General features: G+C 39.6%; 2 protein-coding genes across 3 annotated transcripts in view; both read left to right on the plus strand.

Moving 5' to 3' along the window:
- The window catches only part of LOC120106679, a 5,540-nt gene extending 3,617 nt beyond the window's left edge, over positions 1-1,923 (plus strand). The window contains exon 2 of the mRNA XM_039119713.1: positions 1,536-1,923. Coding sequence (XP_038975641.1) covers positions 1,536-1,774 — 239 coding nt within the window. The 3' untranslated portion in view covers positions 1,775-1,923. The remainder of the gene's footprint in view (positions 1-1,535) is intronic.
- Positions 1,924-20,742: 18,819 nt separating this feature from the next.
- On the plus strand, positions 20,743-60,340 carry LOC103701620 (agamous-like MADS-box protein AGL11). Of its 2 annotated transcripts, none has more exons than XM_008783756.3 (8): positions 20,743-20,868; positions 22,093-22,291; positions 56,017-56,098; positions 58,436-58,500; positions 58,681-58,780; positions 59,031-59,072; positions 59,171-59,212; positions 60,005-60,340. In XM_008783756.3, exons 2-8 carry the CDS (start codon positions 22,110-22,112, stop codon positions 60,194-60,196), a joined length of 705 nt encoding a protein of 234 aa, XP_008781978.1. In that variant the 5' UTR covers positions 20,743-20,868; positions 22,093-22,109; the 3' UTR covers positions 60,197-60,340. The 2 variants fall into 2 exon arrangements, with proteins under 2 accessions (XP_008781978.1, XP_008781979.1); XM_008783757.3 differs by having other exon boundaries at positions 20,743-20,831.
- Positions 60,341-60,948: the final 608 nt, after the last annotated feature.

Here is a 60,948-nt window from a genome sequence, read left to right on the forward strand (position 1 = left end):
TATTATAATAGAATTCTCAATCCATTACATACGTTACTTTGTACTCTAATTGCATACTGCACATGAGCAAGGTGCAAGTCTCAACTACTTCAACCTTCACAATAACATGACTTATACTACTACAAATCTAAGTCCAAAACCCACAAACTTCTTCACCGTGCTGAGCATAGACCATTTCCTAAAACCGTATCAATTCTATCCAACTTCACCCTAACTTATCCAAACCTATACTAAGTTTGGATTAGGACTTCCAACAGCAAAGCACTATTGTTGACTATCAAAAGATATGGATTAAATGGGTGGTGTGAATGTTGTGGACTCAGAATATATATGTGCTGGGTCAGCTGTATGATATAGTAGGCTGGTTGAATTTTTTCTGTCATGCTGCTAGATAATTCTTGGCACCATTTGGGAACCATGCCTTAAGTGTTAGTTTATGCCAGAGTTTCTCATGAATATTATTTACTCGGGCAGGCATTCTAAAATCTTTTGGTTTTGGCTTGTTGTGCTGATGATGAGCATGTTGACATAAATGCAAGTGATGATGCAGCATCTACCAGCATTAATGTGCTCATAAGATACATTAGATGAAAACATGAGACTTTTCGTTGCTAGTGATATATCTTGGACTAGGTTAGAATCTCTTACATTATTAGACTGTTTAAGTGAAGTATGTTGGCAGCTTCAAACAATATAAATTGGGGTTTCTTGTTAAATTTGACATAGCTCGAGCTTCCTCTAATTCAATATTTTGTACATCTCATTTGGGAATTGTGGCTTTCTGAGATAAGAGGCAGACATGGAAATCCTTAGAAGTGTCTTCTCAGTGTCAGAACAACATGAGTTTTCTTGCTATGAGTGGTTTATGTATGTTATCCTTTTTGAAAATTGTTATTATATTCACCAATTTATCACCACCACTAACTCTAATACAAATTTGTACTTATGCCTCCAAATTAACTCTATTAGACACAAATCCCTGCTTATAATTTGTAAAGTGTTTTTGTTAAAAAATTTGACAAAATTGCAGCTCAGTTTATAATAAATCTTAAGAAGAAATGATTTGAGGCCTACAAACAGGAATTTGTGTTGACTATGAATCTTGGTGGCTTTAGTCTTGAAATGCACGGTTTAATTCAGTTTATTTTCTCTGACTTATATGTGCAAGCCAGACTTCAATGAGTGTAAAAATTCTCTCTCTGTCTCTTTCTCTATGTAATTTGTCTGGCACAATGGCTAAATGCGTGATCTAGAAGAAATTTCCTACAGTTACATTTATATTAGTCTCTGACTTTTCTCATACTGCAAGTTATTTTTTACCTTTATTGGATGAATGTCAACATTCTTCAGATTATATATATATCATATATAAGAGATTTTGAGAAAATAATCTATATAAACTCAGTTACTTCTTGTTCAGTGACAGTGGGATGAGTTATTCTCTGTGTTTTTGATCTTTCTAATTTTTTAACATGTTTTCTTTGCATTCATCATTGTTTCTTTGCACCCTGAGTAGAATATTTTCTTCTTACTAGGTTTATCTGATAATCCATCAACTCCTGATGGAGTAAAAGCCGATACCCATCCTAATTCCAGGAGCAACACTGGGCTTAAGGTGCTGTTCATTTTGCTTGGGGTGGCCACACTTGTGGTATTGTCTGTTTTCTTGTTCAAGAAGTGGCAGAAAAGGAAGAGAGAAGAACAACATGCCCGACTGCTGAAGCTTTTTGAAGATGATAATGAGCTTGAGCTTGAACTTGGTCTTCATGATTAAGAAGTTTACTTCTTCATCAAATGAATGCAATATATGGCAGAGGTCATATTGAATTATATATATGTATAATCTGTGTACTGAAGCTTGTAATATTACTCTGATGAGCTTTCATTTAGTCCTATTGCCTTAACCTTTTCATTTTTGTCAAAGCTCTCTTTTCCACTTTGAATTATAAGGAAAAAATCTTTCAGAAAAAAAAGTATTATACGAACAGAAATTTGACCTCCCTTGTGCTTCATCAATAAAGATTTCTTTACTACAATCTTCATTTAATGATTTTTCAAAGCAAGGCTATCTTTTCTATAGGTTGGTTTATTTCCTGTGAACCCTTTGGTAGGTAGATAGAGAGGTCTCATGCTATCAAATTACTTGATGAAATTCTGTGCTGGTAGAAAGGACACTTACAGTTAAGAAGCCATAAAGATTGACCAAAATACAAAGAACAACTTGGAGGAATGTTTCTGACTCATTACAAGGATTAGTAGATCTGGGATGCCAACATAGTAAATGAAAAGATAAGAATAAAAAGTTGAATGACAAGTTCAGAATCCAAAAGAACAGCTTAGAGGAATGTTTCTTCCTCATTATGAGGATGAGTGGATCTGAGATGCCAGCGCAAGTAAATAACAAGATGCAAATAAATAGTTTAATGGCAAGTTCCAAAATCCAAAGGGAATTACTTTCCATATATGGAGCATTCCTTCAGGTCATAGAGATACATTGGACAATAAAGTAGGGAACATCCTAATTATTATCTAAGTTGTACTATTATGGACATACTACTAGAATCCGGCAAGCCAAATGCCGGACGAAAAGTATGAATAGTTCTTTTAACAAAGAGTTCATGGGCTTTGCTTCCTTGGGCGAGTGGCGCATGCAGTGTAGCAGGGAATGGGCTGTGGGATGAGAGAAATTATATTCTAGACTCAGTGTAGGATGGTGGGGATCTATTTATTGCAAGATATAATGATTATAAATAAGTTACAGAATTTTACTATCATAAGATGCGCACTTGATTGAAATCCTTTGGCACTTCGATAAATTATGTTATGAAAATTTTAATACAAGAAGCTAACTATTTAGCATGATTTTTTTTTCCTAGGTCTGATTTATCTGGTTATCTGATTTATATTTTTACATAAAATTGATAATTTGTTTCTTCAGACTATAATCTCTAAGCAGCCGTAAAATGCCATTTCTATTGATTGTCCCTTGGGGTACTTAGGTCTTTTGTCCTCAATACTTTGCATCTATCTTTTCATGAAGTTGCTTTGCTTTTAGGGTTTTTGACCTCGTGGGGTATGGAGAGCATACATAGATGATGAAGGAAACTCTACATCATGGTATACCGTATTGGTGTGAACTAGATAGTATGGGGTGTACCGTACTGTACTGGGTATGGTATGCAGTATGGCTGGCATACCAACACTCGATATGCCAAAAAAATTTTGTACCATACCGTACCGACATTATACTAATATAGCACTGAATTTAGTACCGAAACAACGAATCTTGCTCTATATACTTACTAAGGTGCTTGTTCCGCAGAGCAGCTGCAGCCTTGTGAACTAGCCCTGTGTGCAAGAGCTGTGTTCTCCTTTAATATTTTTGATTAGGAAGCTCAAAAGCAACTTTCAGGCACCTGATGCTGCCTTGGAAGATTGAATAACTAGTTTATATCACACTGTGAGGCCTTCTGTTTTGGCTCATGATGATCTCTGCTATGCTGAATTTTATAACATTTCAAATTGCTGTCAGTTCTAAAGGAATTTCAGGTCATTGAGATAAATAAAATAATAATAAAAAAACAATATTGGCATACTGATGATTGTCAAGGAGGTCATTTTTCCTTACACCGTTTTCATAGAGAAAATATTTATATGGTTCGAGGAGGTATATTTGAGGCAGAATCTTGGTTTTTTTAATTCACACTTGGTAGTTTGTGATTCTTCAGAGATTTTAATTGCATAAATATCCTATGTTTCTTTTGCTCTAAGCATTTCGATTTCTCTCAAGTTTCTTGCTCAGCGCTATCATAGTATGCGAGTTGCTTCGTATAGTTTGCTATTTGAGGGAACCTAGTATCCTTGTTGGTTGGTTTAATTTTTGCTTTACATTTGTTTCTCTTACTGTAAGTACTTTTGTTTCATATCAGCTCCTTTAAATTGTAGTCTAGACTGGAACCATAACTAGCTCTTTTGTTGTTGGTCATTGCACCATCTCCCTCAGAGTTGTACCATGCTTGTTATGAATTACACTAACCTTCGCTCAGTCCTTGAAACCACTGTCGATGACATTCTTCATGACTAGGATGCTCAAGTTTTTTCCTATACAAACTGCTCCATCTAAAGTTTTGCTTTCCATACAAACTGCTGCGACTTCAGGTTTTGCTTTCCAAAGGGGAGACGTTCCAGCCTTTTAGAATAATGGAAGTGCTTTCAGAAAGGAGAAGAAAGGGATCCCAAGCATTAAAAGCATCATGTCGTAAGAAATTTTTTAGACGTTTGACCTTTGGTGGGTGCCCTATGAGGCAGCTGCAACAATGTCAAGTGCACGGCCTCCATTTGGATGATATTAGATCTTGCTTAGCTTTCGGTGGTCCTCATAATATGTAGAAGTGACTTTAGGGTACTGTTGGTTGCAGACATCCGAGGGTTATAGGTGATTATTCTGCTAACCAAGGTTCGCCGTATTGATGCCAAACCTTGTACCAGTGCTATATATACTAGCACTATATCGGTACAGTATAGTATGGAGCTTTTTCAGCATACCGAGTGCGGTATGCTATCCGTACTGGATATCGATACCAAAATAGTACAGTACGATATATCTTGTACCATCCGATTTGGATTGGTACGGCGAATTATGTTGCCAACCCCTTGAACACCTCTTTTTTTGGCATGAGATAAAATTGCCAAATCAATAGCCAAAAAGAGAGTTAACTGAGTTAATATTATTTCACCATGAACGGTTGAAATATAACTCGTCCTTTGTCCTCGCACCCTCCCTCATCACTCTTATTTTTTCGCATGTTTCCTCAAGTTATCCCACTAATCGCCCAGCATCAATTAATTAATTAGATTTTTTAATTAATCAGGATAAGGGAATCTTGGAGGGTTAGCCTAGATTTAGGGTTGGTTAACCTAGGATTTGCTATCCTGCAACCAAACGTGGCCTAGAGATGCTATTTGCCCTTCATTATGCTTCAATTTAATGGACTTTCAACCAAAGGCATGCATCAGAGAGAGCACTAATTTATGTCTGCTTACCTTTCTTCCTTTTTGCTGAGTTCTCTTTGTTATCATACATGAAGAAATCCTTCTCCCTTCCATGATTCCATCCCATCCACCAGTAGTTGCATTGCTGACACAGATTGCACTTCTTTGCAAATAAACGCCTAATTTGTCTGTGATGCGACATTGTGATGGATCCCATAGCAGATAGCTGCAATTCCATGCTGATTTTGTTCAGAAAAAATGTTTGGCCACAAAGTCATATTCTCTGGTCAGGAATAAATTTTGTTTTGATATGTCAATGCCTACTTTGAATGCTATCTATGTGAAGAACTTTCATGATCCCAGCTGAGGGCAAGCACCAGCATTTAGTATTTTCCCAACCAATGGACCTCCTGAATTAAACCTGGTAGAAAACATCCTGCATCAATCGGCTGCTGTTGGTCATCTAATGTCCAACTGATGTGAAATGCAGGTTACCATTCTGGTCCTACAGACTGTTTAATGTAGTCCTGTCATCCTGTGGTCCTTCCAGCTTTAAGCTTCAGCAGGAATTATTCTTTTGATATCAGGAATTTATGGTGTGGATAGTTTTTGAATATATGGAGTACTATTGACCATGCTTCAGCCTTCAGCTGGCAATAGGGAGAGAAACTGACCTACCATTGTTGGTTGGATAGGATACTTGGATCTTCAAGAGTAGCAGTGCTTCGAGGATGGTGGCTGATAGAGTCCTACTATAGGCAGCAGAGTTTATTGGAACTACTGTGGTTTCACCTTCTGGGATGACTGGAAAAATTTGGGGCCTTCATTATGCTCTTGTAGTGTTCAAGACTATGGTCGTCTTCTGGGTGCTTTTTGGTTATCTCAAGGTGAACTTTGATTGCAGCATCGGTGACAGTGAGAGCTGTGGCAGCGTGTGCTTCGTCATTAGAGACCATGGGGCTAAACTGGTGGTGGCTGGGGGTTAGTACATTTTCGACACGTCTGCCATCTGTGCCGAGCACAGAGCTGCTTGGGAGGGTATTGCCTTCGTGAGGCGCATCTTGGGTGCAGATCGTCTCCTCCTTGAGGGTGACTCGGCCACGGTGATCGAGTGGATCCAGAGTCGGAGAGGCACTGTGGAGGGACAGTCGTTGCTCCACGATATTTGCAGACTACTAGGAGAGTATGGCTCCTTTATGGCCACGCATGTCTACAAGGAGGTGAATGACGCGGCTGACTGGGTTGCGTTCCACCACTCAAGAAACTGGAGAGTAGTATTTTAGTGAGCTACTGTTTTCTGATTTTGCTGGTTGCCTTCACACCCACTGCGTGTGAGCCGCCGTTGTACCAAAAAAATAAAATAAAAAAGAGGGAGAGAGAAACTGGAGAGTAGCACTCTTTTACAATCCATCTTTTCCAAAAATATGTAAATTATAAAGCCACTATTGCTTTAAATTATAACATAAAAAAAATATTTCTTGATTTAAGGTGTGTGTGTTCTTATTCTATTAGTTATAGCATGGAAAAATGGAAGATTAACTGAATTAGAGGAGAAACAAGAGAGAAACGGTGAACCTACATTTATTATGACTCGGTTTCTGTTTGCATTCGACATAACATTTGAGCTTTAAGTTGTCAGCTGTAAATTACCAGATGGAATAAACGTGAGCTACAGCATCAGCAGCAGCTGCATCCATTCAAATATAGAACAATTGCAGCAACTTTAAACAATAGCACTGTTATCCTCGTACAGCTTGAGCTGCAATGCACTTTTGGATGTTCCGAGGAAGTGCAGGAGAAAGTGTACAGGGATAGACCTGACGAATTAGAAGATAACAAAAGATTCATTCATGTTGATTTATTTGTTGATTATTTAGATAGTTTATTTCTTATTGTGAGCGATCCAATTGGGGAGAAGAAAGATTTTCTTCAATCCATCAACTCTTGGATTTTTTAAAAGAAAACTAGAAAAAGATGAAGAAATCTCGAAAATAGAGCTTCAAGTCCTATTTTCTTTCATTGATCCTCTACACCTCTTAAACTGAGGTATATAGCTCCTATTTATAATACTAGTGAGGTCCCTCCTTTCATAATTTGGGTTGGATTCCTCTCCTATTTCGAATAGCACTAGATATCCTAAAATAAATATAATTAATAAAAATATTTTTTAAAAAATAAAATTTTTGAGAAGGTAGATTTCGACTTCTACATCAACTCTGCCTTCTGTTGCTCTGCCTGATTCTTCTCGGATAGAGAGCTATGTCTGACCAAAGTTTTATCCGAAAAGAAAACTTTAAGTTTGACCAGTCCGTTTCGAGGCCTAAACGATAAAATTTCAGTCCGATTTAACTTTCTAAGAAAATAAAAATAAAAGAAAAAGCTTGTAAGTGACATTTGGTATCACTTTCAAAAAAAATTTTTCTACTTTTTTTTTTCTATTCTAAAAGTATAAACATGTTCATAAATTTAAATATATAAACACATGTAGTGGTAATAGTAGTGGTCGTTGGTGGCAGAAGCAGTCGTATGTAATGAAGGCATTGACAGTGGTGACGGTGTAGCGGGGCGAATAGAAGACAACAACGACAGTGGTGGCGGCAACATCGGCATCAACAGTTGTAGTGATATCACTGAGAGTGGTAAAAATCTATATATTTTTTAAAAAATATGGAAATAATAATTTTATTAATTTTGAGAAATAATAAAAATATTTTAAAAGATAAAAATAGAATAATAAGATCAATCCAACGTAAACTTTCCTGCCCTTCATTTGTTTTTCTTGAGCTTCAGCTCACACCAAACCAACTAGGAGTTAGGATGGGTTCGAGCTTTTCCTACCCTCCATTTGAACCTGTCACCATCCTGTCTTATCACCGAATTCTTTTGTGGTTTTATATTGAACTCGGCCTTCAGCTTCTGTGTAATTGCTTGGGACCATGACCTCCAGTTTCATTCTTTTGTGCTCTGCCCCCCAAGAAGCTTGTTCAAGGCCCAGATGATGCTTACCTATTCTTAGAAATCGAAGTGACTCTCTCTCTCTCTCTCTATCACTCTTTTTCTCTCTCTAAACTAACGTAAATATATGCAAACTAATATAATTATATACGTTTATTTTTATATACGTAAATTCCCTCCTCTTGATTTTGATGGTCATTTTATTTTTAGTTCTAGTCCTGTATACATTTAAGTTCATCTATATACAAAACTAATATAATTATGTATAGAAACAGGTTACGTAGAAAGCAGACGTTACTGCATGCACAAAGCTAGCCTAACCTTGTAAAAGACTCAACATAAATGTAGCTGTGAAACAAAGAATAGGGTATTAATTAAGTTCCTTTACAACTAGAAAGATGTTCCAAGTTTTAATCCCTTATTTGACCACAAAATGTAGCTAATAATGCTTCATGGTAGGCCATGGCCCAAAAGAATCATGGGCCATAATCGTATCACAACCCACCTACTATCATTTAACTAGCACTTTCTGTGTTTCAGGATTACTTCAATTTGCACAAAACATCATGTAACAACGATATAATGGCTGATTTAATTGTCGAATAACAATCGCCACCATTACCATTATTCAATGGGGTTGAAGTATCTTGTGGCCGTTCTACTTATACATGGATCCCTACTGTATAATGGGAAAAGGTTTTGTGGATGAACTCATGTGATGTATAAAACAAAGTCTTTTTATTCATTTTATTAACAATGTAATGACCTTTTAAGTAGTTCAAATGATGGGGACCCGGGCAAGTGGATTGCTTGTAAGAATGGTGTTCATAAGGGGACTAGAAACCAAATATATGCAACAAAGAAGAAAGGGATTCATTAGAGCTTAATAGCTTTTATATGCTTTTCCAAATTGAAAGGCATGCAATATCTTGGAGAGGGTAGCGTTCATAGAAGATTTCCTTCCAAGAAAGATTCTAGAGCTCCTCTCCGACCAAATACGTCAACTTGGACTTGATTTTCCTGAGATGCCAAGAAGTCCAAAGATCTTGAAAATTAGATGACCATCCTTCAATCTTAAGCTGCGTCTTTAAGATGAGTTTGAGGCTTCTGTCCGTTTCAGCATTATTGTTGCACATAGGGTACCCTAAAGAAGAACCCCATCCTTTTTGTGCTGAAATCTCTTCTATGTGCAACTTATTTTTTAGAGACAATCATATTGAAACTTTGATCTTTTATGGAGCCTCTGTCTTTAAAATGGCCTTATAAAAGGGCCATTGGCCGCATCCACACCTGTATTAATGTGTGAGCCGCTGTTGTACCAAAAAAAAAAGAAAAAAAGGAGGGGCCATAAGATACCTCCTTGGTTAATAAATTTTTAGAAAGAGTCCACCGTATATGCTCCACACCATCACATCGGCAATTCTTGATGGTCTGATAGATTCCAACATTTGTGACAAGAGCGCCAGTTCTTTGGTTTCTTCTAGGAATAGAGGACCAAACAGCTTGATACACCATTTCATCTTTTTCCAACTCCATTGAGAGGCCAATGAGGTATTGACTTTCACTAGCTCATCAAATAAGTATGCAAGATTAAGGAACAGCACCCACCCATGCATTTTCCCAAAATGCCTGATATTCTTGTTATTGCCTAGTTTGAAAGAAGTGCAATGCCAAAGTGCATTGAGGTCCCTGCTTATATCCTTCGAAACTGGCGAAATATTCTACAAATACTAAATCAAAAATAACTTTTGGCAGCAAATTGCTTGTGGCATTTCTTATGATAATAATATAAGTTGTAGCTTGGTGGATAAGTGCTTGCTATTCAAACTAGGGATCACTAGTTTCAAAAAAAGCCACAAAAATACAGGCAAAGGGACTTACAACATTCCTTTTTTCCGCTTATACTGGCACTTAAAAATGCCGCTAATAACTATTTTTGTGATAGTATAATGCCAAAGTTGTGGAGGTGTTAATTCTCCATTTTGAATTTATCTTAGGCCTAAAGATTAATCTACTCAAGAAATCTCAGTTTTGAATGTGTCTTGCCATGCTTGTGAATCTTATAACCTATCTTGGTTTGCCTTTTAAATGATTACAAACTCTCGAAACAATATTGGTTCCTGCTTGTTAAAAAAATTGATAGGAGGCTTGCCTCTTGGAAGGGTCAATTGCTATCATACGGTGAGAGCCTAGCCGCCATTAATTCAGTGCTAACTGCACTCTTTTTATACTATAAGTTCGGATCCTCTACAATGCATATTTTGCACCATGGAGATCTGTGCAAGGTTGGATGACGTCATGTCGCCTATCTCGAAAATGGATGGTTGTTACCTATCAGGTTGCTCGTGCCAACCATATCCGACAATGCATCGTCTTCCCCAGTGCAAAGCATGCACTTCGTAGTTTTTGTTTTGCCAAAGTGCTTCTTCTTCTTCTTCTTTTTTTTTGGTACAATGGTGACTCACACACAACGGGTGCGGGTGTACTCCATAAGATCAAGAAGGATGACAGAGTACAATGGAGATGGAACCGAAGAGTGGGCGTCTCAGATGAAGCCTCCGAAATGCTGGGCTGCAAAGGATGCCACCCAAAGAGCTTCTTTTGAGAGGCAAAGAGATACCAACCTGCGTGTGTGAGAGAAATGATAAAAAGAGGCGAGCTTTCTTTTGGAAAGGCCGGTGGTTTCAATTGGCCCGTGACTCTGGAGGTAGCCTAAGAGAGAGAGGTGTCCTCGGCAACAAAAAACCTCAAGGATTGGAAGAACTCCGTGCATTCCAAATGGGCTTGGAGCCAGCTGCTTGAGAAACATTTCCCACGGCGAACCAGTGCTCACTCATTATAGCCGAGAACTCGTCAGTTTGCACGGCCTCTCACCCATCTGGAAGAACATCGGAAGAAATATGAAGCCATTCTCCATGCAGCTCGCTGCTTATCTTCCAATATAGGAACCGAGAATATACTAGGTTTTGGGAGGATCATTGGTTAGGGTGCACTGTCTTAATTCTTCTTTTCCCAAGCCTCTTTAAGCATGCAAAGGAAATAGAGGGAGTTGAGGTAAAAGCTGGATCATGAAGTTGACAAGGAACATTCACAACTGATAGGATTACTCAACCCTATTCATTAAGACCTTGGAGGGTGGCGGACCAACCTCTCTAGAAGTTAACTTCTGAAAAGGTTCTCGATTTCTTCATTCTATAGCTCCATCAACAATGGTGGTCCATACTACAATTCCTTACAGAAAGTAACAACTGCGAGAAGATCAAAATATTTAACTGGTTAGCTTTGAAGAAGAGAATTCATACCAAGGAATATCTTCTCACCGAGAAGGGTTGGAATGTTAATCCGTAGTCTGTCAATCACCTTCTCATCCCTATTCATTCTCTGCAGAACATATGGTCTACTATCAGAATTGAACATGTTTAAAATAATTAAGGAAAGGAAACATCTGAAATGTGTCTTCGATATACATTCAAACACTCTTTATTTTATTTTTATCTTTTGTATATGTTATATCTATCCATAAACTAATATAATGGAGGCATCCCTTGAAGCTAATATATTGGCCATCATATAACTGTATAAATCGTCGCCTAGAATATTAATTATGTGGAACTTTATGTGAATGGCGCCTAATCATTGCATATAACTTCCAGACGCATGAAACAATAACCTCAAAAACTTATACACAAATTGTTCCATTAGAACCGATCCCCCGGTAAAGCTGCTCGGATGGTCACAACAGAGAGAATTAGGGAAAGCATCGAGGAAGCCAGAATTAAGTCATACATGCTGTATTCTATTAAATTGAACCGTGCTTTTAGTGTTCCAAGGTGAGGGATCCATCGCTCTCTCTTCTGGTACATATCTATATATCCAAGGGGAGGAAAACAACCACCCTTGTATATTCTCTTACCTTCCACTAGATAAAATTTTTATGTTGCACAAATGGATGCATAATTATATGTATGTAATTCTTTTGCTGATAAGGTATTCCTCTAAAATCGATTCTGCCTTGGGTCCTTTATTAAAGGGTCTTAAATACAAAAGCTAATATTTTAAGCAATTTAATTTCGGTTTCTTTTATTGGAGAGGCGTGTTTAGCTGAAATGGTTGGAAGGAAAGTTGAAATTGGAAGTTTAAATGACCTTACGAGGGGAAATGAAACAGTCACAAAACTGGTGAAAGACTGTTCATGGTTAAAGTCCAACTTTTTCATTTCCCCGGTTTGGAAGAATTCTCACAGATGTCTCTTAAGCTATCAGATCTTTGAGCACTGCCTGAAATGTTCATGAAGTAGTTGGCTTGTTGACCCTCCTTGCTACGAAGCAAAGGGTGTTTTGAATGCATGAAGTTTGGAGTGTTATCTGGCTTTGTTGAAATCTTGCTCTCATCAGTCATTTAGCATAGACATCACTTGCTTTGAGATAGACTTGGAGAGCCATACTAATTTTCAAGAGAAATAATAGCAATATTAATTTTCTAAGGTTTGGTATCATTTCATGAGGTCCTCTAAAAAGAAATGCAATTTTGCGATATGATAAGCCGATGCACATTGCGAGGACAAGCATGCAATTTTGTGTATGGTCATTTCTCCTTGTTGATCTTTTGTAGAAGAACTAATTGAACTTCTGTTGTTCATGGAAGAGGGAGACCTATACAACTACTTAATTCCATGTTTAAGAATGGAAATTTTGGAGGAATATAGTGTGTATTGTCAGCCAACCGTTGGTATGATCCTGGCCAAATTATGGATCTAGGCCAACTTGGAGAAGGTCCGACTGAATGTGAGATAGGAACTGTGTAATTCATAAATCAAAACACAAGATCACAAGCCAACATCACACCTTCTCTATATTATCTTCTTAATGCGGCAACATAATGGTTTGCATCTGAGATTAGGCCTGTGTGCTTTCTTAAAACCAAAATACAAGATCATAAACCAAAATACACTATCCCTGCTTTAGCTTCTTGATGTGGCAATATTATCTTTTGCATTTGAGCTTAGGCCTGTTTCAATTTGACCTCTTGTCAACTACTTAAAATTCATCTGAAGGAGGACATGCAATAACTTTATTCAGAATTAGGTAGTATATATCAAGTTGTATGTGCACAGGCAAGGTGAATATAAGTTTTTTTTTTTTTTAAAGTCTAGATTACTAGAATTATTTATTTATTTATTAGAATTAGATCACTTAACTCTGTCATTGTCATATGTTCATATATCTAGAAGACCATCATTAAAATTATTACAATCAAGGTATGTTTTGAGAAATTTAGGCTTTCTTCAAATTTAGCAAGTGGATGCAAAGAGCTGGAAGGCATGACTAGGAGATTTTGTTCTTGTGGATTCATAACATGGCATATGCCTATGCAGATATGCCTTAAAAACCTAATCATTAGCATGAATTTTATTTCCATTTCTGGGTTTGGAAATAAATCAGATAATAATCATCCACAGCATTACATACACAAATAGAAAATATTATTTTTTATTTATAAATTTTGCACAGCAACCTTAAATTCAATTTACATTCGGCACACACCTTTGGTGCGCATGCCAGCACACGTGCATGCAAACACACAAACAGCACACGCACGCACGCGCACACACAAACACATGCGCGCATAGAGAGAGAAGATCTAGTACTTTTTTTTATTGGTAACAAGTATTCACTTGTGGCTAGTAGGGTGGATGGACATTTTACCATAGCACTAAAAAAGAAGTGTCCCATGGAGGGAATGTTCTACCTCTACCCTAAGCCCCCACAGAGCAACAAAGGGAGGTCACTAGCACTCAAATAGCATAGTATTGCCACATGTGCAATAAATGAGAGGGGAGGAAGTATTGGAGCCATCCATCTTAATGAATGGGGATATCTTGCATGAAAGTCTTCTCCACATGGGTCATCTCCAAGGCCATGACCCACAAAAAGTAATGGGCTTCCATATGCAATCAAGTGGTACAAAAGCAACTATAGACATGCATGGGAGAGAAGCAAAAAGAAGTGGTCCATAGAATGAAGCGTAATAAAAGAATGTAGCAGGGTAGTTAAATGGTAGTAAATGGAGAAAAGTAGATGGTATGTGGTCCAAAGCCTCCACCATACATGACACATAGTGTGCGCAGAAAGAGAGAGAGAGGAGAAATTATTTCCTACACTGTATGCACCATGTAGCCGTGCACGCCACCAATCACAACTGCTCATTTTTGTGAGCCTTATTCATCAAGCACGTATCTTAGTGCGCTGCTACAAAAATGAGCAATTATGATTGGTGGCATGGGTGGGGGGTGGGTCAAATGACTAAGATGATTTAGATGTGGAAGATTCGTTGTTTGGGTTCACAAATAACAAATCAAAATTGAGCTTTTATTTCTAGGGGTGCAAAAATAAAATAGTGCTAAATTTTGTTGTTGATTTCATGCTCATATCTGAACAACTGGAGTCAAATATGATTAAATGCTTCCAAGAGAGAGAGAGAGAGAGCAGGAGGAAGCCATCTTGTGGTGTCCCACATTATAACTCAGGTCAGTATAAGACTTTATACCCAAATAAATATTGGGACCGCATAGAATCTAATTTGGGATTCAATTCTATATTTGGATTTTTTTCCAATTTAGGAATTCTTACCATGGTAGCAAAGTTTTGGACACATGGACTTGATTAGAGTAATTGGAAGAGAAACAGGCCAGCTCACCTCCAAGAAAGCGGTGGTCCTAACTCCTAACTTTGATAGGGATGTAGCAGCTGTACTTTGAAATTATTTCGTTTTTCAGTAGTAGCATAGGTGCTTGAGAAAACATATTGGAAAACTTTTATCCAAAGAAAAAATTTATTAGAGAAGACAATGACTACTAAACTACACTATCATCAACTAAGAAAGTTAAATGCAAAGATCGATGGTATGAAATTCCAGTAATAATGGTCATTAAATTGGCTTTCAAATATGACTGGACTTAGTTTGATCGCTTTCAATTTGATATCTGATGCCTATGATTTGAGACTTTCATGCCAAAGCATCATTGTTAGCACATAAGAAGTACAAACACAAAGTTTATACTCTCTCTCTCTCTCTCTCTCTCTCTCTCTCTCACTCATTCACTCAGTCGCATGCACACATAGGGAAAGAAAGAGAGATTGGAGGTCCAAAGAAGATCAAAATGGGAAGAAGAAAGTAACATCTATCAGCAAAGTAGGGTTTCCCAAGGCAAAACTGATGGTGTAATGGTTGTGCAGTGTTCCACATGCCCATCTCTTTCAGCATCTCATACAATAACATATTAAGCTATATGAGGCAACAAGAAAACTTACAGGAACATAAAGCCATTTTCTGATGATCTAGAGAGCCTAGCTACAACATATTGGATATACTTTTCACTGCCCACAAGCAGCATCTTGGTTTTCTAGACTCCAACTCCGATTAATCCCAGCAGGACAAGCACTCTTGGATGAGTCAAGGATCAAGTCTCTATAGTATCTCTTTATAATATGCCTCACTCATAAGAGGTAGTTGCAGAAATTAAGATGGATATTATTTCCAATATAGTTATATAGAAACTTATCCCTCATTGTAACCATCACAAGCATATCCCATTATCATATCAGAAGCTTGTGTATTCAAATAACAGATTAGCCCTTTGACTTTGACTTTAGTTTAGAGTTTAGGCATTATTTTCTCCCTTTGGTTCCGAAAAAGAATAAAAAAAAACACATGGACAAGTTAGTGCAGACTACATCCGGATGGGCTTAGATTGGATCAAGTCCAACATAACAATCCGATTTAACTTGAGTATGTATGCAAGATTTGGGCATTGGTACGACATCCATCTAAAAGATGACATGTTATGTTAGATCTCTCCTCATATTTGCTCTAAAAAGTTTAAAGTTAATCCAACTTCAACCGTCGTCAAGATTAGGAGCACCTTCACTACTTTTTGTTGGAGCAGCAGTTGCCACTTTTTAATGGCAAGGTTTGGATATACTTGCTAAAGTGAGTGGAATAATCTTCTCAAGACTAATCAAAAACTATAAATGCAATACATGATCGTTTGGCTCCATATTTTTGTGTGTGTGTGGTGGGGGGTGGGGTGGGGTGGGTGTGGTGTGTGGGGAGGACTTCTTAAGTGTTTGAATCAACAAGTATAATTCTAAATTACTTTTTAATGAACAATGTCAATGTGATCAATACAATATAATTACATTATAGATTTGTAAAGTATATATCAATTCATAATATGACTATAAATCCTAGAAGCATTCCAAGATTCCCGAAATTCAATGTGATAATATTGGTAGAATGTCCAACTTGGCAACATAAAGAACTTATTTATATGAGAAGGACCTCAGCTCATGCCGGCCTTCAAGAGTTTAGGCTATTCCTAAATTCTCATAATTTAATAGTTTCACAGCAATAAAAAAGTAAAATATCGAGATAGATAGATCTTCTTCTATAATAATTTATTTTTTTGGAAAAGTTAAATTTGTTTTATAGAGAGCTCACTGAGATTGAAAGGTTGGAGAAACATGAAGAAGTTTTGTTGAAGAGTTTTGGGAGTTTCTGTGATGGACGAGTCGACCCCAGGCTATCTCGAGTCGACTTCTAAAGATCATGAGTCAACCCTAGCACAAATGAGTTGACCCCTAAATAGCTGCAGACAGAAAATAGAAAGCAATCAAAAGTAACCCTCTCACGAGTCGACCCTTGAAGATCACGAGTCGACTCGTTTGTACCTAACAACAGTAATGGCTAGTTTTTTTGTGAAACCAGAACAACCATATTCATTTCCAATGGCTAGAAACAGCTCTCCAATAACTTTTCAAGCTATAAATAATTTCAAATTAAATTAGAGAAAATGATGGATTAAGGAGATTGAGTGGATGAGGTAAAGAAAAAAGAATACAAGTGAACACTACTTCTTGGTCTTCAGCATGAGGATCAATATGAGAAGTGGCCATTCAAAACCTCTTTCCACTTCAGAGTGAGCGTCCAAAGATCCATAGAGAGAAAGATCTTCAACTGCCAATTACTGAATTCCATCACAAGTTCAAGAGCGAACAAGAAAGAGAAAAAGGAACAAGCTGAATTCTATTCACCAAGATTTCAACTTTCAGAGCATTCAAACTTAAGCTTCAACGATACTAATCCAACCTTTGAAGAGGTTATTTTGTATGTATCTTCTATTTTCTTTTGTGCATAAAATTAGAGAATCTCATATAGGGCTTTTGGTGTAATTGACACCATGAAAAATCAGCTGGCTTATAAGGTTTGGCTGTACCTGTGCAACAGCTAGATTGCGGTTGGCTGCCCTGAAAAATCGATTAAGTTTTGTTGAGCTTGAAACTCAGCAAGGAGTTCCTAAATTTTGAAACTTGGGTCGGTCTAGTTGTACCGAAAAAAACAACTTGGTTTTTAGTTGATTTCCGAAAAGAATCAGCTAGGTTTGGTTGTGAGCCTATAAAATAATTAGACTGTAATCTTGGAAGGATTATAGTAGAAATTTCTAAGAAAGGTATCTTGGAGAGTAGATATAGGTGTAGGATTTGCATCAAACCACTATAAAATCTTGGTGTTTGATTTGTTTGTGCTTGTTCTTATTTCTGCACTTATTTTTTACATTCATTTCACTGTGCAAACTAGTGTTTAAATCAGTTTTATTTAATCATTGTCTAAGTTTGTAAAAAATTCTAAAAAACTCAATTCATCCATCCTCTTGGGTTGTCATCTTGGGAACACGGCCCAATCAAAATTCTTGCAAAAAAATATTATCTTTGTGAGGGCCATATTGGATGTTGCAAAAATATTGATTATTTGTGAGGGCAAAATCTAACTCTCATAAAAGATGTGATGCCAACATTTTAGTGAGGTCTGTTTATATATTTGCAAGGGCATCTGATGTTGTCATAAATAATTTTATATTTGACTAACTTTTTACAAGGGCCTTCATTTGACCTTGAGCAAACTAATATTAGTGAGGGCATAGTTTAGCCTTCATAACAAGTTGGTAGCAAAAGGCCCTGCTTCTAGTAGTAGCCTAAGTTGGAGATAAATAGTGGAAGTATTGCTTTCAAAAGAAGAATTACCAATTATTTTCAAATGTAAGTGAGAGAAAAAATGATGTTCAAGTTACGACTCTAGATTGATTTTTTATTCATCAAGATTTTTCTCAATTATTTTCCTTTTGGATAAGTTGCTTCCCCCTTAATTTCTTCATGAGTTTCTCTAAATTCTTTCCATTTGAAAAAGGTGTTCTCCTCATCAACTTCTTCACAAGTTTTTTTTTTCTCACCAAGTTCATTTGGTAATTTTGTTATGCTTGCTTCTAAAGAGGTGCATGCCTCGATAATTTTGAGAGGAGGTAGGATCATTCATCAGTTTTTTTGTAATTGGCTTGGTGGACACTTTTATATATAATCCTTTTTATTAGAAAAGTTGGAGGTATCACTTTTCTTCTTTTTCTTGGAAAATGGTACGCTACTAAGTTATCTTTCGAAAGTTCATGTGTGTACCAGAGGGAGACTTTGCTACTCAGTTGTTATTAGATTCTAGACAAACCAACCAAATTAATAGGATTAATAGGAGCGAAGAATGGTAATAACTTAGAATAAAAAACAAAAGTAATTTTTGCACATATAGCCTCATAAATATATGAAATAACATGAATATCTTTGTATACTTCATAAATTATTCTTTTTGCATATATACCCTCATCAAAATCCAAAACTACATGTATACCGTTGAAGATTTACTACTTATATGTATACCTTTATAAATTATTTTTTGTGCATATACCCTTATAAATTAGTTTTCAATGTGTGTATACCTTTAACATAATAAAAGAATATGCAAGCATGGTAATTTTAGCCGACCAATCAAATATCTAACCCAACCTAACCCTAATGGTGCAGGTTTTATCTGTCCTATTTAAACTTGGGTGCAGATATAGGTTTTAGATATAATACCTGAAGCAAGTTTAGGCCGGATATAGGTATGCTCTGCCCCAAACTTGACCCGATATAAGATAACCTTAATCCAACCCCTCCACCCCTTGGTTCACTTGATAAATGATAGCCATCACGACCCCGTTCACCTCGGTCGTCCCTCCTCTCTTTACTTACAAAATTATTATTGTTTAAAACTTAGAAAACATATGTATTATATGAAGATCACAATAGTCAATTTTTTTGTTTGTTTTATTTTTAAGCCCTCAATCAATTGGAGTTATATATGAATTATTTTTTATTAGAATATTTTATAGTTATTGATATGCACTAAGATTCTCTCTGTTTGAATCAAAAATTGGGTAATAAGCGACTAAGCTATAAGCTTTTCCCATTTATATAACTGTTATAAGAGCACACATATAAATAGTAAATTTGTATGGATATATAGATAAAAGAGAAATCGTTTATAAGTATATACATACAAATAGTAAATTTGTAAGGATATTCATATAATTTTAGACATTTATAAGAGTATACATGCAAAAAATCTAAAACAAAAATAATGGTAAAAAAAGACGTATACTACAAATGTAACTAATAAATTTTATTGCATTTATTGGGATATTACTTTACTGCTTCTCTTAGTCTTCCTCTAACCTTCTAATTGATTCTCTATTATTTTGTCCTTTAGAACTTAAAAATTATATCTTGAAGTTCAATAGGCCATTTTTAACTACAGTTTGTTCTACCAATCTATCTAATATCAAAATATCATGCAAAAACAAGTCTAAACACAAAAAGTAATAGAAGAAAATTATTATTGCACGAAGTTGTTAGGTTAGGACAAGGGAGTGTATCAAAAATTGGGCAGAAAAAGGTGGAGTTAAGGGTTGCAATTTATGATCCAACTCAGGAACAACTCACTTTAAGCAAGTTCAGACTTAATAAATATAGATTTGGGTCATAATAGGTCAGCCTATCTAAACCTATTTATTAAATGATTTTGATTTTTGTTTAGACCTTTAACTTATTTAACCCATTTAATAATTAAATAGAATCATGACACACCCATTTAGCCTATTTGTGATATGTTTAATTAAGCTGTTAAAAATTTGCTTAACTTGTTTGTCCTATCTATTTCGACCCGTTTAATATGTCTAATTCATTTAAATTCATTTAATCTATTTAAAATCTATTTAACCTATTTAATTTAACTTAACTTATTTAATAAAAAGGTTTTGGGTTACTTGGTTAATCCAAAAATTAAGGGCACTGAAAATGGTTAAGAACTTGTGGTGCAGGTTTAAGAACATTAACGCAACTTCCCCGTCCAAGTGAAACCCGCAATGGGTGCCACCTTCGCTATGATGGCTGATGTGATATGAGCCAATCCAGGCCGTCCAATCAGTACTCCTTTTCCATTCCCAATGCTGTGTACCCATTTTTAACGGAATTCACCCCGAAGCCGGCCGAAGCGGGATGTCCTGGTCTAGCCAAATAGGTCACGAGGCCCAGCTGTACGGCTCTGATGCACCCTCTCATCAGACTTTGATCGGTGCCGGTTAATCCCAACGAAGATCCTGAGGAACACCAGAACATACCATGGCACGTGCTCGCGGTCGTTTTCCGTCTCCGCGCCCCTTTCACGCTTATTAGCTGGTTGGTGTTCCATAGGAACGATCTAACACAACAACCGGATCCAATAAAGACAAATAAAATATCGGATGGAATTGTTTCCATTGGAGGTTAAAAGAGGGTACCGGATAAGTTAAAGCGTGATGGGAGGTATAGGAGAACTGAGGGTGGGGGTGATTAAAAGGAGAACACCGGCCATCTGGTCTGATGGCAGCGGCCATGCAGTGGCTTTTCCTCTCCCACTTCCTCCCCTCGGAATTCACGGAAGTGGAGTTCCCCTGAAAGATCGAAAGAAACCAGAAACAAAGGGTGAGAGTCTCGATTCGGAGGTGGATTCCGGAGTATTGTATGTCAATCCTCCAGTTGTTTTCTTCTTTCTTCTTCCTCCTCTTTGATGTAGAGAAGTCTCAGTTTCTAAAACATCTTGGATTCCGGGTGTAATCTTCAGCCTCTTCTGCTATTTTTCCGACAGAAGACCCTGTCCGATCTTCTTGGTTTTCTTGAAATGGATTCATATCAGCGATCTTTTTAGAGCCGAATGATTTCTTTGTTGTTCCTTGTTTCTTTCTTTCTTTGCAGCTTTCCTTTTCTCATATGTTAGTTCTTTTGAAAAGGTTCGGCTTAGTATTTGTTTCAAGAAGTCGATTTCTTTCTGGGAGAAGGTCGGGAAATTTCAAGAAATCGAAGTCTTTTTCTTGAGTTGATATTTCGAACAGATCCGATTGGTTCTTGAGCATTTCCTTCGTTGTGATCTTTGCTTCATTACTTCTTTCTCTTCGCTGTTTTATCTGTTCTCCCTCTCTCTCTCAGTGTGTGTGTTTTGAATGAAGAAAAAGTTTAAGAAATACAATTATTACCTAATTTAACTTCATTTATTTATTTATTTATTAATAGTCAGGGAAGTTCTTTAATGTAGAATGTTCTGTATGACGCTAGATGGCCGTAATTATAGTCATCATATTTATCACCAGATTGATAACGAGAAGTTTTTTAATTTTTCTTCTTTTCTGAGAAAGATAACATAGTAGAATTTTTATAAAGTGGTTTTACAAGATTAGCTCTTTTCATTTCCCTTCTCTTATATCAATGCTAAACGTAGGTTCTTGTTCATCTACTGAAAAGAGAGAGTCGTTAAAATTATTTTTTGTAACAAATCTTGTTTCATAAGCTTATAAAAGGAAACAAATTTCAGTCGTTACTTATAAAGAATCCAGCAGAATCGCTGCTTTCTTCTTACTTGAGAATAATTAAATAATTAATTAATTCATCGTTTAATGTTCACTGTGCTACAGATGATCTGCTCATGAATATGACAGTTTAATCTAGCATGGGTTCAGAAGTTTGTTTTCTCCTTTTTTTTTTTCTTTTCTTTTTTTCTTTGCTTTTTCATGTTTTCTGGCCATGGATTTAGCTAAAAGTGGCTGATGAAGATGCATATATTCTAACGTTAGCTCGTGGATGAGCATAAAGGAGGACAGATTGGTTCTATTTTTGCTTTGGCTTCAGTTTTAATTTCGTTATCAAGATATGTGACAAACCCTAATTCTTCTTCTTGTCATCCTAAACACAGTAAAGAGTAAGGAGGTCATGGGGAGGGGTAAGATTGAGATCAAGAGAATTGAGAACACTACAAACCGCCAAGTGACCTTCTGCAAGCGAAGGAATGGTTTGCTGAAGAAAGCCTATGAACTATCGGTTCTTTGTGATGCGGAGATTGCCCTTATCGTCTTCTCTAGCCGTGGCCGCCTCTATGAGTACTCCAATAACAGGTGCGTTTATGTGGATGTGAGGTGATTTCTCTCATTTTCCATCTATATATTCCTTTTTTCAAAGAGATATCTTATGGTCTAAATTAATATTGAGTGATATAAAACAAAAGGAAATCTAATTAAGGATCACAGTATCAAGTTGAAATATTTTATTTATATTCCTTTTGGTTTTTGTTTTAAAAAATAAAGATTTGGTGAAAATTAATGCCCAACTCCAGGAGTATTTTCTCACTCTTTCCCATAAGTAATGTGGTGATAGATATTCTTCTTACAGATAATTTAGCCTTTCTGTCAACATCGTTTTCTTATGTATTATTACATGGAAAAGAAAATGAATTGAAGTAGATATGGATCTGAAGTTGAGAAATCTTTCTTAAGGATTTTATGTTGCCAGCTAGTCTTGATTTAGTTTCCAGCCATGTGCATAACATTTACTTTGTGCCTGTTCTGGGGAGAAGAGAAAGGGAAAGCCAGTCATCAATCTTGATCTCATGATTCTTTGCAGGATTTCTTGTGGAAGCAATTGTTAGATAAAGAAGACATGATATGAAGTAAAAGTAGTTTGTTTCTTCTAAAGTAGAAAATATTTGTTTTTTTCCCTTCTGTGGTCGTCTTAGACATCTTGCTCAGTTACGTATGCTTGTTTTGGCTGGAGAATTTTCTATATCTTCTGATGAGTGGAACCATTAATTGGTGTTTGTAGAAAAGGATTTTCCTTACCTTTTACCTTGCACAGTTGTTGTGTTTTCTTGATTAAGTTTGCGGCTTCTATGACATTTCCAACCTGTGCTTCAGCCGGCCATTTTAAGGTCTGGAAGTCCTCATACGTTTGGCAGTATCTTAAAGAAAGTTCTCGTTAGCATATGAAGAGAACCTAGCTCACCATTCAGGTCTAGAGCCTGGGCAAAAGAGAGGCTACATAAGGTGACATGTTTAGGGTTATCTTTTTCCCTTTCCTTCCTCTTTGCCCTTTCTCCTCTTGTGTAACTGTTTTAAACTTGGCCTGGTAAACTTTACTCTCTCTCTCTCCCTCCCCCCTCCTCCCTCTCTCTTCTCCCCTTCCCGTCTTGCATAACTTTGTGTTGGGTTTCAGTGGTTTCACTCATTTTCGCCATTTCCTCTTTTGGAAGTTGAATTCCTTCTGATGACATGGAAATCAAAAGTAATCCTATAATTTTTTTTTCCTATTTCAACAGGAAGTGATGGATCAGGTGTGATGCTTAGACTAAATTAGTACAGAAGGGCCTTCAGTAGCTAGATCACCCCTTGAATGGACCAGATACTACTTACAATAGCAATTAGTCCCAAGATAGATTCCAAATCAGAAACTTGTAGTTCACCCAATCATTTGGTTACCAACAGGGTTAGCTCACTTTACATTTTTAGCTTACACACTAGATCCTTGCTCTCCCCTTCGTCCAGATGGTTGTTTCAAATGTTGTTCTCACTTCCCAGCATCATTATCTCATCGAAACCTTCAGTAGTTTGGTGCTTCTCCGAAAGCCACTTTCTAGGTTTTCCCTAAAAACTCCTGCAAGGTTAGCTCCAAAACCCACCTTTTCCAACCTCTCCTCCAACTCGTCTTTGAATCATGGAAAACCCTAGACAGTTGTCTCTGAGCATAAACCCTGTTATTTTTGTTCTTAGGGTTTCGCCACTCTTAGCACCAAGATAGAAACTGTGGCCGCCTCCTGCCCGGTTTCTCTTGTGGTGCTAGAGTCTAAAACCTTTCCCATCCCTTCCGGGGACTCTCTTTTTCTCTCTCCATTTCTCTCCCTCCTTGTCCTTTCCTCTGGGGGGGATGCATTGCGAGTGACACATCTGGGCTTAGTGATGATGATTGCTTTGAACGGAGAGAGGACTTTGCGCTTTGTGGTTGGGCAAATCACTGGGCGTGGGTTGTTTCTTGGACCCTGCGCCATCACGTCACTTCCGAGCTTGTGGTGCCGTCTGCCCACTTGTATTCTCCGAAGGCCGTACCTTGTCTTGTTTTCCTTTTGGCAAAAACCTTATCCCCGTCGCTGAGTTTTACGAGGGAATTATTGTAAACAAGACGGGTGACGGGTTTCAAGTTTTCTTCCACAGGGGAAGATACACATTGAAATATTTATTCTTCCCTGGTTTTAAGCATACCAATGTTATGTTTCTTTATGTGATATATATACACACGCATGTATTTGGATTATAATTAGTTTTTCTGGCCAGCAATCTTAAATCGACCCGCCATGTAAGTGTTTTTTACAGGCGAAGGTGAGCCCTTGATTTTTTTCGCCCCGCCCTTAGTTTGTGATTCTTTTCAAGGTTTTATTTCTTTCTAAAAACCTCGTCTTCGACTGCTATCTTATCGCTACTCTTCATAGTTTACCTCAAAGTTATCTTCTTTCCTTAAGTTACATCCTTGGCATGAAATCTTTATAATATATCAAGTTCCGATAAATTTGAGAGATGGAGAATGCATTAAAGAAATAGATTGTATTCTTAGGTGATTCGTGAGTCTTTGGAAATATGTCGTTCTCTTTCGACTTTAAGATATCTGCTGTGAGCGGCTGGGTTAAAGTCTCTAACCAACCTCATGGTCTAGGAAAGTTCAGATGTTGGGCACGATCGTTGGTATAAGAAGGATAGCATATTTCCGTGGAAGTCCACATATAAATGAATTATGATATGCATGGCTCATGACAAGGGTGAATAAGTTTCAAGCTGATATGCCGACAGGTCAAGTGCTTTACATAGATTCTTGCAAAAGAAAACCATTTATGGCTCTGTGAGGTGGTCGTCGGAATTGATTTGTTTGACTTTGTATTGCTTATTGTCTGGATTTAGACTTTGCACTTGGCTGCACGTAAAGTAGTTTGCAGTAGACTATCATGAAAATTTATTTTGCGTATACTGCTATTTCACATACTTTAAACATCTACTCAGGTAGTATGAAATTTAAATTCTTAATTTATTTTTTTTTGTTTTTTCTGATCTGCCTGTCACCTTCATATATAAAGTCATCCGCGTCTCCTTCTCAAATGTCAAAACCCCTTGCACAATTAGTGCTTGGCAGGATATAATTTCATTTGGAGATTGATTTGGACTATTGACAGGAAGAATTATTGAAGATGGCATTCACAATGGATCTCTGGGAAAACTTAAGGATCTATAATGTAGGATGATTCATGATCCTAAAGGTCATCGCTGATATCTTTTTGAGGCTTTTAGTCCCTTAGCCATGATGAAAGATATGACAGGGATATTGATCAAAATTTATTGTGGGAAACAATTTGGAAGTAACTGAAGGATGATGAAATCCATTTAAGCTGCAAAGTCTTAAGTTCTTTCTTTGAATCTTAAGGCTTCTTTATCCCTGGCAGATTCGCTACCTGGACAGTACTGATGGACTAGGGACAATGTGAGATGGAGGAGGTATCGGTGCTTATTATATTTTTTGATGTCGGCTAGTGTTTATTATATTTTTGTGATGAACTGTTTAGATATTGTGTTTTATAGACTGACTTCATAAAAAATGTGGAGACTTTTATAATAATTGAGAAAGCTTTAGCAGAATCTGACAGAAGGGAAAGGGTGTGGGGGGAGAAGTTATGTAAAGGATTAGCTGAAGAATGACCTAAAATTTGACAACTTTTAGGGCTCGTTTGATTTGCGGAAAAAGAAAGAAGGAAAGTGTGGTCAACGAAAAAGTAAAAAGATACCTCTTACTTGGTTAGAGTTTTCAAAGAAAAAAGATGGAAAAGTTGTATTTCTGTGAGAATATGATTCCCACGTTTCATGAAAAGGTCTTTTCCATGAAAAACATGAAAAGTTACTTTTCCGTGATCCGGAAATCAAAACATTTTTATTTTTTTCCAAAAAGCCCCTTCAACATCAAATCAAGGATTCTTATTTGATCCAAAGCATTAAAGACCTAATTTTTATTAAGGGTATGCTAGGGATTACACATAACTTTGTTAGAAAAGTGGATGGTCAACCAAACATAAGCATTTTGAAAATCTGTCACTTTTTCATAGTCAACCAAATGTGCCAGAAGTACTTTCCTAGGCATCCTTTTTTCAGAAATCAACTTTTCAGGAATCACATTCCTATGAGGAAAAATACTTTCCGCGAACCAAACGAGCCCTTATAGGGTTCTAGATGATGCCAAATGAAAGGTAATGCTAAAAGATCTAGGGACAAGATTTCCACTCATGCACTACAAACCAAATGTAAACCACTTCTTAGATGTCTTTTAAGTCCTAGTGGAATTTTAGATGATTCTAGTGATACTAGAAAGGTAGAAAATTTGAATGTTCATCCAAGAGAGAGGTGGAGGATGATCTGAATTATTCAACCCCAACCTCACTCCCAGTGGATAAGGAACTACAAAACTAAATACAACTAACTCATATCAAGAACATTAAGCCCCTGATCTAAGCAGTGGATCCTGCCAAAGGAGCAATATTTACCACACAGTCAAAATTCGAAAAGCAGTCCTCAAGAAAAGATAATGAATACCGGCCCAAATAAATTATACAACCCAAGTTCGAGGAAATAGATACACCCTTCATAAGTTTTCCCTTGTATTAAGTTATTGGTGGTAATACCTCCCTTCTAATAAAAAAAAAAAAGTTTTCCCCTCGTATTCAATGGGAGAAGGGTTCTTTCCGCAACAGTTTCATTGCTCTCATATGCCATATATTACATGTCATTGCTCTCACCAAACCTTCATTATGCTAGTGGCTCCAAATAGACAAGTGCAAATTTAGAGAGCTCTTAGGAAGCAATCATGCCAGATCAGGACAATAACATGCAATAGTGAGAATGTAGATTAGAGTTCTTCTTCCATATCTCTTGATTCTTTCTTTCTGACATTCCAAAGCATTACAATTGTCATCTTTCCGCATACACTTTGATCCTAAGATGACCTCATGTTAGAAAATGAAGGGTCGAAAATTGTAGTTGCAAGAAAACTAGAAGGTATTTTAGTGGGGATAGTGTTTGGAAACTAGAGAGGATTTTTTCTTGGAGCACTTCTCTCCAATTTATAGTAAAATAGATTGGTTTTTCTCTCGGATAAAAGACACTACTTATGTAGGATATTTATAGGTAGATTTTACATGAATCTAGAAAACCCATTCGTGAACATATATTAATCTCCACATCTTCCTAGGGTGTCTCCATATCTTTCCAGGGTGTCTCCACATCTTCCTAGGTAGAGTAATACAATGTATAGTCTAGGTACATGATAAGATACAAACATTCATGTATTTAGTATATTCTAGAATTTTTGGAAAAATCCATCAACTTTAATACTCCTCCTTGATGCATATTTTGGAGACTCCAAGCATGCTTCTCAAAAATTGAAACTTGTCCCTTGGAAGTGCCTTTGTGAAGATATCTGCTAGTCGTTCTTCAGTTTCACAATACTCTGAATATGCAATGACTTCTCGTGAAAAGTGATACTTTATTGCAATGACTTTGTCCGGTTGCGGTATACAGGATGTTTTGCCATTGCTATAGCAGACTTATTATCACAATAGATCTTCGTTGAACCTTGTTGTTGCTCTCACATGTCCTCCAATATTCTTTTCAGCCATATAGCTTGATATGCTGCTCCGGCTGCTGCTACGTATTCTACTTCTGTAGATGATTGTGCCACTGTATCTTATTTCTTTGATCCCCAAGAAAAAAATCCTAAGCCAAGGTTGAAGCAATAGCCTGAAGTGCTTCTCATGTCATCCACCGATCCAGCCCAATCATTATCAGTAAAGCCAATTAGATTTGAGGCGGAAGTGGACTTGTACCATATGCCAAAGTTCATTATTTCCTGCAAATATCTAAGTAATCTCTTTGCTGCTCCATGGTGAACCTAGCTTGGATTTTACATGAATGTAGATAACAAACTTGTAGTATACATAATGTCCGGTTTTGTGGCAGTCAAATAAAGTAACCTACCAATTAAGCTTCTGTAAGCTGAAGCATCTGCTTACTTGGTCCCATCCTCTTTCTTTAGTTTCTCATTGGGAACTATGGGAGTAGCAACTATTTTGCACCCATACATCTTGAATTTCTTTAACAAATCTTCCATATATTTTCTTTACAATATGAAAATACCCTCTTCTTCTTGGTTAATCTCCATACCAAGAAAACAGTGCATCAATCCCAAGTCACTCATCTCAAAAGTATTCATTATGTCTTTCTTAAATCCTTCAATCATTGCTTGATTATTTTCAGTAAAGAAAAAATTATCAACATATAAAGAAACAATAAGAATATTAGTGTCACCTTGTAATTTGATGTAGAGAGTTGGCTCACTCTCTCCTCTTGAACCCTTGATCAATGAGGTAGCCATCGATTTTGCTATACCATGCTTGGGGTGCTTGCTTGAGCCCATATAAAGCTTTCATCAAGCGTAAAACTTTTCCTTCTTCCGTCATGGTTTCCTCTTGTTGGTCAACATAGACTTGTTCTTTTAGGACTCTATTTAGAAAGGCCATCTTCACATCAAATTGATAATTTTTTTTACTTCTTCTAAGCTGCAAAAGCAATAAGAGCTCGTATAGTATCTAACCAAGCGATTGGGGCAAATATCTCATTGTAGTTAATCCTAGGTTGTTGAGCATAGCCCTTAGCAACGAGCCTTGCTTTGTGCTTTTGTATCGAGCCATCAGGATTAAGCTTCATCTTGTAAACCCATTTGACCCCAATGATCTCCTTGCCAGTAGGATGATCTACTAACTCCCATGTCTTATTTTTTCAATCATTATGATTTCCTCCTCCATGGCTTTTACCCAAACTTCTTCCTTTGATGCAACTTCAAAATTTCCTGGTTCCAAGACAGTGAAATTGTGTGTTTCATATATATCTCTTAGAGCTCTTACCCTTCTAGGTGGAATTTTGGATGAAGAGACATCTTGTCTTGGAGTACTGGATACTGAGGAGGATGCTTGTGATGAGGTTGGAGTCGTCATTGGGCTTTCTGGGTCTTCTCTAGCTTCATCTTGAGCTTCGGGTCTTCTCATTAATTTGAACAACTTCTTCTAGTATAGTGATTGTTCTTCTCTCCACCTTGTCTGCTTCCTAGTTCCAGGCGGCTTGCTCATCAAATTTTGCATCACGATTGGTGGCAAGCTTCTTGGTCATCAAATTGTACACCTGATACCTTTTTGATTGGGAGCTATATCCAAGAAAGATACCTTTCTCTGCCTTTTCTTCCAATTTGAGTCTCTTTTCTGATGGAACATGGATGTAACATATACAGTCGAACACCTTGAGATGGCTGGCTGAAGGCTTTTTGCCACACCAAGCTTCAATTGGAATCTTTGTTGGACATCTGTTGAGCAATAAACAGAAGTATAGACTGCCTTTGCCCAAAGCATCTTCAGCAATTCTTTCTCCATTAGCACCGTTCTCACCATTTTTATGAATATTCTATTCTTCTGCTCTGAAACTCCATTTTACTGTGGAGTGTATGCAACGGTCAACTAACGCTCTACACTTTCATCTTTATAGAATTTGTCAAATTGGTTGGAGTTGTACTCCGTGCCTCGATCACTTCTCAACATCTTGACGTTGTGGCTGCTTTGTTTCTCAACAAAATTTTTAAATCTTTTGAAAATATCAAAAACTTCCGATTTTTTTTTGAAAGAAATAGACCCATGTCATTCTCGTAAAGTCATCAATAAAGAGAATAAAGTACCTATTTTGACTTAGAGAAGGTGTTCGCATTGGGCCACATACATCGGTATGAACAAGCTCCAAAAACTCCTTAGCTCTCCATGCATTTTCCAAAGGAAATGGTTGCCGGTGTTGTTTTCCAAGCATACAACCTTCACAAACTCGAGATTTCTCATCTCAGAGAGGAAGATCTCTCATCATCTTTTTCTGATGTAACAGTCTCAATGCATTAAGATTGAAATGCCTAAACCTTTTATGCCATAAGACTGAAGCATCCACTTGAGCCACCATAACCTTCTCCTTTGGATAAGTCCAATGAATCAGAAAATTTCTATTTCTCCCCATATTACCTTCAGCAATTTCTTGATTATTTTACAAATCTTATATTTTGCAAAAACTTCTCGCAAAATGTACAGAATAACCATTCTCCATCATTTGGCCAACATTTAGTAAATTTTGATCAAGACTGAAAACTAGGAGAACATCCTTGATAAAGCTCGTACCTTTCTTTGTCTCAATTGCAACAGTGCCTTTGCCTTTTCTCTCCACCAATTCGCCATTCTCCATCTTGACTTTTGTCTTGACAGTCATTTCTATATTGTAAAAGATACTTTCATCATTTTTCTCTTCCGTAGCAGCTTGGCATGCTCCTTCTCATCTTTATCTTCTAAATTGTTAGCTTGATGATTAGTTTTATATTGGCAAACTTTCTCTTTATGCTCGAACTTCTTGCAATTTTTGCATTGTGGCTTTCCATCATGCCAGCAATCTTTCTCTAGATGGCTTGTCCTTTTGCATGTGCCGCATGGTGGGTAGTCACCTCTCTTCTCTTTTCCTTTTGAACTGCCTTCCTTTTAAGACTTATCTCCTCCTTTCGAGTTTCCTCAAAATTTTTTCTCGCCGTCCTTTGATTATGGTCTTTCACATTGAGCTTGGACTGAAAGGTGCTCTCAAGTGTGCCTTCATTTCACCTATTCAATCTTTGTTCGTGTGCTTGTAGGGAACCCATCAACTCCGTGATTGACATTGCTAACAAGTCCTTAGATTCTTCGATAGCTGCTACTGCTGGATCATATCTCTTTGTGAGACTGATCAAGATCTTCTGTACTATTCTTTGATAGAGAATATCTTTCCCATAAGCTCGCATCTAATTGACGATCTCTATCATTCTTGAGCAATAATCTTTAGCAATCTCAGAATCTTTCATTCTGAGATTCTCCAGTTCTCTTCTCAAGCCTTGTAATTTGATAACTTGTACTTTGGTGTTGCCTTGAGACTCCTCTTGCAACATCTTCCAGGCTTGCTTTGAGGTTGAAGCTCTCATGATCCTTAGAAAGATTGCAACACTAACTGCTTGTTGGATAATGAAAAGCACCCTCACATCTTTTTGCTTGAGATCTTTTAGCTTTGTTGTTTCTGTTGCTAAAAAAGAAGTACCTTCTGCTGGAACGGCAACTCCTTCCACTATGATATCCCAAAGATCTTGTGATTGAAAAAACGTCTTCATCTTGATACAACAATAATCATAGTTGTCACCACAAAAATGGGAACTGATGGTGAAGATGATCCAAGAGTAGCCATAACGCCCGTTGTAGCCCAACCTGGCTCTGATACTACTTGTTAGAAAATGAAGGGTCGAACATTGTAGTTGTACAAAAACTAGAAGGCATTTTAGTGGGGATAGTGTTTGGGAACTAGAGAGGATTTTTTCTTGGAGCACTTTTCTCCAATTTCTTGTAAAATAGATGATTTTTCTCTTGGATAAAAGACACCACCTATGTAGGGTATTTATAGGTGGATTTTACATGAATCTAGAAAACCCATTCATGAACATATATTAATCTCCACATCTTCCTAGGGTGTCTCCACATCTTCCTAGGTAGACTAATACAATACATAATAAGATACAAACATTCATGTATTTAGTTCTAGAATTTTTGGAAAAATGCATCAACTTTAATACCTCAACTTCTTAGAAACACAACTCATTGCTCAAGATTAATTTTCAAGTGATGTCTAAAGCTTCTTCCTAGCCTTCTCATATTATGGACCCACGTTGGAGAAAGAAATGATCCACCTCAGAGCGATCTTCCATTCAAAAATAACTTCCCCGTAAGCCTCTTTGTAAGTTCTCAATGGCCAAGACTATCTTCTATATCTGCAGAATGCCTTATCCTTCAGCGGTGCAGAACCAGCTTTGGAGACTTGGGTAGCACAAATACTGATCCCACAATATTAAGAGACTTCAGATTACTATACAAGGAAGCACGAGAAGGTCCCCTTCCACATACTACTTCCATTAGTCGAGCACTTTTCGTGTTTTTGCTTCTCACTCATCTAATAAATCCACAAGTAAACTTACTTCTCACCCATCTAATAAAGCCACAAGTAAACTTGTCTAGTTCGTCTTCCACAATGAATCCACAAGTAAACTTGCTTCTCACTCGTCTAATAAATCCACAACTAAACTTGTCTAGTTCGTCTTCCCTAATCCGCTGATCCATCCGAACCAATCTGCACCTCACATAGAAAACTAATATTACTTGAAATATTTCACCTTTATGTCATGATCTATCATATGCCCTATCCTTGGAAGTCAGTCCCCCACTAACGTTTTCCAAGAGCAGAATCTCAACCTTTTTGATTCCTTCTACTAACAATCTTCCACTTCCCTGATGACAAGCTATGACAATATTGGCATTAGCACAAATGTCATCCAGTAACATGGATTTATAGGTGGTGGAAATAACAGAATTCATCTGCGTACAATGACTTGATCAGATCTGTATTATATTGCATGAAATGAGAAATATACTAAACTTGTAATTATCCATGAATTACAAAAATAATCTTAAGTATTTGCAAGTGGAATACGGCTAGATCAAGAATGTAATTATTGTTAAGCTTCATTATCATTGAAGTAGGCATTCAATTATTTAGCGTAATACGTGTAAATTCTGTAAGGAATTTTACTTCTGAAACTGTACTGAATTTCTTGGAGCAATCACTTATTCCACCTAGGTAGACTAGCTACCTTTTCTTATATTACATGCATTTCTATACTTGTGTTCGAGTGAGATATCCAGAATACGTGTCAGATAATGTGACATGGTGACATGAACTGTGATATCCATTCTTATTCCTTCCATCAAAAGAATAGAAAACTCCAACCGTGTCCTATAGAGTCCTCAACCTCATATATCCACTAATAATTTAAACATGATAATGCATCATAAACAGTGAAAAGCATGCCCTAGTACTGAACACCAGGGGAAGAACACAAGCCTGCCATCTGATACTAGCAGATATAAGGAATTCAGTCCTCTTTCTCGAGAATATCTTGCATCAGAAGTTGTTTATCTGATATTCCAATCAGACTGAAGAGATGTCTGCCATGCTGCATATCTCCCTTCATAAATCTATATAATGGAAATTGATTGCCTTGTTGAGCGAGACTTCTTAACTCCTTTTCAGTATCACTCTTTTGCTTTGATCTGCTCTAAAAAATATTTTAGCACCAGTCCTTGTTATCCTCCTTCTTTATATTATATATATATTACGTAGCGAGCATCCCCAAAAAACATGAGTGAAACTGAAACATTACGTGAAACCATGTGTCACATCAGCCTCAACCCTATGGCCCGGTGTAGCAGTCGCGCGTATGCACGTGTGACGTGCTACTCGGCACGTGGCTCGAGGTTGGAAACTGACGTTAGACCTATCGTTTATTATATGGTGATGCACCATCCCTTATTAGTAGTATTACCGTATAGCATCTGGACTTGTACGTACCAGTATTATTCTCTGGTGTTCGTTTTAGGTAGCATGAAGGATAGCCTTTTTTAGGTGTATAAGATTTGAGAAACTAGAGTCTAAGGTTTCACCAGGATAGGTCCAGCCACATCTGATTAACTTAGACTCCAATAAAAATGTATGCTTATCTAAACTAAAGTCCCGTTGGTGGAATTAAGGAGCAAACAAATTACTTAACCTGGTCGGCAACAACTGTGATCTTAGTTTGTTGGCACCTCAACTGAGAGTTTGTCCTTGTAGAAAATTCGAGCTTCAACTAAAAATTTAAGTTCGAGTGCTAATAATTTCATTTTGCATGCGGTGTACCTCTGCTAATATGAAAACATTTGGTTACCGATGCAGAAATGGTTGTTGCATTGTCCATAATGTTAATATTTTAACTATATGACTAAATTAGATTGAAAGAAACTATGAATATTAGTGTGCTAATAATTTCATCTTGGGTGCGACGTACCTTGCTAGATATGATGACCTGTGGTTCCAAAAGAAGGAAACGGTTGTTGCATTGCTCGTGTTTTAAACTTTTGAACTGCATCCACAAATGGCAATACTAGATATAAGAAATGTTAGATCATAGATGAAATTGATTTAAAGAAACAAGAACTAGGCAGCCAAACGAATCACACCCCTCCTATTATTAGGGAAGGTTGGTTTTGTGTTTGAATCTCAGCCGATGTATCTCGGATTATCTGGACTTTCTTAATATACCTCGGGAGGATCTTTCTCCCTTTCTCCACCAAAGCATTTTGTCTTCTTGCATTTTTTTTTCTATTTTTCTTTTTTTTCTTTGTGAAAGATTTATCGTATTACTATCAATTAGTACAAAAGCATTCCTTTTTTGAGAAATTTGGTGGCCCGCCAACAGGGTTCAAACCATGTCCCCTTCCCTTGGGAGAGGGACCCCAATAATTAAGATAAAGCTATTGAGACATGCTTGAAATTTTTTTATGTGAGAGATGATTCCTAGCAAGGTTCAAATCCTAAGCCAACTTTTGAAGTAGAAAAAAGAGTTTAACAAAATGCTAGTCAGACTTGTTGCTTGTCACGCTCCGAACCCAAAACAACAATCAATACAAAAGAAGGAAGAACTCCCGACGCTTTTTTTTGTCTCTACCGACGCTTATAAGCGTCGGCGAATTCCCAGCCCACGCTTCGCAAAGCGTGGGTCAAACGTCGGGCAGGTGGGCGTGGGTCCGGTTTTTGCCGACGCTTTCTCTTAGCGTCGGCAAAAACAGGACTTTCCCGACGCTAATGAAAGCGTCGGGAAAATACTATAAGCGTCGGCGTTAGCAACCTGTTTTTTTTAAAAAAAATTAAAATAGAAAGAGGGGAACCAGGCCATGGCCGCCATGGACGACGGCGAAACCCTTCCTCGTATAGCCCTGGCAAAATCTTCCGCCATGGATGACGGCATGGGCGACATGGGACATCATGGTATGGCGCCCATGGGCGATATGGGACAAAGCATGGGCGACATGGGACACGGGATGGACGACATGCACATGACTTTCTCCTGGGGCAAGAACGCCCAGATCCTCTTCTCCGGTTGGCCGGGCGATAGGGGCGGCATATACGCCCTTGCGCTCATCGTCGTCTTCGTTCTCGCAGTCCTCCTCGAGTGGTTCAACTACAGCCGGGTGATCAGCCCTCGATGGAGCCGTGTGGTGGCTGGGCTGGTTCAGACAGCGATCCGGAGGAGCCCTCGAGTGCCCCTGCTTCGAAGCCCAGGCGGCGACGGATTAAAAAAAATTAGGGGAGAACGGGTGGGGTCTCCGGTGTGGGATTAAAAGAAGAACGGCGGATGGTGGGGTGGGCGGATGGAGCGGCAGAAAAAGGAGGGATCGGGGGAGCGGCTGGGTGAAGAAGGAGGGACCTCCGACGACGCTTTAAAGCGTCGTCGTCTCTAAGATCGGGGGAGCGGCTGGGTGAAGGAGGGATCGGGGGTGTTGGGCCCCTTTTGGCCTCCGACGACGCTTTAAAGCGTCGTCGTATCTTTTGGCCTGCGACGACGCTTTAAAGCGTCGTCGTCTCTAAATTTCACCCGACGCTAAAACAAAGCGTCGTCGAGTTTCGACCCCGCTCGGTTTTCGCCGACGCTTTTTGATAGCGTCGGCGGGGAAGAGTCGGCAAAACCATAATTTTTTGTAGTGAATGTCTAACCAACAATGATCTTAATTCATACCAAACAACAAAGTTGTTTCAATTATAAAATTTGATCATCCTATCAGTATCAGTAATGCTCTATCTAATCATCGTTCTGCTCGTAATCTCAATAATAGCTATATATTATGCAACTTGCAACTCTGAAAAAGAGAAAGAGAAAGAGAAAGAGATTGTGAGCTTTATAGCCCAATAAAAATATCCACACATCCACACCAACACAATAATAATATAAATTTGAAAACTACAAGAAATTGTTGCACATATCATGAAATCACAAACCAACTATCAATAATATCCGAATAATAAATATAAGTATGTACATCAAATATCAATAAAAATCCAGCAACTCAAGAATGATATATCATATAATATCTCATAAATCTTCATTAATACTTTCAATATTTTTCATTCCATTTTTGTTTAACTTGATCCAAATCAATTATCTTTTCGACTTTGGGGCAAATTTCGATTACGTTTCCAGCCCGTGACGAGGCAACCAACAGAATCACATTTCCAGCTTATGACGGGGCAACCAATAGTATTACATTTTCAGCCTATGACAGGGCAACTAGTAGTTTTACATTTCTAGCCAATGACAGGGCAAATAGTAGGTTTACATTTTTAGCTAGTAATGGGGCAAACAATAGTTTCATATTTCTAGCCTCTGACGGGGCAAACAAGAAAGGAAGAAGAACAATATGCACCACCCACCTTCAAACTCTTCAAATTGATCCTTTACCGTGGCTATCTTCCCAACCACAGTCACACAAATACAGGGGTCCTCAAGGGCGCCGTAACTCGGCCTTTTTTTGTCGGCTGCTGCCGGCAGAACTCAGAGAAAAAGAGGTTGAACCGCGACAATTCTCGACGATTTGGGTGGAGAAAATCAAAGGAGGAAGAGAGTTAAATAGGCAAGGTCCTTGAGTCCAATTCGAACTCAGACTTCCCTTGGAGAGTCACTATTTCTGCCAGACAAAAAAGGAAGATGAAGACTCTTAGTCGGGGGCTTCTTCCCCGATCGCCCATGTGCCGAGCATTGGTTGAGTTTTGGGCCTAGTCTATTCGGGCCAGCCTACAAGCCCACAGGTTGGGCCATGCTAGGTTGCTACATTCTCCCCCGTTAAATAATTTCGTCATTGAAATTTACTTACTTAAGGCTCAAAATTTGAAAGTACTCAACCATAATGTCATCCTCGAGCTCCCAAATTGTCTTCTTTTTAGAGTGCCTGCTTACAAGATTTTGAATAGTTATAGAATTCACAATACGTATTGAATTCTCTTGATTTTTACTAAAAGAAGACTAACATCCCAACATTGGATTAAGATGCCATAGTCCTTTGCCCAAGAAATTAATTACTCTTGATTAATTCTACATAGAAATCATAATCGGCTAAACATAAATAGAAGTAAATTTTAGCATCAAATGCTCCTCATAATCTATAATCCTCGTTCTTCTCTTAACTTTGCCCATGATTAAATAATCAACCTTTATCCTAGAAAACCTCAAACCGTTTCAAATAGATAGATTAACAACGTGAGTAAGAGATCCATATTAAAACATTCCAAGTCTAAGCCTAACCAAAGAATCATCAATCTATTAACGCTAAATTAAAAATGCCCAAGATTCTCCCAAGAATTGTTAACAATGGAAGAACCCACTGGTGAAAATTATATAGCTACCTTCAGATTATTCATAGAATCAACAATGTTCTCCTCTACTATAAAATTAACTCAAGTCTTCCATCCTAATACCTTTTGGATTAAAGTATTCTTGTTTCTAACTAGTTTCAAAATAACTCAAGCCACCACTCTTCCGCTGTGCACTCTGACCTAACCTAGCAGATCCTTTAAAACAGCTAAATAATTTTCGACCAAAATATTATTTCATATTAGGACTAAGAAAATTTAACTTTCAAATTTTCAAGTACAACTAGAGCAAAATCTCTAGATCTCTTTATTCTCAATTATATAAAGTGTACTTACTATAACTAACTCTCAAGCCATTAGTCAAGTTTAATGACACTACATGATCTCCACGACCTTTTTAGAATCCAAAATATCTAAGTTTAATTTAAAGTGGGTTAATCCTAGGTTCTCTTAGCAATTTGATTAGATAAACTATATCGAACTTTCTTCCATCGAATTTACTTCAAATTCAATGGGTTAGGAGTCTTTGAGCCAATATCACTATGAGTAGAAATTAACTCTATTAACCTCTAAATCTTTTTTCACCAAGATTCTTAATATCCATCTTCAAACCTATATATGATAACTCATATAAGCATCTCAAAATTAAAGTCTCCACTCAATATTGTATTTTACAATGACAAAGATCCCTAGTCAGATCATAAACTTAGACTTGAGAAAAATCCAATAATCTCCCACAATTATCTCCCACAATTATGAGAAAAATCAAGTAGCCCGATCCAAACATGAAAATTTAAATTACTAGAATTTACCATCAATTTGTATACTCTATGGCCTTAGAAATAAAATTAACCCCACCAAAACAAATTCACCTATTTGCAGTATCCAAATTTGTCAATTCTAAATACAATCCACATATAGATTTAACCTCAAAGAAGAATCTGCTCTAATGCTACGAAAATTTTTTCTTAACTCACTCCAATACTATTAAAGATCCATGCACAAATTTCACTCTAATCATTAGCAGCAAAGCTAAAAGTGTTATAACATCTACACCTATATCAAGTTTGAACTTTCAAGTTATTTAACAATATCTGAACAAATAAACATGGTATAGTATAACCTACTAATACGACATACCATAGTTAATCTTTCTATACTTTGGTTAAAATTCTCTTATCATGATTAGAGACATAAATCATCCAACTCTTCTTTACTCATTGTATACCAAACCCAATGCATACATTTTATCACAATGCCTAGTGATCTTACACCTAAGCATTGTTTTTTTTTTGCTACTTTTTGCCATGTCCGAAATAATCACAATCTCAAGATCTGATGCATTTCTATCACAATCTCTAGTGATCTTAAATCTATGCTTTGATTCCAATTTTGTCACAATCTCCAATGATCCTAAATCTCAAAATCTGATGCTACTTATGCCAGAGTCTCTAGTGGCATTAAACCTTTAATCTCTGATACTATTCTGTTAGAATTGCAAATGATCTTAAATCTCAAATGCTGATGCCACTTATGCTATAGTCCCTAGTGGTCTTAAACCTTAAGCTCTGATATCATTTCTATCACAATGTCCAATAATTTGAAACCTAAGCTTTGATAGTTTTACTATCATAATCTCCAATGATCTTAAATCTAAGCCCTGATAGTTTTCATAACCCGAGCTCTGAAAATTTTTCTATCACAATCCCCAATGATCTTAACCTAAGCTCTAATACCTCTCTGTCACACCCCTAAAGATCATGACCTTTGACTCTGATATCACTCTATCATGACCCGAACCCAAAATTCGGGTTCGGCACGCGACATGGCTGCACCTTCCTTATGACAGAGCCCTAGAGAATATGCAAGATCTAAAAATATATATTATAACCTCAATATTTGTAACCAACAATGATCTCAATTCATACCAAACAGCAAAGTTATTCTAATTACGAAATTTGATCATTCAACCAGTATCAGTGATACTCTATATAATCATCCCACTACCTGTGATCTCAAGTATTGTCACGTATTATACAACCTGCAACTCTGAAAAAGAAAAAGAGAAGAGTTTTGAGCTTTATAATTCAATAAGAATCTTTACACATCCACACCAACATAATAATAATATAAATTTAAAAGCCACAAGAAATCGTTGAACACGTCATGAAATTACAAATCAGCTATTAATAATGCTCGAATAAGCAATAAAAATATGTACATCAAATATTAATAGAAATTTACCCACTCAAGAATCATGTATCATACAATATCTCATAAATCTTCATTAGTATTTTTAATGATTTTCATTTCATTTCTTTTTAACTCGATCCCAATCAATTATCTTTTTGATTTTAGGCCAAATTTCAGTCATATTTCCAACCTGCGATGGGGCAATCAACAGTATCACATTTTTAGCCTATGACGGAGAACCAATAGTATTACATTTTCATCTTATGACAAAGAAATCAATAGTATCACATTTTCAACTTGTGATGGAGTAACCAGTAATTTTATATTTTTAGTCTATGATGAGGGCAAACAGTAGTTTCACATTGCTAGCTTGTGATAGGGCAAACAATAGTTTCACATTTCTAGCCTATGATGGGGCAACAAGCAGTATCACATTTTCGGTCTGTGATGGGGCAATCAATAATAATGAGATAAGCCCAAAGTTCTTATTCATTAAATCTAGTTCACATTCACACATCAATTTTTTTTATTTTCGGCTTTAGACTAACCACGGTTACATTTTTCTGCCCATAATGGGGCAATCTATATAACATGGTTAGTCTAGAGCACCACATCCATTAGTCGGATTATGTAAATATAAGTTATGCTCATATATGCACCCATCATACTATCAATTACATGCAAACATGATCAAAATAAGATTTAATACTAAAATCATCATAAAACTATTCTTTTTTCTTACTTATCTAGATCATAAGCATATCATATATATATATATATATATATATATATATATATATATATATATATATATATATATATATATATATAGGTACAAAAATATCTATATCATGCAATTCGATGTAAAAGAATTCTTATCTCTTTACTGATAATCTAGACAGACTAATCACCTGCCCGCATTACGATCTACAAATTGGGGTGTGCAAATCCTGCTCAATGTCCTCTTGTCCAAAAGATTGTTTTTCTACAGAACCAAATCAACATCCAAAATTATCTGGAGTATCCGACAATCCAAAATTCTCTACTAGTCCACTAAAGAGTCAACCATATATAGTAATCTAGGACTACCCTTTGAGTCCCTTTAACCAATTTTTTTTTGGGATCAAGCTAAAGAAAAAGAAACAGAAAGAGAGAGAAACTAGAGTACAATATCTTGTTGGACTTTTTTCTATCCGGATGACTGTATCTCCATACAAAATTCGGGCCGACCATAAAAATGGATTCATATAGAAAGATATATGAGGCCAACTAAATAACAACACCCAACTGTTCGAACCAGACAGTTCAACGTAATCCAATTCATCTGATCAAGAATCATATATCAAATCAAGAAAATTGATTAAGGATTACCAGTTATGGGTCCAATGGTGGCTGACAACAGTCGGGTGCGGGACCAACAATATTACCTAAGTAGCAATACCTGCCATTCTGGGTCAGTCCGCTCAGGGCCAATCAAGCTAATCAAATCACGAAAGAAGGATCAGACAATGGTTCAGGTAATACATCATGATGATTAAGTCTACTGGTACTTGACGATGGTCGGCGTAAGGCTAGCACAACAGGTGGTCGCAGCGACACTGGTCCAGGACCTTCTACCAGGGTCGATATGGATTCACAATGAAAATATTTGGGACCCTCCTGCTGGATCCATAGAACCACGCAGAGAGAGAGAAACAATCCAAGTAGAGAGAAGAACAAGAGAGAGAAAAGAGAGAGGAAGAGAGAGATAGGAGAGAAAAAGAAGAGAGAGCTCTCTCTTCTCCAAAATAGAAGAGAGTCCATCTCTTCCTTTCCTCTTCTCGGACCAGGGTTGGCGCAGCTAAGGTTGGTCGAGTTTTGGTGGTGGTAGCCAAGGGCAGCCATTAGCCGTTGCACCACTAATGATGGTGGTCAGCTGATACGAAAAAAGGAAGAAGATCAAAATGCACCACCCACCTTCAAACTCTTCAAATTGACCCTTTACCATGGCTATCTCCCCAACCACAACCACACGGATACAAGGGTTCCCATGGGTGGCGTAACTCGGCCTTTTTTTGGTTGCCGATGGCGGTGGAACTCGGAAAAAGAAGACCGAAACATGGCAGCCCTATTTCGGATGCTCAAATCTACATGGTAGCAACTCTAAAACTAAGGAAAAAAAGAGAGGGCGAAAAGTTCTCACCAGGGTTCAGCGAGGTTCCGACGGCCCTTTTCGATGACAAATCAACGAGGAAGTTCGAAAAAGAAGAGCTTGAACCGCGGCAATTCTCGGCGATTTGGGTGGAGAAAATCAAAGGAGGAGGAGAGTTAAATAGGCAAGGTCCTTGAATCCGATTCGAACTCAGACTACCCTCGGAGAGTCACCATTTCTGCTAGAATCAAGGAAAAAAAAGACTCCCAGCCGGAGGCTTCTTTCCCAATCGCCCATCTACCAAGCACGGGTCGAGTTTCGAGCCTGACCTAGTCGGGCCGGCCCACAAGCTGGGATGTGCCGTCCGACGATCAAGTTAGAGTGGGATAAATTTGATCCAGCCAAAAAAGGTTCTTAGAAGTTACCTAATCTGGCTATTTATAATCCTAGTGGCAGAGGCACTGTCCGCCCTCATCATGAGAGGGGGTATGGCTCTAAGCTGATAGGGAGCAGCTAAGGCTGGCCGGTGGCGTGTGGTGTTGTCTGTTCTCGAGAACGGTAAGATGTTGACAGTCGTAGCAGGATATGGCTGGAGTAGTCATGGTGTTGTCCTTTGACTGTCGAGGACCAGCTATCGAAACATTGCGCGGTGGCGTTGTAATGTACGGCCACATAGGAGGGCGTGGGCGCACACATGGGTGCGGTTGTTGGCGAGGCCGAATCTGTTGAGAGGTCGCATCATGCGTTTGGCGATGTCGGTTAGACGGGTGCTGAGGATAGCTCGGCTCTCCGGGTTCCGAGATGTGCTCGGTGAAGCGCCCCGAGCTCAAGGATCGGGGCATACTACTGAAGCGATTGCCTCGAGATCGGTCGGAGCGAGTCGGTGAATATTGGAGGTCGATGGAGCTTTTGGCGGAGTCCGAGGCCGGGATGATTTTGGGCTGGACCGAGGATTCAATCGGTTGGTATTGGTATTTATTGGGCCAAAACTAGGCGGCCCTTTTAGCTGTGGGCTGGACGATCCATTTCGCCCCCCATCATTTGCCCTCCACTTCCGAGGTCGAGTTGCCCTTCAGCTTGGGTGAAGGAAGTAACTGGACTATTGATCGTCCAGTGCTTCAGTCAAGTGGTCAAGAAGAGGTGTGTACCGAGCTGGATATACCTCGGCGCATTTTATAGCTGTGAGCTCTGAGTCGGGCTTAGGTGGCTTAAGCCGCCATGTTTTCTTGAGCAGAATCCGCCGTAGGAACTTTTCAGTGTTCCACGTGGGCATTCTTTTTTGAGGGGTTGCTGGAAAGGAATGAGAAGGGGTCGACTATTAATATCTCGTCCCTTGAAGCATCCCGCCTAACGGAATGCGAGAAACCGGCCATTAATGCTCCCTTCTCTGAAGCGTCTCACCAGATGGAATGCGAGACGCCAGCTATCAACGTTTCGATCTTCGGAGCGCCCTCCATAATGACCAGTATTTAGTGCCGCGATTCGGAAAGATTTGTTGAGGCCGTTTTGAGGCCCACCACGTGGCGGACCCCGGCTCGCTTGATCGCTTGGCTATCCGATCAGAGCCGTTGTAGCGGGTTATATAAGACTTGAGGAGGGCCCTAGGATCGTTATTTGATCTTCTTCTGCTCCTGGTCCTTTTCTTTCAGCCGCCATTGCCGTGGTGTTCAAGCTTTCCTTCGAGCGCTCCGGGAGCTTTTCGTTGACCTCCACGTCGGGCACTACTTTCACCTTCCGGCGGTCATTCTCCTTCTTTTCTCGATCATTTTCTTCGGCGAGCTTTTAGGTAGGCATTTTATCCCTTCTCTCGGTCGCTCGGAGAGTCTTTTATTTTCTCCCTCTTTGTAATCCTGTGACCAAGGCAATGGATTCGCCGACGAGGGCCTCGATGTTCGGTGAAGGTCCATCCCAAGCCCAGGCCTCTTCTGGTGTGGGGGAGGCCGAGCTCGAGGCAGGCCTGAGCCCGTATGGGACCGGCTCGCTCATGAGTGATGAGGATCTAGGCTCGGTCCAAGCTCGATTCTTCATTCCTTCGGAGTTCATCCTCGATCTTCCGGACCTCGGAGGGCGAGTCACCAACCTGCCTAGTGGTTGGGTCGGAGTGCACGTAGAGACGCTCCGAGCAGGGTTGAGGTTCCCTCTGCACGGATTCATGGAAGAGCTTTCGATGGCTTATGGCCTGGTGCCTACACAGCTCGCCCCGAATTTGTGGAGAATAATTATCGGCTTACTCACCCTTTGCCTTGCACATATCTGTCCCCCTCGGTAAACGTCTTTAGAAGTTGCTTCATATTAAAAGGCAACTTCGTGGACAAAGGATGGGGGTATTTTTTCCTCCCAAGAAGCCGCAAGCTTTTTGGGGCATGCCTACTTCCATCCACGGATGGAAGGATGACTTTTTCTTTATTTCCTCCTAGTGGTCGTGGAGATTTAATCTGACCTGGAGCTTTCTGCTGGCTTCGGCGAATAACAGGCTCCCGCAGTTGTCGCAGTCCGAGCAGGGGATCTTAGATAGTTTGCTCGGACTGAAAGAAACTCCTCGGCTCCCTGACCTGCTCAGCGAGAAGGCTTTAGTGAATCTTGGTCTGAGCCCAGCTCGTCCCGAGGGTAAGAGTAGCTTAGCTTCTTCTTTTTCCTTCTTATGCTAGATTCTGATAAGACCTTCTGTCACCAGACATTGCAGGGATGATCTTTAACACTGAGACATTGATGGCTACGTACAGGAAGAAGAGGGCCGCCCCCGAAGGGGTCCGACCTGAAAGGAGGCTGAAGAAAACTAGAGTTGCCTTTGGCCTCGAGATTGAGCGGGGAGAGCTTGAGATCGCCGCCCCAGTTCGGGTCGAATTCAGCGAGGGCCTTGTGGTAGAGGTTGAGGTACCCCAGTCGATGGTTGGAAGGGATCCTTCTGACCAAGTAGCGGCCGCACCCGCCGATCAAGTCCTGGAGGTCGGAGCAGTCGCCCATCCATTTGGATTGAATCCCGAGCTGGGGAGCATGCCCGGGACTTCAATTCCCTCTATGATCTCGTCGTGTGCTGAGGCTACGACTTTCTCTGAGGTTTCGGCCTTAGCAGGAGTCGAGCCCATGCTTTCCGAGTTCGGTGGGGAGCGATTGCAGCATCAGCGTCGTGCATCTGAGGACAACTCAGCCCTCGAGTCCGAGGACGTTGTTCGCGAGCTCGTGCACAGCATCATGCTCCCGTGCAACCGTGCCTTGATGGAAGAGAAGCTTGGCGACCTCGTCCATCATGTTTACTCGACGAGCGTGCGGGTGAGTAATGTGGCCCTTCCATTTCTTATTTATTTTCTTTGCGAATGTTCGGCCTTTGTTGACATTTTATCTTTTCATGCCAGTCCCTTCATGTGGTCGACATGCTAATGTCTGGCATACTCGCCGACCGGGAGGAGTTGAGGGTGCTTAGGCCGAGGATAGAGCGTGCTGAGCTCCAGGAGCAGGTGACCAAGGCCTGGGCGGCAACTGCTGCGCAGCGGTAGCGAGAGGCCGCGGAACGGGCGGCAGCCATTGAGCAGCTGCGGTGCGAGGCCGAGGAGAAGGCTACAGTCGCCACACAATGACTCCGAAAGGCCAAAAAGAAAGTATGGGCTACCGAAGTTCTGATAAAGAATAGGCTCGTCCAGATCCAAGATATGGAGGCCGAGCATTCCCAGGCTCGCTCATCTGCTGCAAGCTGCATCTTTGAGATCGAAGCCGCCCTAATTCGACTACAGGGCGAAGCCGAGGAACGGGAGCTAAAGATTGGGCGTCTTGAGAATCTAGTGGAGTCGTCCGCCTGTGAGGCCGTCGAAAGATTTTGCCAGTCAGAGGAGTACCTCAACGAGCTAGCGGGAGGGGCTACTGCTGCCATGGTCCAGGGCTTCGATAATTGTCGCCTCTAAGTCCAGCAGTTCTTTCTTGAAGTTGATCTTAGCAGCCTTGAGCCAAACCTAGACGAAGTTGCTGAGTGGACAGGGATGCTACGGAGGCCAGTGCCGAAGTCAGGCCAAAGACACCCCTGAAGCCGCTGCCGGGATGGAATCAGTAGCCATTCCCGATGCCGGCGTTAAAGCTGAGGCCGCCTCCAAGGTTAGTGGGGATGGCACTTTTGAAGTTACGACTAGGACGAAGGCCACACCTGACGCCAATGTAGTAGTCGTCCATATCAATTAACTTTCATTTTTATTTTTGTAAAGTCGGCCGTCTGGGCCTTTTATAGTCAACCCAACCTTAAAGTTGGGCACCCTTGTATTTGGCCTTCGGCCTTTATCATCAATGAAGTCTGCATTTCAATTAGCATGTTGCGCCTTTGATCAAGTATTTGAGCTTGTCCCGCTTCATGCTCGGATATCAAGATTCGAACAGCGTAACTTAGGTCTGAACCTATCTCGCATAGCAGGAGCCGCATTTGGCTTTTGCAGAAGTCTTCGAGCTCGGCATATACCTCAAATTCGAACATAAACCTCCCTTAGGACGAGCTCGCACGGGCCACTTTGAGCCCTGCTCAAGAGGGCGAGATCGGAGGAGGAAGAAACTGACTGGAGATTGGCTTAAGAATAGAAGCCCGCGCAAGGGTCAACGCCAACTCGAGAATTAAAACAAGCTCAGGGATAAGCATCTATCCGAAAGTAGAAATCCGCTCGAGGACTAATGCCAACTCGAGATTAGAAGTCCGCTCGAGGGTCGACACCAACTCGGAAATAAAGATGAGCTCGGGGATAAGCATCTATCCGAGAGTAGAAATCTGCTCTAGGGTTAATGCCGGCTCGAGATTAGAAGTTCGCCCGAGGGTCGACGCCAACTCGAAAATAAAGATGAGCTCGGGGATAAGCATCTACCCAAGAGTAGAAGTCCGCTCGAGGGTTAATGCCAGCTCGAGATTAGAAGTCCGTCCGAGGGTCGATGCCAACTTGGAAATAAAGATGAGCTCGGAGATAAGCATCTACCCGAAAGTAGAACAAACCTTGCAGTTGCGGGGCTCTTTGGCTCCCGGGTGTCCCGAGTCGAGCTCGAAGGAGGCGCCTTTATAGACAAATACTGTGATCGCCGAGCTTTTCAAGTTAAGGCCGCGCGATTCGCTACTTAACGCAGTAGTAATCAGGGGAGATGCCTTCGGTGTGTATTCGACATAAGGTCGGACGTCCCGAATTTAACTCAAGGAATGTTGTAGTAGATTTCTGCGGTCGCGGAAGCTCTGATGCTCGTGATCGACACAACGCAGGGCGTCCCTAGCCTAGCTCAAAGGACGACTTTATAGATGCTCTTTGCTTAGATCAGGGGCGTATTTGTAGAATCCTGCGGACGAGTGTGCTCTTCCTTGGCTCCCCATTGACGCCGCAGGGCATCCCGAGCCAAGCTCGAGAGATGACTTTGCAGATGCCTTCCACTCAGATCAGGAGCGTACTTGTAGAATCCTGCGGACTGGTGTGCTCGTCCATGGCTCCCCATTAACGCTGCAGGGCATCTCGAGCCGAGCTCGAGGAATGACTTTATAGATGCCCCCCATTCAGATCAGGGGTGTGTTGAGATACGCCCCGTTCGATACGACGTTCGCAGCAGAATTTGAATGGAACATCGTTCATCGCATAAACGCGCCTCGGATCGTAGAATTCAAAAATTTCTCTGAATCCAAATCCAGAAGATCTTTGAACTCATTAGGAAGGGAAGAATAGGATCTAAGGAAGGTTGATTAAGATTCATAAAACTAAAACAAAAATCAGAAGTTATAATTTTAAAGATCTCATCTTCAAAAATTCTGCAGGTATAGAACACCGCAGCCTGATGATCTTTCTAGGTTCCTGGTTAAGCCGCATACGTGTCCGGCCTCTACAGGTATTCACACGTGTTCTGCAGCATACCTCTTTGAAGAAGAACACTTTCTTCTTCAACCTTGCTCGCAATTAAGGGAGAGATGGAGGTAGCTTTAATTGTGGATCTTTCTTGCCTTGATGTCGTGGAAGAAGAGGATGTAGAGGATCCTCTTGTTGCCATGGAGAAGAAGGAAGAAGGGGGCTTGGCGTGAGGAAGAACTCCTTCTTCCTTGCTGCCGTGTGGAGTGCTCTTCCTTTGGATCTTCTTCTTCTTTTCTTCCAACGCCTGGAGGAGGAAGAAGATGAACCTTCACCTTGCTGCCGTGAGAGAGGAGAAAGCTCTTCTCTTGCTGCCGTGGGAAGGGAGAAGAGAGGAAGAGAGGAGGCGTGGAGAGGATGAAGCATGAATCCTAAGCACACGCCATCCCTTTAAATAGATGGGTCTAGGATTTTCAAAAGAGTTTATCTAGACTAAGAAATAAACTCTACATAACCATGCATTCTTTGAATGAATGCCAAGTGTCCAATCCATGTGCCCGTGGTGCCATCAAATCAATGCATGATAAGTGTCCATGGATCTAGATTAAGCCTAATCTGATTAGGCTTGAACCCTATGGCACCATGTGGACTTTAAAGTCCGCATAGTGTGAACACGACTTAGGTCATATTCATTCTACGATGACATATGGACTTTAAAGTCCGATATGACTTATGACATTTATATCCTACGATGCCATGTGGTCTTTAAAGTCCGCATAGTGTAAACACGACTTAAGTCATATTCATCCTACGACGACATGTGGACTTTAAAATCTGCACAAATCCTAGTTTGTAAAGACTCCAGGAGGTCAACTGTTGATAATGCTATCTTGAAAGAGCTCATTCTGTACCAAATTGACCCAATCATGAATCCAAATCAATTTCGATCGAATCCAATTTGATTTGGCTCATTAAATCAACCCAATTGCAATCTAATTGCAATCAATTCCACTTAATTCTTCTTCCATTAACTCACTAACACTTAGTGGGTTAATTCAATCATCAATCACATTGATAATTGACATGAATTGTGATTCCAAATCATAATTATGATAGTCTGACTAATTAAATCCTCTATGTGTGTGATTCCGTAGGTTCTATTCTGACTGGTAGTGAGACATATTGAGATCTCTATCTTAATATCACTGAAATTTTTTTCAGTGGACTGAAACAATTTCAGTTCTACTCTCAGGGTTTACTGATCACTAAATGAATGCCTTTGAGTCTCACAATCCACTAGTGACACCTAGCAGTATGTGATGGCAATCTAGCAGAATGGAATGTCTGAACCTCTCGGTGCAGTTAGCGTATGATATAGTCCCTCTATCATGGATCCCTACGTGACGGATGTTATGGATATCTCGTCAAACGCCATCGTCCATCATATGTCAAATTTATTCGACTTCCTGTTTGAGATATGGAAAACTTCTTTTCCAAAATACCTGGCCATAAATTTATTGAACTCAGTCTCATAAATCACATAGGATCACTCCTAATCTACCAAGATCGATAGATCCCATCTAGATGCAACCCTATTTCAAAATGAACCTACTGCAACCAATCCGCATTATAAGGATCCGAATGGCTAGAGCCCAAGTTCACATGCTCGTTAAACTACAGCAACCTCACAGTGAATAGCTGAGGCATTGCAGATCAAAGGACCAGTCATACAACTACAGCATAAGTAGTCACTGACGAGTGGATAGACATCCATGTGACTACTTTTTTTGATCATGCTCAGTACCTTGTTCTTAACAAGTACTCACACAATCACTTCAGTGTCTCTTCACCGTAGACTTGAGACTCGCCCATGTGACTAAGTGATCTATGCACTAATCTCATCGGATTAATCACTATCCCTCGTGATGGATCCATCGATCATAAGCATTTAGAAATTAATACCTAATAACACATGCCTCAAATTCTCAACTCCTTGAGAATATGTATCATCATCTTTTAATATCTTGGACGATTCATGGACACATAAAAACATGAATGAAAAATAAATTGCCCAATCTTATTTATTAATAAGTGTCAAATTACAAATTTATGCCCCATATTACAAATATGCGTCAGCCACATTAGTTTCTAGGGCATACTTCTAACAGGGCGTACTTGTAGAATCCTGCAAATGGTGGTGCTCTTTCTTGTCTCCCCGTTTACGCCGCAGGGCATCCCGAGCCGAGCTCGTGGAATGACTTTGTAGATGCCCCCCACTCAGATTAGGAGCGTACTCGTAGAATCCTGCGGATGGAGGTGCTCTTCCTTGGCTCCCCGTTGACGCTATAGGGCATCCCAAGCCGAGCTTGAGGGATGACTTTGTAAATGGAACCTGCAGTTGCATGGCCCTCGGCCTCTCGCTAAGTCCTGCAGAGCGCCCCAAGGCGAGCTCAAGGGGCGACTTTATAGATAGAACCTATAGTTACGAGGCCCTCAGGCTCTTGCTAAGTCCTGCAGGGCGCCCCGAGGCGAGCTCAAGGGGCGACTTTATAGATAGAACCTGCATTTGCAAGGCCCTCGGGCTTTTGCTAAGTCCTGCAAGATGCCCTGAGGTGAGCTCAAAAGGCGACTTTATAGATAGAACCTGCAGTTGCGAGGCTCTCGGGCTCTCGCTAAGTCGTGCAGGGCGCTCTGAAGCAAGCTCAAGGGACGACTTTATAGATAGAATCTACATTTGCAAGGCCCTCGGACTCTCGCTAAGTCCTGTAGGGCGCCCCGAGGCGAGCTTAATGGATGATTTTATAGATAGAACCTAATAGTTGCGAGGCCCTCGGGCTCTCGCTAAGTCCTGCAGGACGCCCTGAGGCGAGCTCAATGGGCAATTTTATAGATAGAACCTAGAGTTGCGAGGCCCTCGGACTCTCGCTAAGTCCTGCAAGGCACCCTGAGGCGAGCTCAGAGGGCGACTTTATAGATAGAACCTACAGTTGCAAGGCCCTCAGACTTTTGCTAGGTCCTGCAGGACGCCCCGAGGTGAGCTCAAGGGACGACATTATAGAGAGAACCTGTAGTTGCAAGGCCCTCGGGCTCTCGCTAGGTCCTGCAGGACGCCCCGAGGCGAGCTTAAGGGACGACTTTATAGATAGAACCTGTATTTGCGAGGCCCCGAGGCGAACTCAAGGGGCGACTCTATAGATTTATCAGCATATAACTCGTGCCGCCAGGGCATCCAAAGTGCGTCGAGCCCACTAGGGCATTTCAGAGATGCCTTGGAAAAGTCTGGAAGGATAACTTCATTAATTTACACAGTCTGGAAAAAGAAAGCGCTAACCTAGAGAGGCTAAGGTCCTTTCTTGGAGAAGTAATTTACATCTCGAGTCGCCAGTCCCGGGCCGATGAGAGTGCGGTCTCTTCCCGACCCCTTGGAGCCAGTGTGGTGTTAACGCATAGGATGCGCAGATGGGGCATTGATGGTGTCCACGCTGGGACGACTATCGTCGGGCCCATCAGATGGCTTCAAAGTCTGTCCGTCGAGCTCTACCCTGTCGGTCGGTCCACCGACGAACCGGCTTAGTAGGCCTTGGTGGATGATCACTCAATCTAATCATGGAGCTGGTAATAATCCTCCATGTCGTGATCGTGGTCCCTATGGAAGTGGTAGTATTTATCCAAACGCTTCTGTGACTTGGACGGTCGCATCTTCGGCGGAGATCGGAGGTAGTCGCAACCCTCAATTTCTATGAGGATCTCGGTCCGGAAGGACATGAGAGGAGTATACTCCTTAAAACTTCGAAGGAAGACATGCCTTTCGGACCTTCGAGAGGACCTGCTCCTCGATCGATAGCGCTCCTCGCAGAGTTCCGCGGCCCGATCCCGAAGCATCTAGATTTGCCGCCCCGCTTCCTCGACTTTTCTGTTGAGTTCGACGATTGATGAAGCTCCAGCCGGATGAAGGGTTTGAATAACCACGGAAAGAGCTTAGATTTGCTGAGCGAGCAGATAAAACTGCTTTAGCTAGATCTGAGAAATTTGGTCTGCTGGTACATGCGGTGCAGGGAATGGACTTTGGAGGGAGCAGTCGGGAGTTGGTTTCGGGCTGCTCGATGCGTTTGAGGCTCCCTGGCTCATTATCCTCATGGTCACGACTCAGGCCCTTCCTTTAGCGCCAGAAATGTTGTGGTTCAAATTTGGCCCGAAGGTGACCACGCCAGTGGAGTCGAGGGAGCCACCGATGGTTGGAGAAAGAAGATGGGGGCCACCTCCTGCGCGGCGGCGACGACGGACCTGCACAAAGCCTCATCGGTGTTTCCGATGAAGACCCTCCGACGATCAAGTTAGAATAGGGTAAATTTGATCCAGCCAAAAAAGTCCCTTAGAAGTTACCTGACCGGGCTATTTATAGCCCCGATGGAGAGGTTCAGGTGGCAGAGGTACTGTCTGCCCTTATCCTTTGAGAGGGCGTGGCTCTGAGCCGAATGGCGTGCAACTAAGGCTGGTCAGCAGCATGTGGTGCTGTCCGTTCTCGAGAACGGTAAGGTGTTGACAGTCGTCGCAGGGTATAGCCGGAGTAGTCATGGTGCTATTGAAGGCCAGCTATCGAAACATGGCACGGTAGCGTTGTAATGTACGGCCACATAGGAGGGCGTGGGTGCACACATGGGTGCAGTTGTTGGCAAGGCCGAACCCGTTGAGAGGTCGCATCATGCGTTTGGCGAGGTCGGCTAGACGAGTGTTGAGGGTAGCTCGGTTCTCCGAATTCTGAGGTATGCTCGGTGGAGCGTCCCGAGCTCAAGGGTCGGGGCGTATTACTGAAGCGGTCGCCCCAATCTTGGTCGGGGCGAGTCAGCGAATATTGGAGGTCGATGCAGCTTTTGGCAGAGTCCGGGGCCGGGATGATTCTGAGCTGGACCGAGGATTCAACCGGTCGGTGTTGGCGTTTATTGGGCCAAAACTGGGCAGCCCTTTTAGCTCAGAGCTGGATGATCCATTTCGCCCCCCATCACTAATGAGTTAGGATGGTCTCTACTTGGGCCTACTTGAGCCATATGTACTCAATTTCGGCCTCTTGATTATTCTAATCGGAACAATTTGTCAAATATGCCAATCTAAAATTGTTTGGGAATATTAGACATAATATGAATACTTGCCGATCAAAAATTGCTTGGCTTGCCTTTCTGCCCCTGCATGACAAAAAATATTAATCATCTTCTCGTTCATTGTCGAATGCTTGCTTGCCGATTCAAAGCACAACTGACTTTATAAAAGCAATAAATCTTCATCAAGAAGGCACTTTAAGCTTTAGACAAACATGGAGGATAAGGGTTATAAAAGGTGTTATGCACCTGTGTTTTCCACTTTTGATGTACTTTTGTTAACCAAAACTGCAAGTTTGGGGGTAGGATGTTAATATCCTTTAGACACGGTTTATGAGGTTATGTATGGTGTTTTAAGATTACCATTGCTTGCAAATAGTTATAAATAACTGATTCAATCGGAGAGAAAGAAGATTTTTTTCAACCCATTCAACTCGAATCTCTCAAAAAAAAATTAGAAGAAGGTGGAAGGAATTGCGAAAGTAGATTCAAGTCCTTTTTTCTTTCATTGATCATCCACACCCTAAAACTGAGATGTATAGCTCCTATTTATAATACTAGCGAGGATCATCCTTTTCACAATTGGAATTAGATTCCTCTACTATTTCAAATGGGACCAAGTATCCTACAATAAATATGACTAATAGAAAAATTCTCGAAAAAGTTAAAATTTAAAAGTATTTAAAAAAAAGCTAAAATTTTTGAGGATGTACATCTCAACTTTTACATCAACTTTGCTTTTTGTCACTCCACTTAATTTTTCTCGGATAGAGAGCTACGTCGGTAAAAGTTTTACCCAAAAAGAAATCTTTCGGTTTGATTGGTTCATTTTGGGGCCGATGGAATTTCAACCCGATTCAACATATAATTATAGATCTCAAAAAGCTATCCAATTTCAAAAAAAAAATAGTCTCAATCGGGCATCGTATGATATAACCTTCGAAAGTTTGACCTACGACTCGGCTTCCTAATATGATGGATCTCGCTCCCAAACCCTATACATACCTGCTCGTAATGGTCAAAGTGGTACATATCGAGTCTGAGAATCCTCCTGGATCAATATTTATTATCAAATAAAAAAGTTGTAAATGTTGCAAACAAGGCTATGCTTGAGTAGCGGCAAACGACTTCTAGAGGAAGAAGCTTTCAATTTCGAATCTTGGGAGGGTTTTCCAACGACAGAAAGGGCCTTGCACTCTATTTTGGGAAGCACTCCAGCTTCCAACTTTTCAAATTAAATTGGATTAAACCTAACCTATATTGATTAACATTTATAGAGTGATTTAAACATTTATGTCTGAAAAAATCCTTCATATCTGGGCTTTCAAAAATGTACCTGATGGAGGTTATTGTATGTAGACTAATATCAGCAACGCTAGATTTCTTGTTTACGAATAATACATGTTTAGGTAAATCCTAATAATCATGTCTATGACCTGTTCAGCAAATTTGAAAAGTGGATCTTATGTCCAAAATTCAATGGTGGCAAGAACTCCCAATGCTGCTCAAAATTTAACAGAAGATTTCTTCTTTTAAACTGTGTAATGTAATTATTTGGAACAATACGACCATGTAAAACTTTAACTACTCTAGTCAAAGTCATCAGACAATTTCAGTAATAATAAAACTTAGACATATCCGTTCCCTATAGCTCTAGCATCTGGGCATATACAACTTTTATGTAAATAGATTCTCTTTGATGGGGGGGGGGGGGGGGGGGGGGACGGATCGTCCAGCCCATAACAAAAGGGCCACCCAATTTTAGCCCAACAGACACCAACACCGACGAAGACGTGTCCTCGATTCGGCCCAGAATCAGCCCGACCTCGGACACCGCGAAAGCTCCTTCAACTTCGGATATTCGCCGATGCGCCCCGGCTAAGTTCGGGGCGCCTTCTTGTTCGTTGACGTGCCCCGGCCAAGTTCGAGGCGCTCTTCTTATTCGCCGACGCGCCCCGGCCAAGTTCGGGGCGCCCTCCTTATTCGCCGACGCGCCCCTAACCGAGCTCGAGGTGCCCTTTCCAATTGCGCGCCTCGACTGAGCTCGGGACACCCTCTCCAATAAACGCTCCGACCCCTGAGCTCGAGGCACTTCGCCAGGCACACTTCAGCACCTGTCAAGCTGACCTCGCCAAATGCATGATGTGACCTCTCAACGAGTTCGGCCTTATTGATGGCCGCACCCATGTGTGTGCCCACGCCCTCCTACGTAGCCGTACATCATGGCGCCACTACGCCACGCTTTGTTAGCTGGCCCACAGCAGTCCAAGGACAGCGCCATGCTACTCCAACCATACCTTGCTACGACTGTCAACGCCTTACCATTTCCAAGAACGGACTCCACCGCGCGCCACAAGCAAGCTTTGGCTGCGCGCCACTCCCTCTCATGATGGGAACGGGCCATACCTCCGTTACTTGAGTACCCCTACCGGGACTATAAAAACCTCCGACAGGTAATATTAGGGGGGATTTTTGGCTGGACCTTCTAAGCTCCATTCTAACTTGATTGTCGGAGGGCTTTTACCAGAAACATCGGTGAGGCTTTGTGCAAGTACACCATCGGCCGTGAGAGGTGGTCCCCTTTTGTCTTCCTTCACACTCCGGTAGCTCCCCCGACTCTTCCGACGTGGTCACCCTCGGGCCAGATTTGAACCACAACACTCTTAGTGTTATGCAGGGCGTAATGTCCAATAGTGCAAAGGTTTTCTTCCCCATTATGACATGCACATGAAAGAAACTTCATGTTTCAGTCAGTTATATGTACAAATATACTTACATCAATAAACGAAGTTGTTTTTAAAATAAAAAGAGTAAAATTAATGTAGTGATAAGATAATCACAATTAGAGAGCAACATTATGAAATTGTATATCAGATTTTATTGCATAGAATTGTAATCCACAAAATAGTAACCCTCTAAGAAACATTTACTCAGGCCTGTTATCGAGAAAGTGATGTTGTTTTAGTGGTGTGTCGGCACAAAGATGTTTTAAGTAATTTGAAAAGTTTGGGTGCCTAAAGATTCCTTATCCTTAATCACCTATTATGGTTTGTTGGCCTTTCTCCTCTAGGTTTCTTTGGTTATATCATTTATCACCTCTAACTTCATCATATGATACTTACTAAAAGCATTGGCTGCATAAAAATTTGCATAATAAGTGATGTTTTATTTAATTTTTCAGTTGAATTGTGTTACACAGAGAATTCTTTGTTACATGTGGGTTAAAAGTATATGCTTTTTCAGCATAAAATCAACCATTGAGAGATACAAGAAGGCATGTGCTGATACTTCAAATTCAGGTTCTCTTGTAGAGGTTAATTCTCAAGTAAGCAAAATTTTTCCCCTTCTGATCTTATTTTTATCAATTCTTCTGCACCGTTATATGTTAACCGCTTTGCATCATAGAATTGGTAGGTGAGTTTGCCCATCTTCTGCATCAAGAAACAGCATTATCATTGGTAGACATTAATGTTTATAATTCTCTATTTTTTTCATCTTCAAATCTCTTCGTCAAATATCTTCAATTATATATCAAAATAACATGTTCATATCTATTTCTCTTTGATGGATTTGTCATCTTAGATAAGATTATTGGAATTGAACCAACAAACTTATCATATACGTATTTAATTTTCGATGTTTTTAAGAATAAATTATAGACAAAGTATGAGATGGCCTTGGTGGTTCACAAAGATTATAAGCAATGTTGTAACTATAACTTACGACTGATAAGAGTCCAGTTACGTTGGCTGATTTTTCACTCGGCAATTAGAACGCACTACTTTGTAGATTCTAGTTGATGTTTTGTTTGTGAGCAATGTGATATACTATATGACCTTATGGTTGCAAATATCCTTGATAACCATTCAATTAAGGTTCATATAAAACTTGTATTGAAAGTTGTGTATAAGGTGCATAGATGCCTATATTTTGGTGGAGGCATTATAAGGATCATAGTTTGTAAGAATACGGAAAGCTTGGTCCCTTCTGCAAATAGTCGAAGCCTTAACAAAAAAACCAAAGTGTAAAATAAGATTATATTTCAATGATTCTTTGTGACACATCACTTCACAAATAATTGCTTTCATGGGGTATTAACAGTCTAGTATGATGAACCTTAACTAAGGTAGATGGGAATGAGGGCTAGGGAGTTAAAATTTAGGATAAATTGGGCAAAGATAGGCATGATCTAAGGTTTTGGTTAAAATTGAAAGGTGAGGATGAGGTAGGTGGGGGAATCCTTGTTTCTTAGGCAGGAAGAGCTTACCAGGTCTAATAGAAAAAACTAGGGGGGTGCCTGTGCATGCCTACAGCCTGTTATGGATGTATCAACATCACGAAATGCATACTAGAGAACATAAAAATATTGGTATCATTGGTGAGATAAAATTTATGAGGGAAAAAAAAATTGAGGTCATGGCCTTGTAAAAAAAAAAGATGGTAGGACAAGGTTAAAATTTCAGTTTGCAGACAGCCTTGTTCTGATCTTGTATTTACTGCTAAACTGCAATGGCTGATGACAAGCATGCTTTATTAAAAGAAAATGTAAGATATGAAGGATGATGTAGAACTCTTCAGATATTGGTTATGTTATTGACCAACAAAAAAGAAATTCTACTGAACTAACAAACAATAGAAAAAAGAAAAGAAATTCTACTGAAAGGTGTCATAATATCCATGAGATTATATATATTGTTCACACAAAGTTAACAAGCTGAATTCCTAGTTCCCTACCCGGGCCAGCAGCAGTCTGAAATCCATCGATCTCAACAAAAAATCTTGTTATTATGTTGTGATTGACAAAAATATCCATTTATGGCTTCATAATTTGGTTCTTGTTTTCTTATTATTCAATTACCCCTATTGGATTTTTCTTTTAATCCTTAGACTATGAAGGACATGCCACCACGGTTTGAATCCAGGATCTCCCTGCAGTGCAAACATTAGGAGAGCGGTGCCAACCGATGGATCCAAGTCTTGTTGGCTGAGATGTGGCATTATAAATGCAAGAAATGCAACTATCTCTGGGCAGTCATCAACAGTATATTTGTGTTAGCTGTTGGAATCTATACCCCTTGTTTTTGTTTGGCATTAGGAGGTTCCTTGCAGCTTAACATCATATGGATGGCAAGTTCGATGATTTTCTTGCATTGCATCAAGCTCTTTAATTGAAGTTTGTGCTTTTAAGAAGCTAATAGTCCTTGTATCATCGAAGAAGATAGTAGATAGCTAGAGATAAATTAATGATGTAAATCAATGAATTGCAACATTGGAAATCAATAGCAGTTCACCCACATGCCTAGTTTTAAAATAAAGAGAAATGTCAACATTCAAGTTGGAAAATTTAGAGACGAACTAAGCAGAATACTGATTCCTAATTCTCTCCTACTTTCATCTCAGAATACTGACTAATAATTCAGGTAAATATTTCCTTTATACTATATAGTCCCAGAAGAAACTAAACAAGGCATGGCTAGAGGTTTGCATGTCTACTATTTCTTATGATTTCTAGTTGCACTTCATTACAAGTACGCAAGAAAGAGAAATGAGTACATAAACACTAGCAATCCTTCTTCTTGAACAATGACCAACTTTTATATAAAAAAAATGAAATGACTTTTAAGGTTCATCTGACTTTCTGTCCTTGGCAATGTGAATGCAGCAATATTATCAGCAAGAATCAGCAAAACTGCGCCACCAGATCCAGATATTACAAAATGCAAATCGGTAAGCACATTATCTTATAACCAATTTGAGTTATATATAAGTGGGAAAAAAACTCCCCTGTTTTCTAAAGTGGAAGAAGAAAATCTCTGTCTAAACTAACGAGTGAATAAAAATAAGGTTGTTTCTAAGCAGTCGAGATGATATGGCACACGACTGCTAATTGTACACTAATTTTTCTAGGCACTTAATGGGTGATTCTCTGGGTTCTTTGACCGTGAAGGAGCTTAAGCAACTTGAAAATCGACTTGAAAGAGGCATCACAAGGATCAGATCGAAGAAGGTATTCTACATAAGATATGTTGGACCTTTCCATTCAGAAAGTATAAAGAGTATCTATAAGGAATCCATCTAAGCAACCAAAGCATGCATAATGATGCTATTAAACTATCAGTCAATTTGTTTGTGCATCGGTCGCGCAATTCTTTGAGTTATTCTGCAATCAGAAAACATTAAATTTGTTTAGAAAGATTACATGTGTATTTATGTCTTCTCATATATTGGTCCTAACTGATCTTGTTGAATCTTACCAGCATGAGCTGTTGTTTGCAGAAATTGAGTACATGCAAAAGAGGGTAAAACTCTATACTCATCACTTCCCCATAAAAGATGGCTGTTTTCTTTTGTTTTCAGCTGTTCCCTCCTGAGTAATTTTCTTCTTTTGTTACTTCAGGAAGTGGAGCTTCAAAATGATAATATGTATCTTAGAGCTAAGGTAAGAGCAAAGGGAAGCCTTTTCTAAACGGAATGAACACAAGATTTTACATTAGCATTTGCTTTATCTTATCTAAATAAAAGAAGGGTTTAAACAAGCCTGAGATAAATGAACATTTATCTTTTTTCTTTTACATGCATGATATTCAATGCAATACTTCACTTTTATGTTTGAATCAATACTGACAGACAATGGCACATGAATTTGACTTCTTCTAATCAATTAACATAACACTTCGGTATGGCCTCAACCGCACAGCCAAAAAAAACAATAAAAGAAAACAGCTGAAAGTGTAAAAGTTATGAATGAGATAGCAGAGGATTTCATACTTTTTCTCTGAATGAACTTGAGTTCTTCCAGCCATTAGCTGTTGCTTCACCAAACGCGGTGATCAATGTTCATGCTAGATGGTCAAGCACCCAAGGCATCATCCTATCTTGACTGGTGCAAGAACTGACTTCACTACTTTCCGGTCTTCAGCATGAAGTCATTATTGAAATATTGGAGCCTTAAGGAAAGTGTATGTTTTCTTCAGATAGTTCCAAGGATCCACAGAAATTTTTTCTTTTCCAGTTTTCAGATCATGGAGAGTGTTCTAAGTAGAAGGCATAAGTAAGTAGAAGGCATAAGTAGTAATAAGTGATCTTCTATAGCCCTCAAATCTAACTATTTTGCTGTTTTATGAGCAAAAGCTAAAGTGAAGCCCTCTGAATCTTGTTAAGAGCATTAAACTCCAAGCATTGTTCACACTCCAAAAATTTAGCCCTTTTTCTAATCCTCTAATCTCTTCAGATTGCAGAGAATGAGCGAGCACAGCAACTAAGCATCATGCAAGCAGGACCTGAGTTCGATGCTCTTCCGGCATTTGATTCTAGGAACTACTACCATGTCAATATGTTGGAGGCAGAGCCCCACTACTCACACCAACAAGATCAGACAGCCCTTCATCTTGGGTATGAAGCAAAAGCTGATCCAGCAGCATAAAAAAATACTAAACTGTGTTCCTGGCTAATGATGCTGTGTGTTTTGATCATATGATCGTCACTTAAGACTACCTATGGAGGGGTATCAGAACAGTCTTTTGGTAAACTGTCTTTGATGAAATCATATTTCATGACTTTCATCGCATGAGTTGATTGAATTACCATTATCAACCATATTAAATGCATCTTCTTGCCAAGCCACTGAGCCTTGGCAATGGCAAGAGGGTGTCCGTAAGGCAAGAGGGTGTCCATGGAGAGTATGCCCAGGACTGCGTCCGCGAAATGCACAGACTGAAGGGCAAAAGTCCCAGCACGTCAGATGAGCAATATAAGACACCCCAAGAAGTAGATAGAAATTGCATTGCCCTGAAGATGAATGGGAAAAAAAAAAAAATCCAAACAGTAAAGGAACAAGCAGAGATAGAAAACAATCTTGTTCTGCAATTTAATAATTAGAGTACACACACAGTCATCTCTCAAAAGATATCTGCATAATACGCAATGAATCTATAGACATAAACTTCGAAGTAAGAAAACAGATACATGGATATGAATACATGGGCATGTTCTTCACGAAAGATGACCAAACAGGGGATCCAAACGATAAAAGCTTCAATGTGACAAATGAAAAATATGGAAAACTAAATATATGGAACAAGAAACTGTCATCAGCATATGAATCTGTTTTGTATGAATGACGGATTGCTTTATGAATCCACCTTCCTGTAACGAAGAGAATGCAACCAAGGTGTC

This window comes from Phoenix dactylifera, unplaced genomic scaffold (genome assembly GCF_009389715.1).
Source record: "Phoenix dactylifera cultivar Barhee BC4 unplaced genomic scaffold, palm_55x_up_171113_PBpolish2nd_filt_p 000605F, whole genome shotgun sequence".
NCBI classification, from domain to species: Eukaryota; Viridiplantae; Streptophyta; class Magnoliopsida; order Arecales; family Arecaceae; genus Phoenix; species Phoenix dactylifera.

What these genes read in the sequence shown, in the direction of transcription:
- LOC103701620 (XM_008783756.3), top strand. Translation starts at nt 22,110, where the DNA reads ATGGGGAGGGGTAAGATTGAGATCAAGAGAATTGAGAACACTACAAAC. An exon ending in TTGAGTACATGCAAAAGAGG is followed by an intron (nt 59,073 to 59,170) that starts GTAAAACTCTAT and finishes TTGTTACTTCAG; the next exon opens with GAAGTGGAGCTTCAAAATGA. An exon ending in ATATGTATCTTAGAGCTAAG is followed by an intron (nt 59,213 to 60,004) that starts GTAAGAGCAAAG and finishes TAATCTCTTCAG; the next exon opens with ATTGCAGAGAATGAGCGAGC.